The 68022-nt window shown below is 50.2% G+C and overlaps 2 protein-coding genes across 8 annotated transcripts; both read right to left on the bottom strand.

Moving 5' to 3' along the window:
- Positions 1-10720: 10720 nt before the first annotated feature.
- On the bottom strand, positions 10721-19173 carry YIPF6 (Yip1 domain family member 6). The gene is made up of 7 exons (XM_077307978.1): positions 19002-19173; positions 17027-17155; positions 16521-16599; positions 16212-16254; positions 15600-15725; positions 14257-14414; positions 10721-11882 (listed from the first exon to the last, which is right to left on the bottom strand). Exons 1-7 carry the CDS (start codon positions 19053-19055, stop codon positions 11767-11769), a joined length of 705 nt encoding a protein of 234 aa, XP_077164093.1. The 5' UTR covers positions 19056-19173; the 3' UTR covers positions 10721-11766.
- Positions 19174-20937: 1764 nt separating this feature from the next.
- Positions 20938-35121, bottom strand: EDA2R (ectodysplasin A2 receptor). 7 transcript variants are annotated; one of them, XR_013226165.1, is made up of 10 exons: positions 33479-34203; positions 33268-33399; positions 32315-32425; positions 31657-31835; positions 30256-30341; positions 29749-29910; positions 28719-28865; positions 27144-27586; positions 26137-26577; positions 20938-25435 (listed from the first exon to the last, which is right to left on the bottom strand). XR_013226165.1 is itself a non-coding variant. In XM_077307675.1 (10 exons), the coding sequence occupies exons 3-10, from the start codon at positions 33310-33312 to the stop codon at positions 26536-26538; spliced, it is 1215 nt and encodes a 404-aa protein (XP_077163790.1). In that variant the 5' UTR covers positions 33313-33399; positions 33479-33536; positions 35102-35121; the 3' UTR covers positions 20938-26535. The 7 variants fall into 7 exon arrangements, 6 of the variants coding, with proteins under 6 accessions (XP_077163790.1, XP_077163789.1, XP_077163788.1 ...); XM_077307675.1 differs by adding an exon at positions 35102-35121 and having other exon boundaries at positions 20938-26577; positions 33479-33536; XM_077307674.1 differs by adding an exon at positions 34679-34846 and having other exon boundaries at positions 20938-26577; positions 33479-33536.
- Positions 35122-68022: the final 32901 nt, after the last annotated feature.

Raw genomic sequence — 68022 nt, 5'->3', positions numbered from 1 at the left:
GCCAGTTCCTCTGCAGGGCCAGCCACAGGGCAGAGAGGCCGAGGCCTTCCCCCTATAAGACCCTCAGAAGAGCCCTGCTGGGTCAGGCCAGGGAGGGTCCCTCCAGTCCAGCCTCCCGTCTCCCCCAGGGGCCAGCCAGTTCCTCTGCAGGGACAGCCACAGGGCAGAGAGGCCGAGGCCTTCCCCCTATAAGACCCTCAGAAGAGCCCTGCTGGGTCAGGCCAGGGAGGGTCCCTCCAGTCCAGCCTCCCGTCTCCCCCAGGGGCCAGCCAGTTCCTCTGCAGGGCCAGCCACAGGGCAGAGAGGCCGAGGCCTTCCCCTGAGAAGACCCTCAGAAGAGCCCTGCTGGGTCAGACCAGGGAGGGTCCCTCTAGTCCAGCCTCCGGTATCACCCAGGGGCCAGCCAGTTCCTCTGCAGGGCCAGCCACAGGACAGGGAGGCCGAGGCCTTCCCCTGAGAAAATCCTCAGAAGAGCCCTGCTGGGTCGGGCCAGGGAGGGTCCCTCCAGTCCAGCCTCCCGTCTCACCCAGGGGCCAGCCAGTTCCTCTGCAGGGCCAGCCACAGGGCAGAGAGGCCGAGGTCTTCCCCTGAGAAGACCCTCAGAAGAGCCCTGCTGGGTCAGGCCAGGGAGGGTCCCTCCAGTCCAGCCTCCCGTCTCACCCAGGGGCCAGCCAGTTCCTCTGCAGGGCCAGCCACAGGGCAGAGAGGCCGAGGCCTTCCCCTGAGAAGACCCTCAGAAGAGCCCTGCTGGGTCAGGCCAGGGAGGGCCCCTCCAGTCCAGCCTCCCGTCTCACCCAGGGGCCAGCCAGTTCCTCTGCAGGGCCAGCCACAGGGCAGAGAGGCCGAGGCCTTCCCCTGAGAAGACCCTCAGAAGAGCCCTGCTGGGTCAGGCCAGGGAGGGCCCCTCCAGTCCAGCCTCCCGTCTCACCCAGGGGCCAGCCAGTTCCTCTGCAGGGCCAGCCACAGGGCAGAGAGGCCGAGGCCTTCCCCTAAGAAGACCCTCAGAAGAGCCTTGCTGGGTCAGGCCAGGGAGGGTCCCTCCAGTCCAGCCTCCCGTCTCACCCAGGGGACAGCCAGTTCCTCTGCAGGGCCAGCCACAGGGCAGAGAGGCCGAGGCCTTCCCCCTATAAGACCCTCAGAAGAGCCCTGCTGGGTCAGGCCAGGGAGGGTCCCTCCAGTCCAGCCTCCCGTCTCCCCCAGGGGCCAGCCAGTTCCTCTGCAGGGACAGCCACAGGGCAGAGAGGCCGAGGCCTTCCCCCTATAAGACCCTCAGAAGAGCCCTGCTGGGTCAGGCCAGGGAGGGTCCCTCCAGTCCAGCCTCCCGTCTCCCCCAGGGGCCAGCCAGTTCCTCTGCAGGGCCAGCCACAGGGCAGAGAGGCCGAGGCCTTCCCCTGAGAAGACCCTCAGAAGAGCCCTGCTGGGTCAGACCAGGGAGGGTCCCTCTAGTCCAGCCTCCGGTATCACCCAGGGGCCAGCCAGTTCCTCTGCAGGGCCAGCCACAGGACAGGGAGGCCGAGGCCTTCCCCTGAGAAAATCCTCAGAAGAGCCCTGCTGGGTCGGGCCAGGGAGGGTCCCTCCAGTCCAGCCTCCCGTCTCACCCAGGGGCCAGCCAGTTCCTCTGCAGGGCCAGCCACAGGGCAGAGAGGCCGAGGCCTTCCCCCTATAAGACCCTCAGAAGAGCCCTGCTGGGTCAGGCCAGGGAGGGTCCCTCCAGTCCAGCCTCCCGTCTCACCCAGGGGCCAGCCAGTTCCTCTGCAGGGCCAGCCACAGGGCAGAGAGGCCGAGGCCTTCCCCTGAGAAGACCCTCAAAAGAGCCCTGCTGGGTCAGACCAGGGAGGGTCCCTCCAGTCCAGCCTCCCGTCTCACCCAGGGGCCAGCCAGTTCCTCTGCAGGGCCAGCCACAGGGCAGAGAGGCCGAGGCCTTCCCCTGAGAAGACCCTCAGAAGAGCCCTGCTGGGTCAGGCCAGGGAGGGCCCCTCCAGTCCAGCCTCCCGTCTCACCCAGGGGCCAGCCAGTTCCTCTGCAGGGCCAGCCACAGGGCAGAGAGGCCGAGGCCTTCCCCTGAGAAGACCCTCAGAAGAGCCCTGCTGGGTCAGGCCAGGGAGGGCCCCTCCAGTCCAGCCTCCCGTCTCACCCAGGGGCCAGCCAGTTCCTCTGCAGGGCCAGCCACAGGGCAGAGAGGCCGAGGCCTTCCCCTGAGAAGACCCTCAGAAGAGCCCTGCTGGGTCAGGCCAGGGAGGGCCCCTCCAGTCCAGCCTCCCGTCTCACCCAGGGGCCAGCCAGTTCCTCTGCAGGGCCAGCCACAGGGCAGAGAGGCCGAGGCCTTCCCCTGATGTTGCCTCCTGGCTCTGGGATTTGGGGGTTTGGTGCCTCTGAATGTGGAGGTTCCCCTCAGTCAGTGTGTCTAGTAGCCCTCAACAGGCTTATCCCCCATGAATCCCCCTTTCAAGTGGTCCGCACCTGTGGCCATCACTAAATCCACATTTCAGCCACCGTCTGTGTAAAGTGGTATCCGTCCGTCCTCAACCTGCAGCCCACCTGCTTCAGTCGATGCCCTTGAACCAGAATGAGGCCGTTTGAAGCTTCCCAGGGGAGCGGGGCCAGCAGGAGGGGATGAGGCTGCTTGGAAGCCCCTCGGCCAGACCCTCGTGGGCTTGTTCTCTCGCAGCCCTGTGGCCAAGGCTGGGCAGCCAGGAAGCGCTCCCTGGTGGGTGGAGAGGGCGGCCCGGGCCGGGCCGTCTGTTGGTGCCTCCTGGGCCTCAGCCGGGGGACCGGCCCTGTCCGGGTGCACAGCCCTGCAGGCGAGGGTGGCAGCCACAGCAGGCATCGCCCCCCCTTCCTGCCTCGCCAGGAAGAGCAGGAGGAGTTGGTTTCCGTACCCCGCTGGGAGGGAGGCGGGGCTGGGAGAGCTCGGAGAGAGCTGTGGCTGGCCCCAGGCAGGAGGAGAGTGGAACGGGCTCTCCGGATCGGAGGCCGCCACTCTTCCGCGTGGGCACCAGAACGGCTCGCTTAGGGTTTCGGGGGCCAAGGCGGTGCTGCCCTCTGGGCCGGGGACCTGCTGCTCCGCTGGGGAGCGCTGCGCCGGGGCCCCGAGGAAGACGCGCGCCCGCTGCGCCCACCTTACCTTGGCCCGTCTGAAGCAGGCGCCGATCAAGGCCCGCCACGGCCGGGGCCAGGGCATGGCGGCTGCCGGCCGAGCAGACCGACGGGCGCTGCCAACCAAGCGAGGCGGGGGGGCCGGGCGAGCGATTCAAAGGCAGCAGCGCCGTTACTCTCCCGGAGGCCGGAGGGTGGAGGGCGGGGGCCGCGGGGCTCTCCCTCCCTCCCTCCCTCCCTGCGGGGCGCGCAGCGGCCGGGCTGCCTGGCCAGCGGGACCCTCCCGGCCGGCTCGTTCCGGGGGCCGCGCAGCCCCAGACGGCCCGCGAGCGCCTTTGGCTGCAGAGGCTGCAGAGGGGTCCCAGCTGGCGACCTAGTTCTGGGTTGCACCAGAAGCGCGGAAGCTCCGGCGCCTGGGCCCCAGATAAAGTGTGGGCGCAGCATAAACCAGCCCCCCCCCGTTTCCCGGCCCACAGTCCAGGTCTTGTGCCCGCTGGGGTCCCGGGACCGCCGCACAGGCAGAGGCAGAGGCAGAGGCGGGGCCAGGCTGCACCCCAAAGGGCCCTCCTGGACGTCTCTCTTCCTCCCGCAGCTCCACCGAGCCGTCTCTCCGCCTTCGTTCCCATCAAGGCCGGGAGAAACACAGCGGGAATGGCGATGAGCTCACACGAGACCTTAACGTCAGAGTCCAGCAGGGGCCCCTCAGGGCCAACCAGGCTGGATCCAGGGCGGGAGCTTTCGAGGGCGATCCCTCTTCCTCACACGGTAATCTTCATACATGACAAGGAGTTCATGCCCGAGGAAGAGGGATCGCCCTCGAAAGCTCCCGCCCTGGATCCAGCCTGGTTGGCCCTGAGGGGCCCCTGCTGGACTCTGACGTTATTGTGCTCCTTCAGACCAACACGGCAACCCACCTGAATCTAACATGATACGTGTTGTTCGTACTTTCCGGAAACCGTGCAAATAAAATATGGCATTTATAAGCTCCTCTCAAGGTGGGTAGCCGTGTTGGTCTGGGGTAGCACAACGAAAATAGAACCATAGAACCACAGAGGTGGAAGGGGCCACACAGGCCATCTAGTCCAACGCAGGATCAGCCCAAAGCATCCTAAAGCATCCAAGAAAAGTGTGTATCCAACCTTTGCTTGAAGACTGCCAGTGAGGGGGAGCTCACCACCTCCTTAGGCAGCCTATTCCACTGCTGAACTACTCTGACTGGGAAAAACTTTTTCCTGATATCTAGCCTATATCGTTGTACTTGAAGTTTAAACCCATTACTGCGTGTCCTTTCCTCTGCAGCCAACAGAAACAGCATCCTGCCCTCCTCCAAGTCACAACCTTTCAAATACGTTAGGGGCAATAAGCATTTTATCACCGGGGACCGGTCAACGCTTGGCAATTTTCCTGAGGCCTGGGGTGGTGTAGTCTTTTGCCGAGGGACGTCGCCTCCTGAGCCCCTTTTCCACTTACTTTCCCACCGGTGCCCGACTTCCCGCCGCCCGCTGGGGGCGCTGCCGGCCACAGCTGCGCAGTGCCACGTTGAGCGGGAGCCCCAGCCATGGTGGCCGCTGGAGAGCACCAAAGGTGAGCCGGCGGCAGAGTGGCAGGGCAGCCCCTGAGGCAGCAGCCGGGGGGGAGGACAAGGAGGAGCTGCGGCCCAGTACCAACTGATCCATGGAACGGTACTGGTCCCTGGACCGTTGGTTGGGGACAGCTGCTCTAAGGCGGTGGTCCCCAACCACTGGGCTGCGGCCCGGTGCCGGGCCGCGAAGGCCCTGACACCGGGCTGCGGCTCTGTGCCTCTGCAAGGCTGCACCGGGAAGCATGTGCGTTTGCGCCATGCGCGGCCGCAAACGCACATGTGCGGCACTCCCATGCATGTGTGCATGCTCGCATGTGCGCCCAGGTCGCACATGCGCATTTGCGCCATGCACGACCACAAATGCGCACGTGTGGCACTCCTGCTCATGTGCGCATGCGCGGCCGGGCCGTGCATGTGTATTGCGGCCACACATGGCACAAACGCACAGGCACGGCCGGGCAATCGCCCTCCCTGCTGCTGCCAGTCTGAAGCCTGACCGCCGGTCCACTGCTCTAAGGCACCACTAGATCTAGCCAAGCATCTAGGTGCTTCCAATTACCTGCCTGTATTTTATCCCTTCTCACTCTTGCTCAATTTAAAGGCAGTATAGCTTAAGTATGAGCCTCTTGTGGCACAGAGTGGTAAGGCAGCAGCCATGCAGTCTGAAGCTCTGCCCATGAGGCTGGGAGTTCGATCCCAGCAGCCGACTCAAGGTTGACTCAGCCTTCCATCCTTCCGAGGTCAGTAAAATGAGTACCCAGCTTGCTGGGGGGTAATCGGTAATGACTGGGGAAGGCACTGGCAAACCACCCCGTATTGAGTCTGCCAGGAAAACGCTGGAGGGCGTCACCCCAAGGGTCAGACATGACTCGGTGCTTGCACAGGGGAGACCTTTACCTTTATAGCATAAGTAGATGGTGTAAAAAAACTCCCATTTCATCTCCTTTAAAAAAACACAATTAGCTGATATTGAGACAACAGATTAAAATTCCAGGGGAAATCTTTGTTTTTGCTTATGTTGACACAAGCATGAATTGTTTTTCTCTATGATTGGTACATGCCATAAAAAGTGGCATCCTATGTTGTTGTTATGTGCGAAGTCGTGTCCGACCCATCGCGACCCCATGGACAATGATCCTCCAGGCCTTCCTGTCCTCTACCATTCCCCGGAGTCCATTTAAGTTTGCACCTACTGCTTCAGTGACTCCATCCAGCCACCTCATTCTCTGTCGTCCCCTTCTTCTTTTGCCCTCGATCGCTCCCAGCATTAGGCTCTTCTCCAGGGAGTCCTTCCTTCTCATGAGGTGGCCAAAGTATTTGAGTTTCATCTTCAGGATCTGGCCTTCTAAAGAGCAGTCAGGGCTGATCTCCTCTAGGACTGACCGGTTTGTTCGCCTTGCAGTCCAAGGGACTTGCAAGAGTCTTCTCCAGCACCAGAGTTCAAAAGCCTCAATTCTTCTTCTTCCTTATGGTCCAACTTTCACAGCCATACATTGCAACCGGGAATACCATAGCCTTGACTAGACGTGCTTTAGTAGGCAGGGTGATGTCTCTGCTTTTTAGGATGCTGTCTAGATTTGCCATAGCTTTCCTCCCCAGGAGCATCCTATAATGTGTGATAATTCAGGGTAGAGGGGGCATGTAATTCTTCCCGTTCCTTATTTCTCATCCTCTAATCCCAAGATCATTGAGGCACCATTTGCTTTTTTGCCTAATTTCAGTTGATGTAGTCAAGTCTTTTGTCTTTTGCCTGAGAAATTCATCAAGGGGGCAATCACAGGTATTTGGGGCAATCACAGGTATTATCTCTGTCCTGAGAAACCTCTGGGATTTTGCCCTATATTTTGTCCACACCTACCTTCTAGATTTCTTTATTATACATGTACAACCTCATCAAGTACATTGTTCTAGCACCCAGAATTAACCCCAGGATTCAAATCTACCTAAGGCACAATCCTGAGCCCCTTTGTGTGTGCATGTCCTCTAGAATTTCTCCCCCCCCCCCCGGACATGGGCTTGCTTTTCTCCCTGTGTGTGTGTGTGTGTGTGTGTGTGTGTGTGTGTGTTCCTGGATCCCGACATGCTTATGGGCTCTTCATCTCTTCCAGCAACACTGGCGGCTGATCTCTGTTCTGCCTGTTGTGAAGGTCACGTCTCGGTCTTTCCTCTTGTGTGAATATTCAGCTTATTTTGTGTGTAAGTGTGCTAGTTTTATTTTTTTTCCCCCGATTTAAAACATTTTCAGTTTATTTCAAACTGGCCTCTGTGCACGTTTCTAAATTTGAACCTAACATAGAATGTGAGACTCAGGGCAAATCCATTTTGATGGCAGAATGCCCGTTTCTTTTGAGGGTTTTATCTGCATGACTCCTCCCCCCCCCCCCACCTCGTTTTATTGTGCCCACTGGCATACTGGGGATTGCTGAGTTGAACTAGAAGCTCCTTTTAGCATATTCTACCCACGCTGCTGCTGTCCGAGACGGCCTGTGGGAGAACCGGCTACTGCCAGAGCCCTGGGGCTCACACAAAGGCGTCTCTGCCCATGAACTAGGACAGGCGGCTTTTGGGGGGGGGGTGTCCTTACGGGGAAAGACTAAGTCACAACAGCTTTTCTCTCAGTTCTGCCTTTATAACAAGAGAAATGGGAACTGTGCAGTGGTCCATCTTGGAGAATTCTATGGCTTGTGACTTAATTAAAAGCAAGGGGGCAGGGCTGTTGGAGATGCCGAGAGCAGAGGCCATTTCCTCCCTTCTTCCTCTGTTCAAAGCCACTGCCTCCAAAGAGTAGGTTTCTTCTCCATAGTCCCACCTTTTAGCTTTGCAACCAAGGTTCATATTTCAGCCTCCTTCAGGGCAAGATAAAGAGTCTTGGGCATTTTCCTGTGCTATGCGATTCACTGTTCTGATTACGACTTCCAGGGCATACAGATGCTGCTAGTTCGGGAAGAAGACCCTCCACAGAGCGGACAGGAGGAAGCCAACGCTGGGCAAGGCGCAAGGAAGAAAGCTATAACCTACCAAGCTCTCTTCGCAATTGGTCTCTATGATTTGGCTAACAGGATTCAGGGCCAAAGGAGGGCTGGAAACCAGAATGGATGTATTTACTTGTCCAGCTTTCGTGAAACAGAAAGCAGAAAGGCTCAGTGCCTATTTTACATTTGTTTTTTTCCCCCACAGGTCAAAGGATTTAGGCACATCTAGAGATGGACGTAGCCAAAGGATAGTGTCTGGGTGGCAGGTTAACATGGATAGAGAGGTTGTCGAGAGGCATTTAGCTGCACTGAATGAGTTCAAATCCCCTGGTCCGGATGAAATGCACCTGAGAGTGCTCAAAGAACTTTCCGGAGAACTTGCACAGCCCTTGTCCATCATCTTCAGGACCTCTTTAAGGACTGGAGATGTCCCGGAGGACTGGAAGAGAGCAAACGTTATTCCGATCTTCAAAAAAGGGAGGAAGGATGACCCGGGAAACTACAGACCAGTGAGTCTGACCTCTGTTGTGGGGAAGATAATGGAGCAGATATTAAAGGGAGCGATCTGCAAACATCTGGAGGACAATTTGGTGATCCAAGGAAGTCAGCATGGATTTGTCTCCAACAGGTCCTGCCAGACCAACCTGGTTTCCTTTTTTGACCAAGTAACAGGTTTGCTGGATTGTGGAAATTCGGTTGATGTCGTTTACTTGGATTTTAGTAAAGCTTTTGATAAGGTTCCCCATGATGTTCTGATGGATTAATTGAAGGACTGCAATCTGGATTTTCAGATAGTTAAGTGGATAGGGAATTGGTTAGAGAACCGCACTCAAAGAATTGTTGTCAACGGTGTTTCATCAGACTGGAGGGAGGTGAGTAGCGAGGTACCTCAGGGCTCGGTGCTCGGCCCGGTACTTTTTAACATATTTATTAATGATCTAGATGAGGGGGTGGAGGGTCTACTCATCAAGTTTGCAGATGACACCAAATTGGGAGGACTGGCAAATACTCCAGAAGATAGAGACAGAGTTCAACGAGATCTGAACACAATGGAAAAATGGGCAAATGAGAACAAGATGCAATTTAATAAAGATAAGTGTAAAGTTCTGCATCTGGGTCAGAAAAATGAAAAGCTTGCCTACTGTATGGGGGATATGCTTCTAGTTCACACTGTGTGTGAACGAGACCTTGGCGTACTTGTGGATTGTAAACTAAACATGAGCAGGCAGTGTGATGCAGCGGTAAAAAAGGCAAATGCCATTTTGGGCTGTATCAACAGGGGCATCACATCAAAATCACAAGATTCATAGTCCCATTGTATACGGCACTGGTCAGACCACACCTGGAGTACTGTGTGCAGTTCTGGAGGCCTCACTTCAAGAAGGACGTCGATAAAATTGAAAGGGTACAGAGGAGAGCGACGAAGATGATCTGGGGCCAAGGGACCAAGCCCTATGAAGATAGGTTGAGGCACTTGGGAATGTTCAGCCTGGAGAAAAGGAGGTTGAGAGGGGACATGATAGCCCTCTTTAAGTATTTGAAAGGTTGTCACTTGGAGGAGGGCAGGATGCTGTTACTGTTGGCTGCGGAGGAGAGGACACGCAGTAATGGGTTTAAACTTCAAGTACAACGATATAGGCTAGATATCAGGAAAAAAAATTTCACAGTCAGAGTAGTTCAGCAGTGGAATAGGCTGCCTAAGGAGGTGGTGAGCTCCCCCTCACTGGCAGTCTTCAAGCAAAGGTTGGATACACACTTTTCTTGGATGCTTTAGGATGCTTAGGGCTGATCCTGCGTTAAGCAGGGGGTTGGACTAGATGGCCTGTATGGCCCCTTCCATGATTCTATGAAACTCTGGGGTTTCCTGATGGCCCTGGAAGGGTTTCCTGAATGGATGGGAGTTAAATAATGTTTAATATGTTGTTTAAATTTCTTAAACACCTATCAGGTGATAGGACTATATATGGTTGTATCAGAATAACAAATCAAACACTCAAATCAGAAAAGGTCTATCTCAGCAAAAAAGAAGAAAAAGAAAAATTTATTGCTGACTGCAAGAGAGAAAATAGGAAGATTTCTTTTAAAAGCCCCCCACCTGCCTCCACACAGCTTAGGGGGACAGACTTCCCTCCTCCTGCGTTTTATCCTCACCACTCCCAGTTTGTTGCCCAGCTGTGGAGCCCTCGAGGCTTCCACCACCTGCTGGCACTGGAGCGAGGACCACGGGCGCTTTAAGCAATGGGGCAAGCATGTCACCCCCACCGCATCCACCCCACAGTCTTGTAGGAACCTTTGGGTTCCTAACTTGTCTAGTTAGGTTGGGTTTTGTTTCCCTTTTTGGTTTTGTATCATTAAGCCCCCACCAAAAAAAGCACTCCTATCTGTAACTTGTAGAGAAAAGGTGTGATGGTTATGACATGTTCCCTTTGGAAACACAAGGAGGGACTGAAGGCAAAGCTTGCTGTCCGCTGAATTCCAGGAGGTTCACGTAACACAGTATTGCACTATAGAGGCCTACCCTGCTACAGGTCAAATATCCAGATGACACTCCCATGCTGTCGCCACAAATGCATGCCTTCTCCCTTCCAGGCATTCCATTTTCAAACTTGACACAAACTGGAAATCAGTTTTCCTTTTGTCTCTTTATACAGCCAACATACTCAGCTGTGAGTGGTCTTTAAACACAAAACTGCAAGATATACATAACCTACATCACATTGCTCATATATAACAGGGGCGAAAAGCGCAAGAGTCAGTGTCCTGTGCATTCAGAACAGAACATTTCTCAAGAATAAGCTTTTCGCTTCATCATCTATGCCAGGGGTAGTCAACCTGTGGGCCTCAAGATGATCATGGACTACAATTCCCACGAGCCCCTGCCAGCAAATGCTGGCAGGGGCTCCTGGGAATTGTAGTCCTTGGATATCTGGAGGACCACACGTTGACTACCCCTGATCTATGCCACACAATGATGACAACAGCAAGTTACAAGCAGAACCCAATTGGGAGAGAAGTGCCTCTTTTGAAACTTTAGCCAGAGAACTGAATAAGAGAACTGAAAAAGTCAGGATTGAAATCTCAGTTAATAATTTATATATCCTTCCTTGGTTCATAAAAACCATACATTTACATTTTTCTTAACAGTTAAAGAGGAAGTCTTCCACTTAACAAAGCACAAAACAAAAACCAGGAACTGAACAAGTGCATTTATGTCAGAAAGAACAGCTCATCGGCACAAAGCCCCTCCCCCCCCATTCTAATGCATCTTCATTCAGACAGACCCTTAAAATAAGTCCAAGAAGCCAACAGCTTTGGTAAAGACTGAGACTCTATCTCCCCCCCCCCCATAAAACCCCTTTGTGGTTTCCAGTGTTCTTTCCAACCTCCAGCTGTTTGCAGATTGGCATCCAACGTAGACGGTCCAGAACCCACCATCCTTCCCCAAAACAAAACGTTGCACTGATGTGATCAAGGCAGCTGGCAAAGGTACTGTTCCCAAGCTCGTGCAGGATTTGAAACCTATTAAATGCGGCCCCGTTCTTTACTTCACGAAGCAAACTGTCCGGACGTGCCTGGCTGAGCAGCAGGTGAAACCAAACATTTTTGGTGAAGAATTACAAGTAGGTGAAGCAGCAAAGGGATCCAACTCCAGGCAACTTTCTCTCCCAGGCATGAAGGTGGGATTGAAATGTTTACATTTAAAAAGGTGTAAGGTGGTGTTCTATGGAATGCAAATTGGCGGACTGAGATCCCTGGAAACTGATAAATTTGGGGCATTGGAGGAATTATTTTACATGTCCCCCCCCCCCAATGAAATTGTTCCCAGAGCACAGCAGACTTCAAATGGGGTTGGCCTGCCCCCTGGTGGACATTTGGTATAGCAGGAGACAAAATAAACGCTGCGTGGGGAAGAGGTCAGTCAGGAAACGGCTTCACAGAAGAACAAGGACAACGCGAGCAGCCATCTGCCGATCCCTTGGGCTCTCTGCCATGACGCCTGCCATTCTGTATTATAGACATCCTTTGTAGGACAGCACGAGGACAGAAAAACCCACCCTGTGTCCTGGCTACAAACCCACCTCTCACATTCTGCAGTCTTTGCTTCTGAACCTCCCCCTAAGGGGCAAAGGTCAGGATCATCCAGCTGATGACGAAATAGAACAGGAAGATGGGGTACACGACGAGGGCCTTCCGATTCGGGGGCTGACTGTCTGCCAGGAAAGCCGTGGAGGCTGGAAGGAAAGAAATAAGACAGAACACAAGATCTTAGTCACAGCAGGAAAACCAATTCCAGACACAAAAGCAGAATCAAAATTAAGGTCCCCTTGACATGCAGATGTCAACTGCCCCCGACTTTATTTATTTACTTTTGCATTTATATGCCGCTCTTCCCTGTACTCTCAGAAGATTAAAACACAGTACAATACATAACAGAACAAGTCACTCTATGCAAACCAAGAAGCCACTGTACGTACACCATTTGGTGACACTGACTGGTTCAAAATAGAAGAAGGAGTGTGCGAAGGCGGAAGGAATATAAATAATCTTCGATCTGCTGATAACACCACCCTCCTGTCAGAAATTAAGGAAGGCCTAGGACAGCTGGTTAGAAAGGTCAATGAAGTAAAAAAGAATTTTGGCCTTTTCTTAAACACTTAAAAGACAAAACAAAACAAAACAAAAAATGACCACTGCGAAAAACAGACATGTCATAATAACAACTGATGGTGAAGAGAGCAAATGCGTTCAAGAATTCATTTTTCTTGGATCACAAATTTATGTGAGCGGTTATTGCAGTATGGAAGTGAAATGTCGAATTCCTCTGGGTCACTCAGCAATGACAAGCTTGAACCGAACATGGAAAGGCAAGGACATTAGTCTGATTACCAAAGGTAGATTAGTTTAGCCTATCCTATTTTCAGTAGCCACTGACGGCTGTGAAAGTTGGACAAAGAAAAAATCAGACAAAAGCAGAATCACTTCATTTGAATCCTGGTGTGGGCTCCATGGACATTTGAAGCCTTCTGTGAGCTCCATGGACAGCCAAAATCATGAACAAGGAAATTCTACATCGCATAAAGCCTTATATATCACTGGTAGGCAAAATCACGAAACTCCGGCTCTCTTACTTTGGCCATATCATGCAACCAAGTTGACAAAACAACGTGGTGGTCAGACACAATCAAAATGGACACCGGCCAGAACATTACACAACTAAAAGAAGTGGTCCAAGGTTGGAAATCGTGGCAGCAGTTGAGCCGAGGGATCGCCAAGAGTCAGACTCGACTGAATGGCTCACATCATCATGAGGCCTCTGAATTCATTTGGTAGAATGTTCCATCAAGCCATGACTGAATATGCCCTGGCCATGGTTGAGGCCAGTTTCATTTCTTTAGGATCAAGAATCCCGAGTAGGTTTTGGACAACAGACTTTAATGCTCTCATGGGAGAGGCAGTCTTGTAGATACGATGGTCCCTAGAAACATATTATTCCCCCCCTCCCCTGGGGAGAGAGCAGATGTCATTTCAGAGAACAATCTGGTTTGCAAAAGCTAATCCATTATCACACACAAATTTACAATAGTCTCCTTTTAATGCAAAAATATTTAAATAAATAAAACTGAGGGCAGATACAAATCTATAAATAACAAGCTCAAATCAAGAAAATTTATTTTCTCCCCCTTCCCTTCTAGTGCTTTGGTCACAATTATACACAAAGACCTTCACAACTCAGGTCACTGACTTGTGCCTCACTCACACATTTCTCAGCAGAAAGAAAGGCAGTTCTCATACTAATGAGGATCTGACACTAAGGAAGCTCTTGCACCAGCTTCTACTAGATTGCCACGGTACACTTTCACAGAGGTTGGAATTGGGCCTGCAAAGTTATCCAGGACTCAGGTTAAGGCTTATATGAGAAAAGGGTCTACAGAAACAAGGAAAATATTTCCCTGCATCAGCTCACTGAAGGAGTTGGGTTTTTGCTACCTAAGGAGTCCAAAATCAACTTACAATTGTCTTCCCTTCCTCTGCCCACAACAGACACCCTCCCTGTGAGGTAGGTGGGGCTGAGAGTGCTCTGGGAGAACTGGTCTATGAGAACAGCTTTAACAGAACTGTTACTAGCCCAAGGTCTGGACATGGAGGAGTGGGGAATTAACCCACTCTCCAGTTTACAGGCTGTCACTCTTGACTACGATACCAAGCTGGCTCTCTAAGGTGCTGAGGTGTTAGCAACATCACTTCCAAGTGGGAAATATACTGAAAGCCAGCAAAGACCACCAACTGCTGGCCAAATGTGTTGCAATAGGCACAGCCAACATAAACAATGAGACTGGGAATCTAGGCTTATCCTTTCCCGGAGAACTAAATGAGTGAAAACTTGGTCCTTGAGAGTAGGAAGGATCATTAGCCACCCTCCAAATGGGATTCCCAGCACAAGACCTCATGGGGAACCTCCAGGCACAGCCTCACTTCTCAGTAGCACTGGCCACCTTCAGGTTCAAGGGTGCGCATCCCAAAGCTCTTCCAAAATACGCAAAGCCGCAAGAGAGGAATGCAGGGCGGCCTAGGCTACCCTCCCCCCACCTCGCACTGCAGCCTTACCTAATGTTGACCAGCCGAACATCGCCATCACCACCAAGAGGCGCACAACGAAACCCGCGGTCTCAATATTTGCCAGGAGTACCAGTCTGCACACCAGGAGAGCCACTGTCAATGGCAGGATGCAGTAGCCCAGGACACAGAGGCTCTGGAAGAAAGAGCTGCCGGAGACAAGGAGGGTGGTCACCTGGGCTAAGACACACAGGCTGGCCAAATGCCCGGCTATCTGGGGGAGGGGGGCCCAGGGGCCGGGAGCAGAACTGGCCAGGGCTGCAGTAAAGGTGAGCCCGTCTAGCATTAAGCATTTCACAGTTGTGATGTTCAGGTACAGCATTACTTGCAAATGTTACAGATCACACACAAACCCCAGGAGGAATGAAAATATTTTTCTTCCTTTCTGCAAATGAACCCACAGGCCATTACATTTTAATCAATTTTCTCAAGCCAGAGGTAACACGGAGCCGCATTCATTTCTGCAACAACATGTGTGTTTTCAATATCCAGGGAAATTTGCAACTAGGGTAGTCAGGTACCCCCTGGCAACCAGCAGAAGTGAGAGGGAGGCCCAAGTCATGTCACTGGCAGCAATGCAGCATGTACTTTGACCCCCTCTGTGCCTTACTTGCCGAGGGATTTGCCCCACAGAGCTGCCTGCTCTTTCTGGCAACCATATCCCCTGAAGGCATAACTGGATAGAGAGGGACATTTCCCCCTCCATGGTGAGGTGTGGTGCAACAGAGCCTCAGACTCACCAGCTCTTTCGCCAGGTTTTGGCTGCATGCCAGCCTGAATAAAGACACTGCCCCCCTCCTGGGTTGTATCAGCCCTGAGGAGAGGGACCTGGAGGTGTCGCCTGAAAGGGCTCCTCATTCAGCATGGCTGTTTTCTAAAGGTTTGGCTGCAGCCCACCAGAAGGAATCCCTCCCCCTCCCTGGCTTCTCTTGGAGCCAAACAGAAGCCTGGAGAAGTGGCCCTGAGGAGGCTGCCTGGCTGGAGAATTTCTGGCCCCCACCCTAATCGAGAGCTTTGCGAGTCGGGGCTGTTAGGACCTGCTGTCATCAAAACAGAAAGTCAAAATGAGTGGATGTCAAAGACCACCATGCAATTTCGACTTCTTGTTCAAGCCAACAAAAGCAGCCTTCTCACTGGTGTTTTTCCTTTTTGCTTTATTTGCACACTTCATTTCAGTTTTCTCAGGAACTGGCCATCAATCATCAATCAATTAAAATAAATCGTATGAAAAATGTTTTAGGTATGGGCATTTTCTTTCTGGGGAGTGCCTCCATAGCTTTAATCGAATCTGTGATCCGTTGCTCGAGGGTTAGTGCCGCCGAAAAAGAACTCACATGGTTCCTCCAAGCAGCTTGGAATTTAGCGTTATGACAACAGCACCAAACCAGATGATAACGAACACTTCGGCAAACTGAGGCCCTCGGTCTTCCGTACTGTCTGCTGACCTTCCCTGAAGCATTCTGGGGCAGAGGAGAGAAAAAGATGAAGAAGAACAGGCACATCACTTCCTTTATACCAACTGTGCCCAGCAGGGCTCCCTCTGCGGAAGTCAAAGGTGAGCACCCTGGTGAGCACCAAGCTGACTTTGACTTACAAGAATCATGAAAGACAGGCCCAGAAAGCTTTGGCCTGAATAAGGGCGTTCAGATGTGGCTATTTACTCAAAGTGATTAATGCTCCAGGTGCCGCTCTGCTGCCAAATAAGCCACAACTACACACACCTCCAAGCAACATAGTGGCTGTTTCACAAACAAATCTACATGGCCCACCAGGGAGACCAAAGAGGAGGATTTCTCCTTTATACAAGTGTGTCACGAACACACAAGGCATGAAAAAACAATTGCTCACTCTGGAATTTGCAGTTTGCATTTACTCTTAGAACTCTTACTCCAAGGGCCACCCCCTCCCCCAGCAGAATGAGTCGGGGAGGGGAAACAAGTACTTACAGTGCAAGCAATACACACAGGATTAAAGGCCCCCATAAATCCCCTGTAAGGAAATGAAGACAGACCCATATGAAACCAACAACAACTTCCCTGGGCAGAACAAGATTCCCAGGACTGCTCCCCCCTACCCTGAATGTAACATACAATAAGCAAATGGCCACTTTTAGTCCCAATCAAAAGTCCCCGTTCTTATCCTTCCTCTTAAAATAATATTGCAGAATTTTTCTAATTTGAGACTAATTTAATAAATCAGAGGCTTTGAGTTTACTTCTGCAGTGTTCAAGATTTCTAAACTCCTGCTGTACGTACAGTCTCTTAGGAGGGTGCTGCTTTTTTTAGGATACATCACGTGGACAAATTTCTTCCCAACCGCTTTCAGATCTCGCATCTGAAAAGTTGAAGAAGTTATCTGCATTACTCCACAGCCTAGGTTTACAGTAAAAGAACACTTTGCTAAGATCTCCTCCACAATCACACGATGCATCATATAAAGTATGGAGTATCTTTCTGTTTGCTGCATCCTTCAATATCAATACAAGGGCCCGAAAACGTATTTCATAATTCAAATTATCATTCTGTTCAAGACTGAAAAATGATGGTGAAGAATTGGCATCTCTCCAGCCTTGTCCTAAGGACATTACTAGTGCCTTTCCCCCGCAAAAACTGGATAGTAAACCCCCAAATACTTAAACTCAGTTAAATACCTGGAAACCTCTTTACTCAGAGAGGCCATGTCCTCTAACTAATTCTCTCACAAGCATGGTTGGAGGCTTCCACCAAGCTGCATTTTGCTTGATAGAAACTAGCATACTCACAATGGTGTCTCTGACTGGCTCATCCAGAGTGGAGTAGTCCTCATCGGGAGAGTGAGATCCCACCGGAACAGTGATTTCACCTTCCACTGGAATATCTTCAGATATTGACACATCTGCAAGGCCTGCAAACTGGATGCATTCAACAAGCTTTTAGAATGTGGGCAACACCCTTTGCCACTTAGTGATACAGCACCAGATGCTCTGTAGGTGACTGCAGTTACTTGGGCCTAAGAGTTTTCAGTCCCTGCGTCTGTCCCTGCTGTCTTTCATGCAGACCTTTTTCTCCGCAATTGCTAAACACATCAACATAATCAGAGTGCACCCAACCATAAACAAGGAAGCCAGATGTTACAGATGCCTGACTGAGGGGATGGCAAACTGAAGTACTTTGCATATTGGCATCACTCCAAATTGCTTGGGGAGGGAAGGTGGCATGGTAGAGCTGCTCTTGTGAGATCCTGACAGCTAAGCAGGGTTGGTACTTGGATAGGAGACCCCCAAGGAAGGCTCTGCAAATGAGGTGAAAGAAATGGAAAGCCAGCTCTGCTTCTCATTTGCCTTGAAGGCTCCCTGCTGTGGTGACCAGATGCTGGTTGTGATTTGTTGATGTGAGAAAATGTTTGCAGGTCAGGCAGGTGGGGACAGCTCCTTGGAAGATCCACCCTGGCTTTTACAGCCAGGGCGTCACACAAGGCTCAAGCTATACCTGACAGGAGCAGAGGTCGGTATTTACTTGCCCTAATGGTGGAGAACAGGACTCAACAAATCCCAGGCAGCAGGACATCAAATTGCTGAGAAATCTCACTGTGAAATTTCAGTTGAGACACAAAGCTTATTTATCATTTCATATCATAACTTCTGCTGCATTGTGTAAAAATGTGCATGCATGAGGTTCTTGCAAAGACTTGTTTAGTAGATGAATTCATTTCTTAATCTGTTGCTTTCTATAAAGGCTCCAATATTCAACTAAATGAAATATTTTAAAGGTGTAATTAAACTATGACAAATTGGGGAGCACTTAGTCTGGACGTAGCTTTTTGCAGTGGTGACGACAACCAGAATTTCCCTGTTATGTACTAACACACTATTTTGTCTTAGCATTAATTATGAGAAAACACTCAAGAGTTTAGGGTTAGGTTTTGAGAGTTAGCATTCAGAAAACATAATCCTTAAAACAAAATCAGAGAGCTGAAAAATGGGTCTGGTTCCAAAGTAAATTTGTAAAGGTTAGGAAAAGAGCAAGCAGGTGGGATCTTATGCACTGAAGTGCATTTCTAAAGCACATGCCAACAGGCAGCACTGGGTTAAAATGAAGGGGAGGGTGGAGGCCTAATTTCTAGCCTGCTTCCTAAAATGCAAAGTGCTCAGCCTCCAATAAGGCCCTCTGAAGTGGTGCTGCCTTTCCCAGTGTCCCTTCTAGCAACTGAGGGGTCAGCAGGCACCATATGGATCTGACCTCAACCAAAAGAGGCACGGAGGAAGGAGATGGGAAGCTCTCCTCGCAGGGGCAGCACAGGGTTGGGGAGGAACGGGCGCGGGGGGGGGGGTGTCTGGAGGAGGCTGGGGCCAGGAGTTTAGGCCCCTTGCCCAAAGCCCACCCCAAGTTGGTGCTTTCTGTAGCCGTCATATTTTAGAAGAGAATACAAAATATTATAATTATTGTATTTCATTATGCAATTATTTCATGCTCTCTAACTCATATATAAATACTGTTATGTGTAACCCTTGATATTGTATAAATACACTGATGACCATATTGGTATCCCCCCCCCCCCCCGAGGAAGGCGCACAATGCGTCGCGGGGAAGGGGGCCGCCCAGGCCGGGAGCCCCCGCGGGCAGGGCCCCCCTTGCTCTGGGGCAGGGTCTGGGCGAGGCCTGGGGATGCCACCCTCCCGGCGCCAGAGAGCTGGCAGCCCTTCCCCGGGGGCGGCGTGCGCGCAGGTAGACTGCTCCTGCGCGGGAGGGTCCCCTCACCAGAGGCTTGGCCGCCCCGCCAGCCGCCGCCGCCGCCTCCTCGGCCGCCGCCATCCCGACGTGGAACCACCGACGCCGGCGCTTCCTGCCGCCCAGAGCGACCCCGGGCTCCGCTTCCGCCGCTCCCTCCGCGGAGACGCCGGCGCCTCCCGCAGGGCACCTCTGGCCGTGCCGACTCTATGGTCTCGACGCGCATGCGCCAAGACTGTGCCTCTCCGGAGGCCGGTGAGGGACTTCCGCTCGCTGCCGTCGGGCTCCTGGGCGACCCCGCCCGGGTCCCGGAGTGCGCAGGCGCTAGTCTGGGAGCCCCGGAGGAAACCACAATTCCCATGAGCACCTGGTGGCACGGATCAGGTAGCGGCCGATGGGAATTGTAGTCCGCGGCTCCTGCAGAGCCCTGATCGCTATTTAGGCCGCAGGATCACCCCTCCCCCTATGGCTTTATGCTCCCCCCCCACGTCTCTCCCCGAGGGGGGGGATACTCAGCAGGTGGGCAGGTGACACCGAACTGGGCGGACCGGCAAATACTCCGGAATGGCGATCCCCGACCTGTGGGCAGCGGACCACGTGTGGTCCTTCGACCAATTGGAGGTGGGCCTCGAAGGACGCCTTCTTCCCCCCCCCCCCCCCCGGCCCTTTACAACACACTTCGGGTGTCCTTGTCTCCCATCATCTCGTTGCAGAGAAACAAGCTCAGGGTTCCCATTGATTTGTCCTTGTCATGAGTTAAAATTTCCATGGAAATAAAATGTTCCTTATGTTCCTTGTTGTGGCGTGTCTGTCTCTTATTTTGAAGGGATGTTTAAACATTACCATAGCGATCAGATAGCGTAAGGGCAGTGGTTGAGAGTAGAGGAGCAAACTACCCCCCCCCCCACCGGGCCTCAGTAAAATTGTCAAGCGTTGAGTGGTCCCCGGTGGTAAAAAGGTTGGGGACCACTGCTCCACAAGATAGAGACAGAGTTCAACGAGATCTGAACACAATGGAAAAATGGGCAAATGAGAACAAGATGCAGTTTAATAAAGATAAGTGTAAAGTTCTGCATCTGGGTCAGAAAAATGAAAAGCATGCCTACTGGATGGGGGATACGCTTCTAGGTAGCACTGTGTGTGAACGAGATCTTGGGGTACTTGTGGATTGTAAACTAAACATGAGCAGGCAGTGTGATGCAGCGGTAAAAAAGGCAAATGCCATTTTGGGCTGTATCAACAGAGGCATCACATCAAAATCACAAGATGTCATAGTCCCATTGTATACGGCACTGGTCAGACCACACCTGGAGTACTGTGTGCAGTTCTGGAGGCCTCACTTCAAGAAGGACGTAGATAAAATTGAAAGGGTACAGAGGAGAGCGACGAAGATGATCTGGGGCCAAGGGACCAAGCCCTGTGAAGATAGGTTGAGGGACTTGGGAATGTTCAGCCTGGAGAAAAGGAGGTTGAGAGGGGACATGATAGCCCTCTTTAAGTATTTGAAAGGTTGTCACTTGGAGGAGGGCAGGATGCTGTTTCTGCTGGCTGCAGAGGAGAGGACACGCAGTAATGGGTTTAAACTTCAAGTACAACGATATAGGCTAGATATCAGGAAAAAGTTTTTCACAGTCAGAGTAGTTCAGCAGTGGAATCGGCTGCCTAAGGAGGTGGTGAGCTCCCCCTCACTGGCAGTCTTCAAGCAAAGGTTGGATACACACTTTTCTTGGATGCTTTAGGATGCTTATGGCTGATCCTGCGTTAAGCAGGGGGTTGGACTAGATGGCCTGTATGGCCCCTTCCAACTCTATGATTCTATGACTACAACTCCCATCAGCCTCTGCCAGCAAGCTAGGGTTTGGCCGCCCCAGGCGAGACTTGGTTGAGCAGCAACTCTTCCACTGCACATGCCCGTGAAACAGGGCAGGATGTCCATGTAGTGTCATCCGCAAAAGGAAAGTCTTACTGGAAAATAACAGTCTTTTTATTCATTTTAATTGCAAGTACAAAACGTCAAATAGCATTTCAAGTTTAGGGGCTCATCAAGGCTCCTTCAAGGATCCCTCCAGAAGACCCCAGAAATCAACAAGTAAAACACATCTGTTTAAGTACATTGGCAGCACTGTAACATTTACACAAATATCAATGTCAATTGATATTTCAAATTTCAATTATTTGAAAAATAATTTACAAGGACAAAATACAAACTCTGTATGACGTTCCCAAGGAAATCCCTGGCTGCAAAACTTCAATGTGTGAAAGAATTAGGCCCACTCAATAAATATCAACAGTGTTTTCTGTTATGGAATTCAATAGACCCCATTTAGCAAGGGAAGAATAAACAAAATTACCAGCAGCTGTTGTAAGAAGCACATTCTTTAGGAAACAAACCGCACATACAGCCCTTACAATCTTAATAAAATTATGCCCAACGATCAGTGAATAATGCACCGAATCACATTTTTGCAATTCTGTGCATGAATAAATCTGATGAAATTTTAGCAATACAAGTCTCTGGAGAACATCCCCAATGCCTACAAGCTGTGGGGTTTCCTATCATGTTCTGTTGAGTGAAATATTCCTCAATTCTCAGTTTCCAACCATGCCATTGTAAACAGATGTGCTCCCTTCTCAATCTACTGCAGTCAAGAGCATTGCTTAGAATGGGATGGTGAATGTTCCTGCAGAGGACTCTGTAGAACTTCCAGACTCATTGGAGGCGGCAGCCTGTATTTCACAAGGACAAAGAGTGTTATGCCCGCCCCAAATGCATTCTGCAGGCTTCTGAGGGCACACAAGAGGTTGTGGATGCAAAAGGAGCTTGCCCCAGCTGCCTCCTGGGGACCATACACCTTTCAAGCTTTTGGAATAAGGATGATTCCTAGTTCAACCTCATTGCAGCTCCACAGTAAGGTTTCTATAAGGCAGGGCAACATTTTGTTCACAGCACATTGAAGTAAAAATTGTAAACATGTCCAAAAAGATCACCCCAACATTCCACAGACATGAAAGAGGCTTATTTCCAGTAAAAATGCAGAGTGTGATGTTGGCTTTACAAGACCACTTTTTGCACTATGGCATCTCTGTAGGCACCTTTTGGCAGATATCTTAATGGAAGTATATTACAGGAACTCTGAGATTCAGTGCAACCCTAACGTCAAGGAAATCCATACAGTAAGGTGGCCAGAGGCGGGACAGTCTCGTATTTTGGGCGTTTGCCCCGTGTCCTGCGGTGTTTTCTAATTGTCCCGAGGCGTTCTCCAATTACATTTTTAAAATTAATTTATTTATTTTTGGCTGCGTGCCCAGCAGGCAGCCCAGGCTCAGGAGGCCCCCGCGCAGGCGCCTGGGCTCTGGGGCGGGGCTTCCCGGCCGGCTCTGCTGCCACCTGCTCGGGCAGCTCTTCCTGGCCTGCCACCACCCTGAGGTCGGTCGGGGAGGGAGAGCCCGCCTGCTGCTGCCACCGCCACTGCCACCACCGCCGTCGCCCCGCCGCCGCCCTTCTGAGGCCAGTCGGGGAGGGGGGAGGGCCCGCCTGCTGCTGCTGCTGCTGCCACCGTGGCAGCGTGTCCCGCCTTGTGGCCCCAGAAATCTGGCCACGTTACCATACAGTCTCAGAGAAAATGTTCACAATCACATTTTCCTTCACGGCTGCGGTCCTCTATGTGCTGACATCCCAGGAAGCCCCACCGCACTTAATGGCACTTCAGCATATGCAGGTATGGGCTCAGGTTGCACAAAGAAAGACTTATGGAGACACAGCCACTCCACAGACAGTTTCACTAGATGCTGACTAAAGGACTTTAGCAGTCATCATACAAGCAAAGCAAAAAGACGCCTGTGTGTCTTGAAATTGTGTCCCTATCATACAAACTGCCCAAACTCAAGAAAGATTTTCTGGAATAGCACACTGGCTAGTCCCAGTTACATCCCCAAGGCCATGATCTCCTCCAAGGTGTTTAGAGTTGGGCCTTTCCAGAAAGTACACATATAACTCAAAAGGTTAAAAGGTGCAGAGCACTTTCTCCCCCAAAAGATGGGCCAACTGCCATTAGGAGAAAGTCCAGAAGATAAAAATGATCCAAAGAAAACTCCCTAACTGAGCACGTATAATTTCGGTTTTCCAAGGAAGAACAGCAACAAAGTCCTGTAAACTGATTTTAGAAACTTCATCAAAAATCCACCAGGAATGGAAGGTGTAGCTAAACAGACAACATTTCATTTCCTCTGCCCTGGAAATCCACATAAGCTTCACATGCCTTTTAAATTGTGCTCTTAACGGCCACAGAGAGGTGCAAACTCCCCCCAGTAGCATCTAATCCTTTGTATTAACAACTGCATTACCATTTTTATCCTAGCTGGCTTTTCAGCTGGCTTTTTTATATGCCTGGTATGCTAAGAAGCAGCATTTGTGGTCAGACAAAATCAGCAGCTCCTCAGCAAATAGAAATTCCTATTATCTCATCCCAGCTATTTCATTTTAATAAAAAACCAAAACTTATGCAATTGACACTTGCAACACAACAGCTGTCCAACAACCTGCCATGGGGCTAAAAAGGCGGCCCATTTCTGGCTGGGCAGAACATTAAACTGCTGTAAGAGTGTGATGTTGACTCCAAAGTGGAGGTAGATTGCTCGCTGGGCCCCTGTGCGTCTCAAAATGAAAATAGTTTGAAACTGTAAACCACAGGAATCAAGTGAGGCCTGAACAGGAGGCCAACAGGAAGACAGACAGGAGCAAAAGTAAACCTGGAAGACTCATGGCCAGATCGAGCGGCGGGTGGGGTGGGGTTCAAGTGGAGACAAAAACATGCCGTGCCATTCCTAAGCCTGACCCAGCAGGTCTGTTTAAAGGGGCATGTGCAACCCTGCTACGTTTATTTTAGAAAATGGGTTTCCTCCTTTTGTCTTAAAAGCATCTAACAGAAATACAGAATCAAAACTAGCAGCAGTCAGTAGATCCTAAACCCCCTAAAAAGAGCAGACTCATGAGACAAACCCCTGGCTGCTGCTCCCCCCCCCCTGCAGATCAGCTGCTCAGAGGGGGGATGGGAGGGCGCCCCAATCTGCCCTTCCCACTAGACAGCTGATGATCCACACCTGCAGCTCATTAAGGAAAACCTGGCATGAACAACCCCAGAGCACCATCTGGGCTTTGGTGGATCAGAGCCAGAGAGAGAAAAGAGGACTCCTCTAAAACATGGGGTGTGGACTGAGAGTCCAGATGTGAAGAAGGGCAGGGGTGAAGAAAAACTGCCAGCAGATCCTCCTTGCCATGAAAGAAAGACAGACAAAAGGAGGGAGCCTAGGAAGGGTCCCGTACCTCCTCTGATAGTTGCATAAAGTTGAGGAGAAGATGCTAAGCGGGGTTGACTGTGTGGGACACCAAGGTCCTTCTATCTTTCAAGACACCTTTGCTATGAAAAGGAATCTGTGGTCACACAGCTGGAAAACGAGACTGATCGTGGCACATAGAACCACAAGGCCACCACCATAAATGTGAAGCTCCCCCCTTCCCCTGGCATTGCGACTTATGTGGTGTTTCCCTGCCTCAGTATTAGTGACCAATGAAGCCATCATGACAAGCCATACAGGATACTGGAACACAAGCTTAGCTGTACTGCATATCTGAGGTGGTGGTGGTGGTGGGACTTCATACCATCTGCCAATTAATGGGAAGCCCCCATTTCCCCATACAAGAGGCCCCATGCGCATGCTCCCTAAGCCAGGCTCCTCAGACTGGCCGGATGAGGAGAAGGAGTCCTCCCCCACCTTCCCTTCCACCTCCTCCTGGCCAGCATCATCTCTGATGTGCTCTACTGCCCACTCCCTGAAAGCATTGAGCCCTCAGAAAGAAGCCAAGCCCAACGGATAGAACGGACGGCATCCCTGTAGCTCTGTGCTGGAACATGGAGTCAATTCTGCCGCATTTCCCTTCACAGGATCCAGATGGCAGAGCTAAGGCGAAGACTTCCTGCTCTCAGCTGCACCACCTGGCACCAGGACAAAGGTGTGGGGGGGAACTGCAGGGACACAGGAGGCCCCCAACAGCAAGCATAAGTAGGGCATCCCAGTCAAAGACAGCTGTCCGCCTCAGAAGCTGGGAAAGTTCAAGACGAGCAGCACCCTGCACTGCCCTGAGAAAGAAAGAAAGAAAGAAAGAAAGAAAGAAAGAAAGAAAGAAAGAAAGAAAGAAAGAAAGAAAGAAAGAAAGAAAGAAAGAAAGAAAGAAAGAAAGAAAGAAAGAAAGAAAGAAAGAAAAGATTGAAGCTGACAAAAGTTCTCTTTCACTCACACACACACACATTACAAGAGCCACCTCATCCCCTCCTGGGCAGTGGCTCATCCTGGCTGTGACAGGATCTGATTCTCTTGGGGGGGGAAGAAACTCCCCCGAGGCAACAATCTTCCGCAGAGCTGCCCCCTATAAAAGTCTTCCAAATGTGAAGCAATTCAGGCAGCATCTGCAAAGTAATTAAAATGAAAACAGAATTTAAAAAAAAACCTGCAAACCTACTCAGAAAGATTTCTCCTGAATGAAAGTTCCCTTCACAAACTAAAAACAAACCTTTCCTCTGTCAGGAGACAGAACAAGACACCGTTTTGGTGGCACATCTAAGAGCTTTTCCTGAAACGGAAGGGAAGGGAGTTGGCTTTCTCCAAAATTACCGTTCAGAGGAGAAGCAAAAGGAAGCCACCCTCCCCCTCCAGGTGTAAAATGGCACCACCACCCAAATGCATGTCTTTTCCCCTTGCTGCTGGAGCCCCCCTGCCCACAGAACAATAAACATATTGGAAATGTCAGGCCCAAATGAGAGGCTTGGGGGCATCTGGCATCACGGCTGTCTCAGCCAGCAGCAATTCTGCTCCCCTGGAGGGACACAGGAAGGTCAACAGTCCACACAGCAGCCCCTTCAGGCGGTAGATTCAAGCAAGAGCAGCCCACAAAGGGCGGACCACAGAAGGAAGCTACAGTCTTCTGGCTACTAGACAAGAGGACAAGAGGCCCACCCAACCGGGCCGGATCCTGGTCCAGTGGCGCCAATGGCTGCATTCCATACTGGCGATGGTCAGTGGTTCTGAGGTGTCATTAGAAGGTCTCCGTGCTCTTTGCAAATACTATCATGAAGATCCAAAAGGTGAACCACAAATAGTAGATAATCACCCGGCTTCCTTGTCCAGCTGCCCCAGTGAGGATCTCACTCCACATTCTGCGACTGATTGGTACCCAGCTCTCTCTACGGCCCAGCAGTGGGGATTCCAGGCAGCTGTGGCCAAGCAGCGACCAGACAGAGCTCAGGCCAAGGTCAGAACAGCAAAGGGCTTCCACATCAGCTGGCCAGGGGGAGAGCCCAGGTCCACCTCCAAGTGCCTGAAATGCTCGGTCCGAGGAGAAGCTGGCTCCAAACAGAGGAGGAGATCCCACTAAGGGCAAAGGGCTGCTGAGAGAGGCAGTGATGGCCAGGGAAGAGCCCCCCTGGTTAGGTCACAGGCAACGGGGCATCCTCCTCCACTCTGGGTGCGAAGGCCCAGCAGCAGCTGGGTGCCGGCAGTGCTCCATCCCTCAATCCCCGGTCTCTGCCCCAAGGCTCCGAGCATCCTCGCTCTGTGAAGAAGAAGCCACAAAAGAGTCAGGAGTGGACAATGGCAGCACAGCTGTGTGAGCATCGTTTCAGCAGCAGTCACCACAAGGCTGCCTGAGGGATGGAAAGAGGGGCTTCAACCCCCCAAACGCACACACTGATGGCTCCCCAAGAAGGTGGAAATGACGGACTGCACACCAACAAGCGTCCAGCAGTCTGACCTGCTTCCTGCCAGGATTCAGCTGGATTCTGCCTATTTTTAAGCCCCGGTGTGCATACGTTCACTTATTTTTTAAAATAGAAAAGCACCATCCATTTTGAATCAGTTGCAGAACTGCTGGAAAGACTATGGGGGGAGGGAGGAGTCGTCCCGTCACCCAGCCCAGCCCAGCCGCCCTGTACACAGAACAAGAGCTGGTCCAGAATGCTGCGAGTGTGCTTTAAAAACAGCCTCGTTGTGGCCGCACACAGCCGAAATCGCACCGACACTCAACGGAAAGCTGGGGGCGGCCAACGTCCCCCCAGCCCCTTCTTCCTGCCCCCGCAGGGGCTCTTCTGGCCCAGAGAAAAAGAGTCCTGTGCAACTTACCCTCTGCTCCCCACTTTCAGCGGTAGGACTTCGGAAGGATGAACAGGAGCTGTGATGGGACCCCGAAGTGAGCCTGGCCTCTGCTGCCACCTCCGGAGTGCCGCGGGCATTCCTCTCCTCCGCATCCCCTCTGCGCCGCAGCTCGTCCTGCGTGGAGAAGTCCTGCAGGTCGAGCTCCGTGCATTCCACAGGTGCATGTGGCCAGGGATGCTTCCTCTCCGTGGCACAGGAGGAAAGAGGCGCTGGATGGGCGGAGTCCCTGGCCTTGCAGGAAGAACCCCCCGCAGGACTGTCGCTGCACCCGGAGTTCCGCGTTTCCAGCGGGCTGACTTTAGGACTGGCAGTCAGCCGTTGGGGGAAGCCCCAGTCTGCCTGCCGAGCTGGCAGGGGGAACCGGAGCCCGTTGCCTGCAGAGGGGAAGAACCGGACAACTTCCACTGGACCTAAGGCCAGAAACAGGACAGGCGAGAATCCTGGAGTGGGAGGGGCCATCCAGGCCACCTAGTTCGGCCCCTGCTCAAGGCAAGACCAGCCTACAGGGTGCACGAAGAAGCAAAAGGCCTCCCAAAGGAACCCGTTTTTCCTCTGCCTGCTGGTCCCTTTCCTCACAAGGAGAATGGTGAGGCCTCCCTTTGGAGTCCTTGTTGGAAATGCAGTACCAGAGAATATACCTCTACACCAGCTGGCCATTCCTGCCAACAAAGCGGCTTAAACTGGGGCCCTTACCCTTTAAGAAAATAATTTAAAAGGGGATTGAAACGGGGAATCAAGTGTATTAAATGAAGAGCATAACCTTCTTTTTTCTGTTTTAACAATGTAGATTACTTGTATTGTATCATCTTTAATCTTGGAACATAAAATAAAAATCTTGATTAAAAACAAAACAAAAACAAAGCGGCTTAAAGGAAGGGAGCCCTTCACTGCCCCAACTGCCTCCCTTACAGGAAACCAAAATTCAGCCATTGGAAAAAGCCCTTCCCAGCGGAGGCCCATGTATTTTTAGTTTACAGTGGCTACTTCCATGCTCAGAGCGCGAGCCATGCACAGCAGAGATTTTGTAATAGAGACTTTTATCACTCTGCGTACAGCCATGTTCCCCAGCCACTGCCAAGGAGAAGAAGAGGCGGACACTGCAGTACGCCTCAGTTAACGGCAGATGTTACACATGCACACTCAGGGCCAACAGGAAGAGCTTTTAAGTCCCACTGATTTCCTCAGAGGGGCTAAGCAAGTGCCTGAGTCTCTCCCCAAGGAAAGAAATCAGTGCAAAGAGCCTAATTGGGGCAGGATTGCCCCCAAGTACATATGTGGCTGCACAGGGACGCACCCAAAGCTAGACTCCCTCTAGTGCAGATTGCGTTGTGTTTTTAATAACTGTTTTGATACTGTAAGCCACTTTGAATTCTGGGAAGGCAGCGAATAAATGTGTTAGACAAAGAAATGCCCCCTATATGTCTCTCGTGCACCCACCCCCCTGGCGGACATGAATCCCTGAGCTGGCACACGGCTTAATTGACCTCCAGGGATTCCTGGCCACCCCCTCAAAGCCCCCGGGCACCACGGCTAGGCAGTCACCTTCCAAGGATCCGTGACAAGGGCTTGCGCTCTTGACAGTCAAGCAAGAGGGATTTGGGAGTTGCTCGTGGTGGAAGAATTCGGCTGGCCCCGCAGAAGCCTGAAACGTCACCCTCTGGCCAGAGAAGTCCTCTCTCCGCAGCAGCCCTTGCAAAAGACACAGAAGGAATGAAAAGCATGCTGGACACAGAGGGAGGAAATGTCTGCGAGCTTAAAATGGAAGTCCAGAACATTCTCTAGTCCACAGGTCATTGGTGCATGATGAGAGACTCATGCATGCAGGTAGGGACTTATATGCCACTCCTCTCAGACATGCCATCCTGGAGCGGTTTACAGAATCTAAAACTCAATAAAACCAACGTATTAACATAAAACGGGTTAAACATTTGAATCATAAATTTAACACAATAGCTTCATCTGATAGCCAGCCAGCCAGCCAGCCTGGAGTTGGGTATTAGGCAGTGCTGGAAGAGGGAGGGAGGGAGGGAGGGAGGGAGGGAGGGCAGAAGAAGCAGGAGGGCGGCACAAGATCAAGATGTGTTTATAACCGGCCACCACCAGAGACCTAAAGGAGAGCGCCATCTCGCAGGACGCAGAAAGTTCAGGCAGAGCCCTGATCTCTCTCAGGAGCCCATCCCACCAGGCAGGGGCCAGGGCTGAAATGTCCCTGGCTGTGGCTGAGGGGAAATGTATTTCCTCAGGGCCAGGGATCCTTAGCGGATGGGTGTTGCCCGATTGAAGAGCTCCCTGGGGAACATATTCATCCCCTCAGGTGCGCAGGGGCCCAGATTGTGCAAGACAGAGCTTTCCCACTCCTGGCCTCCACCTGGTGGAATGAGCTCCCCAAAGAGATCTGGGCCCTGACTGAGCAACCGCAGTTCCTCGGGGCCTGTAAAATGGCCAGTTGACAGTTCTCCTGCTGGGCATGGGGTGCTAGGTAAGAAAAAGCCTAGAAAAGACGCTCCAGAAGCCTGGGGAGAGACCCCCCCCCAGGAAAGCGTGGGGAGGTGAATGTCCAGGGCTGACTTACCCCGTTGGCACTGGCTCTTCCAGAACCGCTGGCAGTAGAGCAGGGAGAGGAGGGAGACCAGGAGAATGATCAGGAGGGCACTGCTGGTGAACACCACCAGGGCTTTGTCAAGGGTCAGTCCAGCAGGGTTTCCTGCCTTCTCCAGGGTAACTCTGGGACGGCCTGCGAAGGCAGAGAGCAGTTGCAGGATCAGTGAGAGCAGGGAAGGGGTGCGTGCGGATAAACACGTAGAGGCAGCAGTCCCAATTTTGCCTACTCAGAAGTAGTCCCATTTTACTCCATGGAGCTCACTCTCAGGACTGCAGCCGTAATCATATATAAACAGTCATTCTGCTGGCAATACGTTACGCAGGTTTGAATATCCAGCTTTTCTGGATGCAAAATTCTGATTTCTTTCTAGAGCCATCTCCACGTTATCTTGCTCTTCTCTGCAATGAGTACAGCTACTCTAGAATGTAATACTTTACATTCTTTAGAGCGGTCAAGACCCCAGCTGCCGGCACCTACACTGTGGCTCTGAAGGGGGGGTCTGCTCCGTGCAGGGGACGCACTCCAGATCCTGCAGACCTCCAATCTGCGTTTTGCTGTAGAAGCTGCCGAGAGAAAGGAAGCAGACAGAGGCTTTAGTGGGTCTGATAAATGGGATCAGACAGTGGTGTGATAAACTTGGGGTCGACCAAGATCCTTCTTCTGCAAAGGGCAGCCGTGGAGGTTTGAAAGATGAAAGATGAACAGCTGAGAAACAAGGGGAAGGAAATGGAGGGAATTCATTGGCCCAGCTTATGCTTCATCCCCCCCACACCAATAGTACATTGCAGTCTGTTCCTTCTCCCCCCCCCCCCCCAGTGCATTCAAGGATCATCCTAAACAAAGTTATGCCCGTCCTTTAATTCCACCGTGGCCAATGGGCTGCTTGGGGCTGCACTGCCAGTGATCAATTCCTGTGAGGCAACATGTGGAAATTGTATGCAAAACCGATACCCGCCTCCCCCCCCCCCGTTGGCCCAGTGAGCTCTCAAGGTTCCCCCCTTCTGCAGTCTCTTTCCTCGGGGCCGCCATGCCATGAAGCCTTAGGCCCCGGGGCTTGCAAATCCCAGCTCTACACTTTAATCCAGGGCTTCTCAGCCACTGTGCTGGGGCACCCAAGGGGCACTGTGCCATGCAGGGGTCTTTAAAAATCAATCCATTAAAAACAGACAAACAACTCCCTTATATGGGTAGGCTGACCCACCCCCTCCAAGAGTGGCCAATGAGGGCCCTGGAGGGGTGGGAAGGGGAGTGGCCAGGCCAGCCGAGGCTCCTGCCCCCTCTTCATCCCGTGTCCGGGAGGGGACGCCTTCCTTGGGATTGGGGTTAGGACTGGGTGCTTCAGATGCCGAAGTTGGCAAAAGGATCTTCTGCAAGCTTCTTGCCTGGGGTGGCGGGGGAGGGACCTTCTGTGACTCCCCAAAAGCTCAACTTCACAGTGGGAGCTCCTTATTGCTGGGCTTCCCAGGTGTCCTGCTCTGTGGGTCTCGTCTGTGGCAGAAAACCTGCAGGTGAGGCACTGACGGCCCCTGGGCAAGGTCCCTTCCGGCTGTCACCTGACTTCTGGGGGTGAGGAAGGCAGAGAGATGTGGCCAGGTGACATCACTTCCAGTACGCCTCGAAGCCTGGAAACATTTTCAGGTGTGCTTCCCGCCCAAAAGGTTGAGAAAGGCTGCTTTAATCACGACACCAAATGAGCACTTAACAGGTTAGAATCACAGAGCTGGAAGGGGCCTCCAGGGTCATCTAGTCCAACCCTCTGCCAAGGCAGCCCTGTTAATCTTAGCCCTGTTCTTCCATCCGGTTGCCATGTCACTCCCACCACTGTGACCTTCATCACTGTCAGCCCTGGGCTGGCAAGACAGTTCTCATGGCTCTTACCCAGGGAAGCACGCTCCGCACACTGCATTCAAGGAGGCCGTGCACTGGGACTTCTGGATCCGGTTGATGAGGGTGCAAGAGAGGCAGGGCTTGCAGCCATGATGGCCCCAGTTCTCCTTAAACCTCCTTGGACGGCACAGCACACATTGTGAGTCACCGCCTTCTCCGTAGCCACACTCCTGCAAAAAGACATGGCAGATCCATCAAGACGGCCCTGTCGGGACCCACCTGTTTACCACCAAACAACCACAGCGTGAAGAGAGGGCCAGCCTATGTGAAAGAGCCATCCCAGGGGAAAAAGACCAATGGAGATTCTGCACTGTCCCTAAGAAGGCACTTCTTGGAGGAGGCCATTCGTCCCACAGCCTCCTGGGAGTTCTCCAGGCAGGGAACCGCCCCCCCCCCGAACCAGCTTCATGTCTAAAGGAGGGGGACCAAACTGGGAAAGAGGGACCCAGGAGGGGCAGGGGGAAGGAAGGAGTGCTACTTGAATGGGAGACTGGATGTTCTGGGTAAGGGCCCAGTTTCTCTGGTCTGCCTGGAGCACCTCTGGGTGAATCTATCTGGGGGACACCCCCGTGCAGAGGAGCACTCTGTCGCCTGCCCTGGATCTGGCCCCAGAAGACCTTGTCTGCAGTCTTGCAAATACTCCGCTCACTTTGGAAAGCTCGAGTCCTGGTCCACATTCCCTGCAGGGGGCGCACTTCCCACGGTCGTCCAGGTATTCGCTCGCTTGGCACTCCACGGGGTTGGCAAGGGGGTGTGCTGCCTGAGGAAGACACGGGGGCAGAATTGGGGCACCAGTGGACGGAAGGGACTAGTGGTAGCTGCAGAGGGCACCCGTTAGCACCTCTCCCACTGGGGTAGAAGCTGGTGCGAGTCAACCAGCGGAGCTGCAGAGACCTGGCATGAGCTGGATGAGGCTCCGTTGCAGAGGCAATGCCGCCCCCCAGGCCTGTTACTGGTGTGTGTGTGTGGCGGGGGGGGGGGGGATGCACACTGCTTCCACAGCCTGCTCTTGGAGCACATAGATGCAGCCGGTTGTCGAAGCTTTTCTCAACTTTTTTATAGCTGGGAAACCCCTGAGACATTCTCCAGGCTTCAAGAAGCCCCAGAAGTGGGGCGATTGCGCAGAATTTGGCTAGGAAGCAGAGCTGGGTACAAGCCCACCCTTCCCTACCCCCTCCAGGGCCACCACTGGCCATTTTGAGAGGGGGAGGCTGGTTGACATGAACATATATGGTCATATCACCCAATAAATGTTTAACAAATTTTTAAAAATATATTAAAAATTAATTAACTCCCTTCCATTCAGGAAACTCTTCCAGCACAGTCTAGCCTTCTGGTTGTACCCCTGCCCTGAGTTGGAAGGCCAAGGAGCTCCTTCCAGTTACAACAGTGGCAGGGGGGGGGGAAGCTAGAAATGGGAAGCCCCACCTGGTCCACTAACGTACCTCCCCCGATGCCGACTCTAGGACATTCCTCATGTCTTTTTTGGATCGTGCCCACTGCAGATGGTGTAGATTCCAGCAACGGACACTGCCCTGCCCGCCACATTCACAGGCTGGAAAACTCTCTGGAGGGGCCCCATGTGCCGCCGGTGACTCTTACCTCTGTGGCCAGCATCAGCGCAAACAGCAGGGCAGCTCCCCTCATGTCAATGCATTCCTAACTGGGGGGTGTCTTAATCAGGAACCCAGAAGGCAGCCCAGGGGCTTCCTGGTGAATGCAGATCCCTGGAATCTTTAGGCAAAAGACACAATTAGTATGTTCCGGTAAGCCCCCCCCCCCCAAAGTGCTAAGCAGGACAAATCCCACCTACATTTATTTAACAGATTTTGGTGCCACCTTCGCAGGGTCCAACTTGATGCAGCTTGCAGCTGAAATAATAAAGTATCACTATAAAAAACAAGCCAAGGGATGGAAACAGCATAAAATAAAACATTAAAAAGGCCCCCAAAACCAGCAGCAGACCATTAAAAAAGATCTGCAAAGACAAAGACCTTCATTTAAAGGCTGGGGGGAAAGGCCCGTCTGGTGACCCTCTGACGACTTTTGTTCCAAAAGTTAGGGCCCCCGCCGAAAAAGGCCCATCCCTGGTCATACCCCCCCCCCCATTCATCAATATATCCAAACATTGGGGGGGGGGGATCACAATATAAGGCAGCAGGACAAAGAGTTACATTTTCCATACTTAAGAAGTTTGGCAATAAAAAGCTGCCACAAGAAATACCCACAATTCCTTCAGGGAATCGGAACCCTTCATTTGTTGCATCTGTTTTGAAGCATGAACGGGAGGCAGGATTTCAGGCTTCCTACATCTCTCCTGATTCCTAAAAATCACTGCCAGTGACTGCATGCCGGGGCTCTCTAGCAAACACCGGTCTTCGCAACTACACAACAGAGCTGGGAGCCCCCCCTCGCCCCCCCCCCGTAGCTCTTGGCCAAGTTTGAGCCTCCGGGCTCAGCCCTCGGAGCGCTGTAGGTATCGCGCACCGCTGGATGGAGGCCCCGCAGCCACGGTCTCTTTTCTGCAACCAACTGGCCCTCTGCATCGCCCCCCCCCCACCCCCCAGTTCTCCACGTGCCCCTCTTGGCGGCTCCGGGAAGGAGAGCGGCCGGGGCCCCGGGAGGCCTTGCGCCGCAGGGTGGGCACCAGATGCCGCCGCCGCCGCCGCCGCCGAAGAGCCTCCTTTGCGCAAAGCCAGAAGAAGCCGCTTGTGGCCCAGGGGGGGCTTGGGGGCTTGGAAGCGCTGCAGGAGGAAGGAGCTGCCAGGGCGCGGACACCACGCGCCCTTCCTCCGCGGACCCTCTCTGGCGCGCGCGGAGGAGCCGGCAAGTCCGGACATGCCCGGGCGGGCGGGCGGGCGGGCGGCGTGTCTGGCGCTGCGATCGCTGCCCCCGCCGGGTCCCGTGCCGGCCCTGCCCTCCAGCCCGGGCTCCGCGCGGCGCCCCGACGGCTCGGCCAGGGCCAGGGCCAGGCCCGGGCAGGCATGCAGGCGGGGTCCCCGTCCGGCCCCACCTGGCTCGCCGGCGGCGGATGCCCAGCGGCTTCTCCCTCGCGCCAACCGCTGCTGCGACGGGAGCCGCCGTGCCCTGCCGAGGGGGCGCCCAGGGGGGGCGGGCCTCGCGGGGACGGGCCGCGTCTAAAGGGGGCGAGGCGCGCGCGGAGCGGCCGGCCGGCTGGCCTCCCCCCCACCCCACCCCACCCCCGACTGTCCAGCTGCGGCGAGCCCCGCCCTCCCAGCACAGCCTGTCCGCCCGGCGGGCTCTGGGGGCCGGGAAGGAAGAGGGGACGCGTTTCTATCCCGCTTTTCTCTCCCTTCAGAGTCCCGCACCTTTCCCTTCCTCTCCCCGCTGGGAGAGCTCGGAAAGAACGGTCAGGGAGCCGTGCAGGGGTGGCGTCCTCCATCTGGGGCAGATGCCTGCTTAAATAAGCACTTACACAGCCCAAAGCCCAACTCTAGAATGAATGCAGCTCACGGGGAGGGCCTTGGCATCCCATCAGCAAACCGGGCATAACAGTGCTGACTTACCTTACAGACTGCCCCTTCTTCCTTTAAAACGTATACATAGCATTGCAGCCCTTTGGAAAGGCAAGCACTCACTACTTAGCTTGCTATTTCTCCTCCCCCCCCCCCCTTTTTGCAGAATCCCAGCCCTTAACTCCGAGCTAGGAGACGTTATTTGCCACAGAATGGCTGATCGAGAGGCAGCAGAGTGCCACGGGTGACTCACGAGAACAGCCTCTCCAAGGCTGGCCAGACAACCCCCTGGACAGATAGAGAAAGGGTCTCGCAACTGAGTTCTGTTGTCAAACCGTGATTGGAATGAGGGCTGTTGTGGGGGGATGTTTAACCCTTGCTTTCCCCCCCTGATTTGCATACACATCCTTTTAAATGTGGAACACATCTCATGGCACACTCCCTAAAACGGAAATGAAAACAGACATGACGTCCGTCGTCCCGCCGTGCCAGTAGATGGTGGCTGCTGTGGCAGAGCTGCAAGGCTCAGAGCTGGACTTCAGGTCTCTGCCGCAGCGGCACCCATCTTCCCAGGCCAGTCCCAATGTCTGGAGAGCGGGGTCAGCCTGAAAGAGGGGAGACACCGTAGCCAGCACCAGCAGAGCTCCAGGGCCCCGTACTAGACCTTGAAGCTCTGCTGTACTGCTGGCACAGGGCTCCTTCTGCAACAGGTAAGAAGAAGAGTTGGTTCTTCTATGCCGCTTTTCTCTCCCTGAAAGAGTCTCCAAGCGCCTTCCCTTTCCTCTCCCCACAACAGACACCCTGTGAGGGAGGGCAGTCTGAGAGAGCCCTGAGATTCTTGCTCGGTCAGAACAGCTTTATCCGTGCTGTGGTGAGCCCAATAGCTGGCTGCATGTGGGGGAGGAGCAGGGAATCAAACCCAGCTCGCCAGATTAGAAGTCTACACGCCTAACCTTGACACCAAGCTGGGTGAAGAGGGGGAGGGTTGTGTGTGTCTGAGAGGGAGGGAGGGACCAGGGAGGTGGGGGGGAGGGAGGGAAGGAGGGAGAAGTCTGTGTTTGCCTGTGTGCGCAACAGAGAGGGCCAGGACCAAGGAGGTAACTGGTCCACAGGTGACTGTTCCACATGCCCTGTGGTAGTTGGACTCTCACTAGAAACCTCGCCAGAGTTTCTTCCAGAGGACTCCTCCTCCATGCGCATTGCAGCCCTGAGCAGAGCGTGGTGGAGTTGTCTAAACACACATGGCCAACAGTCGCAGCTTGCAGTACAGCCAGGGTCAGTGGGTTTTACCCTGCATTCTAGGCACTCAACATGTTTCCCCATGAAAATGTGAGCAGTGCCCCTTTTTTGTCACAAGATACTTACAGCCAGAGGGGCTATAGTGATAGTTTCTAATTTTAAAGGACCGTTTCAATACTTTTGCAGACTTCCTCTATCCCTGACGGCCGTTTTTGTGTTGCCCGACTCGACTCAGACTTGTGGTCTTCATTAAACACAAAAGATCATGGTGAGGTTAATGCCAGACCCCTGGATCGAAGTTGGGAAAGGAGGCAGCCTCCGGAAGCCAGGCGTCGCTGATGCGGTTTCTGCTCCGGATTGTTCACAGAGGAGTCTGTTGGCTTGGACTGGATCAATATTAACTTAATTGATTCACTATAAAGTAAATCACTAAATGTTCAGTTTTAAATAAACCAGTAAGCTGAATTCCTGGCAGCTGAACTAGAAACAGGCCCTCTTAAACTGTTCTCAGAGGTGCAATTTCAAATGGGAATGTTTATCACAGCGAATGCATGCCCAGCTTTCATCCTGGAATCACTTGCGCCCTGCTCAGTTGTACCCTGATGTTTATCCACTTGTTAAACTATCATGATGGTTTTACAGGGTAGTAGAAAACCTAAAATCTTCCTCTGGAAAGGTTGTTGGAGAATGCTAACATACTTGCAGCATATAGGAATTTGCACTCCAGTCTTAGGTCATTTTTACGCCACTTTTCAAACCACTGGAAAAATAACTTTGTTTTATACCTCACTTTTCACTACCCAAAAGAGTTCCACAACAGGGACCCTGTGAGATAGGTGGGCCGAGAGAGCCTTGAGAGAACTGCTCTGCAAGAACAGCTCTAAGAGAACTGTGACTAGTCAAGATCACCCAGCTGGCTGCATGTGGAGGAGGAGGAGTGGGGAATCGAACCTGGCTCTCTAGATTAGAGGTTGCCACTCTTAATCAGCATGACCACACACTGGCTCTCTTGGACACCCCAAGTGGCTTACTACCTCTTTCCCGTTGGATCACCACCATGACTCAGTGAGATGCATCAGGCTGGATGTGTGTGGCCTGCCTGGGAGAATCCTCCAATCAGCTCCCATGGCAGAGCAGGAAGCTGAAGGGGGGGGGGTGTCTCCCAGGCCCACGTCTGACGACATCTTTACTGACCATCTTCTGCTTTCCAGACAGTCGTTCTCCATCTAATATAGATCATCTCCATAGCTTTATTCAACTCTACCTGCTAATCCTCAGTCTGAGGCGGAGGGCCTGCACTCGGAAGCTCCCGCCTTGAATAAATCTTTGCTGGTCTTAAAGGGGCCTGACTGGACTCTGATTTTGTTTTGTTGTGCTAATCCTTTGGTAGAGTTATTTACAATTAAAATGTAATTCATGCACAATAGCTTTTTAAAAACAATGAGCAGACAGGGCCAGTTCAGAGGTACTTCTGTGCAAGTCCCTTGGTGGTAGATGGGTCCCCACAGGTTCGATACGCAAACTTCAAAAGAAAAAAAACAGAATGAGACAGTGTAATTTTGGAGAGGGGAAGGAACGGCAAATTATTAAGGCTGAAGGGAAGACTGTAGCTTGGCTAATTTAACCTCCAGCAGGCTCTACAAGGGAATAACCAGTGACTGTAGGAGGCCTGCTTATGCTCATTTGCTAGCAGGCCATTCAAAACATATCGTTATTGCAGGGTGACTCCAGAAGTTGACAAGTTAAAGACTGCGCGCCACAATGGGCTTGAAGCCTTGGAAAGAAGAGAAGCCTGGCCCAGTGGGAGTCATTGTGGGGACACTGAATGTCAGATGTTAACAGAAAACAGGGATAAGATGCTTTTTAGGTAGCTTGCTGCTTCCCAAGGTAGAGCAGGAATGGCAAAAACTCCTATCGGCCAATGCTGGGAATGGCAGGAGACAGATGCATGGTTTTTTCGCATCTGGAGGACTTGCCAGAAAGCCTGGGAATGCTGGAATATGATTCATGAGGAGAGGCAAAAGAGACTGAAAGGGCAATTAGCACAGGATACCTACACTTTCAAGCAAAGGTTGGATGCACACTTTTCTTGGATGCTTTAGGGCAGTGGTCCCCAACCTGCGGGCCGCGGCCCGGCGCCGGGCCACAAAGGCCATGGTGCTGGGCCGCGGCTCCCTCTCCCCGCCCCCCCCACCGCAGTAAAAAACTTCCCAGGCCGCAAGCTTGCGGTCCGGGAAGCTTCTTACTGCGGGGAGGGCGGGGAGAGGGAATCAGGGCCGGGCCGCGCGGGCGCGGCCCGATCTGCAGGCGTGGCCCGCGGGCACGGCCCGATCTGCGGGCGCGGCCCGCGGGCGCGGCCCGATGCGTGGGCGTGACCCGTGCGGGCGCAGTCCCCGCGGGCGCGGCCCGATGCCCTGCCGGTCCCCAGCCTAATAAAGGTTGGGGACCACTGCTTTAGGGTGCTTAGGGCTGATCCTGCGTTGAGCAGGGGGTTGGACTAGATGGCCTGTATAGCCCCTTCCAACTCTATGATTCTGTGATTAATGACTTCTTTCAATAATGTGGTTTTAAACTGCAAGCCACCTCAAGCCAGACTCTAAAGAGTTGGCAGGGAGCTATTCTAAACCAGTACGTGGAACACCCACTGCCCTCTTGTGCTCATCTTCTTTGGCCTTTAGTGCAATTAACTGAAAAAGGGGGTCTGTCTCTGGGGGGATCCATCGCACAGACAGGAAAGGAAGGAAGAGTCATATATCATGAAATCCCTCAGATGGAAACTGAATTTGACTGCTGGCTGCTGAGGTTCTTCCAGGGCCTCAGCGGAAGAGCTGGCGGAAGAGCTCTGACTTAAAGGCCCCTGGAATTGCGAAAGGCCCCAGGGGCCCGGATTGCGTTGGGTAGAGAGTTCCGTCTGGCTGGGGCCAGGGCTGAAGGGGTCCTGCCTTCCGCTGGTGGCAGTTTAACTTCTTTTAATTTATGAAGATTCCTGATCCGCAGACATCTGTCAAAGCCTGCCGCCTGTGACTGCTACGGCAGTGGTCCCCAATCTTTTTATCACCGGGGACCCCTCAACACCGGGGACCACTCACCCCTTTTACTGAAGCCCGGTGGGGGGGGGGGGGATAGTTTACTCCTCTACTCTCAACCACTGCCCTTACGCTCTCTGATCGCTATGGTCATGTTTAAACATCCCTTCAAAATAAGATACAGACACGCCACAACAATGAAGTGTGTTGTAAAGGGCCGGGGGGGGGGAGAAGGCGTCCTTCGGGGCCCACCTCCAGTTAGTCGAAGGACCACACGTGGTCCGCAGCCCACAGGTTGGGGATCGCTATGCTACGGGATTCCCCGCTGGCTTTGCCAAACAGCCGTTTCAGAGAGCCTGATTCAGGGGTTGTCGGCAGGGGTCTGGATCCTGTTCCTGGATCAGAATAAGCTGCCTTGTTCCTTCTTTTTACTTTTCAAACAAGCATCCGATTTCCTCACAAATTGCTTGCTTCTTCCTCTTTGCCAGAATCTCCCCAAACAAGAATCAGAGAGGATTTCTGCAAAATGGTCCCAATCCTGATGGAAACAAAGCTTGACACCTGACTTCTCATGTGGGTCTTGGAAGCAAGAAGGGAAGCAGCTGCCGTCTGAAAGAGAGCTCCATCTTGCTCAGCATCAACAGGCTTTTGGCTCAAACATTTTAACGCAGCCATTAGAGTGTGCACAGGGCTGGGGGGGTGGGGGGTGGGCAGGGACGGGTGTGCAGACTGTGGCCCCGTCTTCAGCTGTTTCTTGTCTTTCCTTGTTTACTTCCGTACTCTTCCCCACCGTGGGAACCCAAAGCAGTTCCATTCCAGGTTTACCTGAATGGCAGGGAACTCTCAGAGACTTGTGGGGTGGCCCCAGCTATTTCCTCTTTCCCTCCCCAGCAACCCCCCTGCCCCCTCCTCTTTCTCTGCCTCCTCCTGTCCTGCTCAGCCATTCACCAACCTCCCATCTTCAGCTGTATTTATTATTATCTATTTACCTCAGTTATGCCCCACTGTTCTCCACAAGGGGAACCAAAGCAGCTGAAAATAATCTCCTTCCCTCTTGTTTACCCTCACAATAACCGTGGGAGGTAGGACAAGCAGGGAGCCTGTGACTTGCCCAAGGTCATTCAGTGAACCTCTATGGCAGACTGGGGATTCGAACCTGGCTCTCCCGGGCACCCTAACCAGCATTTCACCTGCACAAACCTCTCCAAGGGGCTGACAGACAAGAAGTGGTGACTTGGTTTTAGGTGTTCAGATCTGAAGAAATTTCCTCTGACTAGACTGCCTTTCCCAGGGCAATCTACTTTGAAACACTTCCCCTTTTCTGCCAGCAGGGGGCAGGCCAAGACTGGTCTAAACCTCCCCTTGAGTATGGAGCCTTCCTTGCAGTTGGTGGTGAAATAAGAGAGGAAGGAGTGATGCATTTTGCTTTGTGTTCCCACCAGCAGATGTTGGGACCCGGCTTGGAGGATGTTTCCTTAGAATTAACTTCTTTTATGAGCCCCTGCTCTTGCAAGGACATCTCCTGGCTGGCTTGCAGCAGGGATAGTGCTGGGTCCCCTGGAATATTATGGCACCGTAGCAGGGCAGGATTGGTTGTTCCCTGCCCATGGCAACCCCATAAGAATCAGACTTGTGCAGACACAAACATCCAAGATGCAAACAAGCACAAGCATACTTGGCATGTAAGGTAGGGGCTGCCGGGTGGGGTGGGCCAACCCCACCCCACCCCACCCCACCCCACCCCACTGCCTTGGCTGGCCCCACACATATTAAATATGCTGGATGGGGAAGTACAAGAGCAACAGATGAGGTTGAGCAGAGCCGCATGAGCGTATCTCTTGTCATGTGCAGGGTGTCTGTGACTAGAGTGGCCCTCCAGTTATTCAAGTCCAACACCAAGTGGGCTGCAGTCTTCTGTTTCCTGGGAGTAAGACCAACTGCAAAACAGGGGACTTAGAATCATAGAATCATAGAGTTGGAAAGGACCTCATGGGTCATCTAGTCCAACCCCCTGCATTATGCAGGACACTCACATCCCTATTGCTCATCTACTGTAACCTGCCACCCCTTTGCCTTCACAGAATCAGCCTCTCCGTCAGATGGCTATCTAGCCTCTGTTTAAAAATCCCCAAAGATGGAGAACCTACCACCTCCCGAGGAAGCCTGTTCCACTGAGAAACCAGTCTAACTGTCAGGAACTTCTTCCGGGTGTTTAGATGGAATTTCTTTTGAATTAATTTCATCCCATTCGTTCTGGTCTCTCCCTCTAGGGCAAGAGAGAACAACTCTGCTCCATCCTCCATATGGCACCCTTTTAAATACTTGAAAATGGTTATCAGATCCCCTCTCAGTCGTCTCCTCTCTAGGATAAACAGACCAAGCTCCCCCAATCTTTCTTCATATGTCTTAGTCTCCAAACCCCTCACCATTTTTGTTGCCCTCCTCTGGACACGTTCCAATTTGTCAACATCCCGCTTCAACTGGGGTGCCCAAAACTGAACACAGTACTCCAAGTGAGGCCGAACCAGAGGAGAGTAAAGCGGTACCATCACCCCCGTGATCTGGACACGATACTCCGTTTGATACAGCCCAAAATCCTATTTGCCTTTTTAGCCACTGAGTCACACTGCTGACTCATGTTCAGTGTATGGTCTACTAAGACTCCTAGATCTTTTTCACACATGCTACTGCCAAGACAAGTCTCCCCCATCTTATACTGGTGTATTTGTTTTTCCCTACTTAAATGCAGAACTTTATATTTGTCCCTATTGAACTTCATTTTATTCACTTTAGACCACTTCTCGAGTCTATCAAGATCGTCCTGTATTCTGTTGCTATCTTCAGTTGTGTTTGCTACCCCTCCTAGTTTAGTATTGTCTGCAAATTTAATAAGTATCCCTTCTAATCCCTCATCCAAATCATTTATAAATATGTTGAACAACACAGGCCCCAGCACAGATCCTTGGGGTACTCCACTTGTCACTCTTTTCCAAGAAGATGCTGAACCATTAACAAGTACCTCCTGGGTACGATTTGTCAACCAGTTATTGATCCACCTCAGAATTAGGATCCATACTGCATTTTACCAACTTGTCAACAAGAATATCATGCAGAATCTTATCAAAAGCTTTACTGAAATCCGGAGAACGACTGAAGATGGCACCGTAACAGCTGGGCTTCTGTCCGGCTCTTAAGCCATGCTGAGGGTCAGGAACAACCGCACCTGGCAGACCTGAGCAGATACGCAAATATCGCTCGCCGGTCGCCCCAGGAACCGGGAACGGCATCCTGAGGGTCCTACAGATCCGTGGAGAGGGAGGGAGACTAAGCTCTCAGGATCGCCGCGGCATGTGCTCAAGGTCATGATGGCGCCCTTGTCGTAAATAACTTTCTAAGCCTGAAACGACCAGCTGACCCTACATTCTTCCCAGATCATTTTTTACCAGACTGACAGGAGCCGAAGTCTACAACAGTAAAGACCGTGAGTTTTCTGGCTTTTCCTTTTCTTTCCCCACAAGCTCTTCCCCCCCCTCAACCAATTTACAAGTGAATTCTTTCGTCGAGTGAGAGGCCCCCAGCTAATTATACCCACTAACCAAACAAAGAGAGAGCTTAAAGAAAAGAGAGACTTTAAAGTTTTGTTGGAGAGAGTTCAGTGGGGGAAGCTGACTTGATACAGAGATCGACAAACTGATAATTTGGGATCGCTCGTGCTCCCGCGAGACCTCACGAGACTTTCTGTTTATAGTTTGTGACTGCCTAGAACTATGGAAAAATTAACTAAGGCACAGCTTTTCCATTTGTTATGCGAAGGGAACTCAAAGATACTGAAAGCAGTCAATAAGGTGGAAAAGGAAATCCGAGGGACTAAGGGGGAGCTTTTGGACGGAGCTGACCGTCTGGAGAGAGCAGCTGATGAGGACACAGCTCAGCCAACAATACTTCAAATTAAAATTCAATGTCTGGAAGTTAATCAACAGGAGGGGGAGAGAGCTAGGGACGTAAAAATCCAAAGCACCTTGGAAGAACTTGGGAAAACAGATTTAAGGAAGGAAAGCACCGAAAACCTGGAAGTCTATTTAGAGCAGGAAGTGATTTGGATCAGCAAAATAAAAAGAGTCTATTTAAAGGTGACAGTACGCAGGAAGCTATCAGGAGATATCTCTGTGCGACCAGAGGAAGAGATCCAGATTGATAAAGTATACAGAGCCTACTTAAAGGCGACTGCAAGCAAGAATCAGGCAAGAGACTTCTTTGGCCCTGACAGAAGGACAACTAGAAATACTCTATGTAGGAATCACCAGGCGTTACTAAGGAAAAAAACAGTTCATTTTCTGCGACCACCTGAAGGATGTGATGAACAGTGGAGCATTCTCCTGGTTTCCTGTGGGAAAGACAGCAGCAGTAACTTTTAGGTCAGGACCAATATATCAAGGGAACTGACTTTATATCATCTAAGACAATAATAGAATATATTCTTATAATAGATTATACTCTCATATGTATCAACAACTACTCTACTAAGAAAGATGGTAATAACTTCTAGATCAGGATCAATATGTGATGGGAACTGAATATGTATGCCAATATGTATGCTAAAAGAGGATGGCAAACTATACTTTATATGTATTAACAAGACAGTAGCAGTAACTCTTAGGTCAGGGCCAATTTATGAAGGGGACTGACCTTATATCACTTAAGATAATAATAGAATATATTCTTATAACAGATCATACTCTCATATGTATTAACAATCATTTTGCTAAGAAAGATGGTAAAAACTTCTAGATTAGGAATAATATGTGATGGGAACTGAATATGTATGTTAAAAGAGGATGGCAAACCATATCAGCTGGTCGCTTTTTCCCCCTTTACTTTTCTGTAAATGTTTCATATAATAATAAATAATAAAATTAAAAAAAAAAGTTTTACTGAAATCCAGATAAACTATTTCCATGGCATAACCCTGATCCAGCAAGGTAGTCACTTTCTCAAAAAGAAGAGATAAGATTGGTCTGACATGACTTGTTCTTACGAAACCCATGCTGAGTCTTAGAACTCACAGCTCTCAGTTCCAGCTGCTCAAGGACAGAGTGTTCGATTATTTGTTCCAAAATTTTGCCAGCTGCAGATGTCAAGCTGATGGGTCGATAATTACCCGGATCCTGCTTTTTCCCTTTCTTGGAGTTGGGGACAACATTTGCCCACCTCCAATCGTCTGGCACCTCCCGTTCTCCAAGAGGTGTCAAAAAGAATGGACAGAGGTTCAGAGATGACACCTGCAAGTTCTTTTAGTACCCTTGGATGCGGTTCATCTGGCCAGAAGACTTTGTTTCATTTAAAGAAACTAGGTGTTTGTGGACTGCCCCAACAGTGATCCTAGGCCTCCATTCCTGTCCCCCGTGTTGTGTTACGTTTTTGCCACACTGATAACTATTTTCCTCACAAGAGAAGACCAAGGAAAAATAGGAGTTAAGCAGTTCAGACCTCTCTTCATCATCTGTTATAATTTCACTTTCTTGTCCTCGCAGTGGTCCTATAGTGTCCCCATTCTTTTTCTTGCTTGAAACATAGTTAAAGAAGCCTTTTTTTTGTTATGTTTAGCATTTCTTGGTAGCTTAAGCTCACATTGAGCTTTAGGTTTTCTAACATTCCCTCTACAATTATTGGTAATTTGTTTATACTCATCCTTGGTAATAAGGCCTTCCTTCCATTTCCTAAATGACTCTATTTTATTATACAGTATGGGGCCCCCTCTTCCACCCTCATTATTAGATGTTTTGAGGGGGGAGGTGATTGAGTAATCCCACCATGTTTCTGTGCTGCTGTTTATGTCCTGTATTTTAAGGGGGGTTTTACTGGAGTTTTAGCTAAGGACAACTGTAACCCGCCACGAGCCGGTCTTGGGAGTGGCGGGAAATAAATTTACTACTACTACTACAAAAACTACTACTACTACTGCTGCTACTACTAATTCTCAGGAGGTCTAGATCCAGGCAAAAAACCCCTTCCTTTCCCCTCCTCCTGTCTCCCTTGGCTTTGCTGGTGGCACCTGGTGGATGGAGGGCACACGCTTCAGAAAGGGCACACCTTTTTGCCCCCTTAAATCCTCCCCTGGTTTAAGTGCACCAGAAATGGTGCCCCAGGCTGACAGCAGAGCTAGATCCAGGTGGCTCTCAGAGTTGTTGTTGTTGTTAGGTGTGAAGTTGTGTCTGACCCATCGCGACCCCATGGACAATGATCCTCCAGGCCTTCCTGTCCTCTACCATTCCCCAGAGTCCATTTAAGTTTGCACCTACTGCTTCAGTGACTCCATCCAGCCACCTCATTCTCTGTCGTCCCCTTCTTCTTTAATCGCTCCCAGCACTAGGCTCTTCTCCAGGGAGTCCTTCCTTCTCATGAGGTGGCCAAAGTATTTGAGTTTCATCTTCAGGATCTGGCCTTCTAAGGAGCAGTCAGGGCTGATCTCCTCTAGGACTGACCGGTTTGTTCGCCTTGCAGTCCAAGGGACTCGCAAGAGTCTTCTCCAGCACCAGAGTTCAAAAGCCTCAATTCTTTGATGCTTGGCCTTCCTTATGGTCCAACTTTCGCAGCCATACATTGTAACTGGGAATACCATAGCCTTGACTAAACACACTTTTGTTGGCAGGGTGATGTCTCTGCTTTTTAGAATGCTGTCTAGATTTGCCATAGCTTTCTTCCCCAGGAGCAAGCGTCTTTTAATTTCTTTGCTGCAGTCTCCATCTGCAGTGATCTTGGAGCCCAGGAAAATAAAATCTGTCACTATCTCAATTTCTTCCCCATCTATTTGCCAGGAATTGAGAGGGCCAGATGCCATGATCTTCGTTTTCTTGATGTTGAGTTTCAAGCCAACTTTTGCACTCTCCTCCTTCATCCACATCAAAAGGCTCTTTAGTTCCTCTTCACTTTCTGCCAGTAGAGTGGTATCATCTGCATATCTGAGGTTGTTGATATTTCTCCCTGCAATCTTGATCCCAATTTGTGACTCCTCTAATCCTGCCTTTCTCATGATGTGCTCCGCATACAAGTTAAATAGGCAAGGCGACAGTATACAGCCTTGCCGAACTCCTTTCTCAATTTTGAACCAATCAGTGATTCCATGTTCAGTTCTCACTGTTGCTTCTTGACCTGCATATAAGTTTCTCAAGAGACAAATAAGATGCTCTAGTATTCCCATCTCTTTAAGAACTTGCCACAATTTGTTGTGCTCCACACAATCAAAGGCTATAGCATAGTCAGTGAAGCAGAAGTAGATGTTCTTCTGGAACTCCCTAGCTTTCTCCATGATCCAGCATATGTTGGCAATTTGATCTCTAGTTCCTCTGCCTCTTCGAAATCCTGCCTGTACTTCTGGAAGTTCTCGGTCCACTTATTGCTGGAGCCTAGCTTGTAAGTTTTTGAGCATAATTTTGCTAGCATGAGAAATGAGTGCAATGGTGCGGTAGTTTGAACATTCTTTGGCATTGCCCTTCTTTGGGATTGGAATGTAAACTGACCGTTTCCAATCCTGTGGCCAGTGCTCCGGACTAGAGAACAAAATCCTCCACCAATTATAGGATTTCATTTACTCTGTTTGGGGGAGCCAACAACCAGATGTGCTCACCTGGGCCTTGTCACAGTTCAGAGAGCTGTGTGACAGCGTGGTGTAGTAGTTAAGAGAAGCAGCCTGTAATCCAGGGAACTGGGTTTGATTCTCTACACCCCAGCTGGTGGCCTTTGGGGCCATCCCAATTCTCTCAGAACTCTCTCAGCCCCACCTGACTCACAGGGTGCCTGTTTTGGGGGGACGAAAGGAAGGTCATAGTAAGCTGCTTGGAGACTCCTTCAGAGAGACAAAAGCAAGGTAAAAAACCCAGCTCTCCTTCTTCTTCCTCGGGCAGTTTTTGCAGCCTTGCCAGGAGGGCCCTGGCAAACAGAACGAGTCCCTCTGCCAACCACTCTGGCCACAGGGCTTATCTGCCCTTATGCCTACTCCGGTTTCCTTCCTGCAAAGCAGAAGGGAGAGGAGGGGAGCAGGGGATGTATCCTGGCTTCCTCCCTCTTATGACTGGGGCAAGGTTTATCAACAGTTCCTTCAACTGGTATTGAATGGAAAATGTTTATTTATGTCAACAGCTGATGATTTAGGTTGCTTTCAATAAAACATTTTTTTCCTGTAAAGTTATGTTGAAGGCCACCTCTGCCGGAGCAGCAAGGATGCCTGTCTTACTCCCATTCATAAAGCCTCCAGTGCAAACCAATTTTCACAGCTGAGAAGTACAGTCCTAGCCTTGTTTCCCTTTCAAGAGAAAGAAGTTTTAAACCCACTTCACAGGATGGGATTGTCACTTCCCAAGACTCAAGAGGTCCAGGACGCTGCTGAGCACAGAGCCCGGGCAAAAGGGCTCTCTTTTCTCCTGGTTTTGATGGGTTGTCAACTTGCCCTTTTAGAGTAGCCTGTTGGCTTCTTGATCCCCATTTGGTTTATTATTCTTTCTCGGCCTAATTCTGTGTGTCTACACCAAAGCCCAGCAGATCATATATACACGGCAGGCAAAGCCCCTGAATATGATGAGCGCTAGGACCTCCAGGTGGGGGAAGGAGGAAGGAAGGAAGGAAGGGGGGTAAAGGGGGAGAAGGAAGGGGAGAAGGAAGGCATACAGACAGAGAGGGAGAAAAAGAAGGACAGCACGACAGGAAGAATGAAACAGAAAGAAATGGGGAGGGGGGAGGGAGGGAGGAAGGAAGGAAGGAAGGAAGGAAGGAAAAGAAGAAGAAGAAGAAGAAGAAGAAGAAGAGTTGGTTCTTATATGCCGCTTTTCTCTACCTGAAGGAGTCTCAAAGTGGCTTCCAATCGCCTTCCCTTTCCTCTCCCCACAACAGACACCCTGTGAGGTGGGTGAGGTTGAGAGAGCCCTGATATTGCTACTCGGTCAAAACAGAAGAAGAATTGATTCTTATATGCTGCTTTTCTTTACCCGAAGGAGGCTCAAAGGGGCTTCCAGTCGCCTTCCCTTTCCTCTCCCCACAACAGACACCCTGTGAGGGAGGGGAGGCTGAGAGAGCCCTGAGATTACTGAAGAAGAAGAAGAAGAGTTGGTTCTTAGATGCCGCTTTTCTCTACCCAAAGGAGTCTCCAAGTGGCTTCCAATTGCCTTCCCTTCCTCTCCCCCAACAGACACCCTGTGGGGTGGGTGAGGCTGAGAGAGCCCTGATATCACTGCCTGGTCAAAACAGCTTTATCAGTGCCGTGGGGACCCCAAGGTCACCCAGCTGGCTGCATGTGGGGGAGTGCAGAATCGAACCCGGCATGCCAGATTAGAAGTCTGCACTCCTAACCACTACACCAAACTGGCTCTCTGAAAAGGGGGTAAAGGTGTGTGAGGGGGGGATGTAAGGAAGGGAGACCCCCTCCATCCCCCCCTTTTCTGAGGGCATGTGGAGGAGCACCCCGAGGCCAGCCTATGGGGCCACCCTATGGGGCCCTTGAACAGCCTTTGCCTGGTCCGGCGTGAGGCGTGGCAGGGATCCTGGGGCTGGGAGGCAGCCATGGGGCACAGGAAGGCAGGGTGCCCTTTAGCAGGGTGCTGTACTCGCAGGGTGTTCCCCCCCCCCCATGGGCTGTGGCTGCAGCTGGGAGGGATGGCCCATGGGGCACAGGAACTACGCTAGGGACCGGGAAGCCATGGGGATGATCCCCCCACGACCCACATAGGCACTGATACCCGGGAGCTGGGAAGCGGCCTGGGGCCATGGGGAGGTGGACGAGCTCATGGCAGGGGTGCCTCTGCTGAGGATCTTTTGGCCCCCTGGCAGGCAGCAAAGCTTTCCAAGAGGGCCTTGTTTAGAGGTTTCTTGAAAGTGACCACACGCCTTTAGTTTGGCAGGGCCAGAGCGGTGCCTAACCCGACGCATCATGCCTGTGTATGAACCGTTCTGCAGATGGTCTGCTGCTGTCCTCTTTTTCCTGTGGAGCCCCAGGCCAGTCTCAGCCCACACAAGCCATCCGCCATGGGGCAGGCAAGGCATTGGAACATATGATACACTCAGCAGAGTATCCATGCTTGCCTGGGCAGTGCGGTGCCAGGGCCTCCCCAGCACTTGTCAGGCACATGTCGAAGGGCCTGAAGTCTCAGCCGACAGTGAGGAGGCTGCGTGGTGACAGGAAGGCCGTGGGCCCACGAGGGGAGGCCGATGGCATCACCACCACGTTTCAAAAGCTCCCCCCAAAGTAAGGAACATCTGCACTGGCCCCAGCTGGAGGGAGAATGATGTCTGTAGCGCCCTTGCCATTTGACAATTTGAAAATGATTTGAGAGAGAATCTGGAACAGCTGTGAGCCAGCTGCATTAATTTATCAGCCCTTGAGTGGGGAGAGAGGCGAGAGGAATGGATCTTCCTCCAGACTGAGTGTGCCAACTATCCACTTACGGTCTCTTCCCACTTGAGCGTTGAAATCGCTTGCCAGATGTGTAATAGATTCATTATCTCCATTCTCCAGAAGCATTGTGCACAGAACAGGCTACCAAGCAGCCCTGCGATAGTTTGCATTTCTAGGCGGAGCACGTTCTTATGAGGCCTGGCAGGCGGACTAAGCCCAGGAAGACCCCGTAGGCACGTCCCGGAGGGGGCGGTGGCAACAGAGTGGACGGCAGATAGTTGTCTCAACAGCTTCCGGTTTAATCTGGGATGGGGTGTCTGCGACAAACGGATATCTCCCTGTTTTACTGGCCCGCAAGGGAGGAAGGAGACTTGTGCCTCTCGGAGGGTTTTGGAGGGTGGCTGTTTGTTGAAGCTTTCCTCAGCAGAGGGCACCAGAACTCTCCCACTAAGGCAACAACCAGAAAGAAGGAAAGAAACAAGGAAAGAAAGAAAGAAAGAAAGAAAGAAAGAAAGAAAGAAAGAAAGAAAGAAAGAAAGAAAGAAAGAAAGAAAGAAAGAAAGAAAGAAAGAAAGAAAGAAAGAAAGAAAGGACTGACTGACTGACTGACTGACTGACTGATGGGGAGGGGTGGTCTAAAGTCACAGCAGAGTCAGCTATGAAAAGTTGACAACCCTCAGGAGGGCCCAGAGTTTTCTTGGAATTACAACTGATCTCCAGACTCCAGAAATCGGTTCTTCTAGAAGAAATAGCAGCTTTGGAGAGTGGATTGTATGTTGCTACATCTTTGAGGAATTTCCTCCCCTCCTTCCCATACACTGCCCACCAATATCCAGGAGGTGTCCAAGTGGAAGCTGGAAAATCTAGCCAGCTAACTTTCTTCCCATGTGGAGTTTGGCCTCCACGTTCTTGCTCTTGACCACCAGGATCTACCTACCTGGTCCTGCGGCTCTTCCCTGGAACACCTTCCGCTACCAGCCTGGTGCTCAAAGGGAAGAGCATAGAGAGATAACTCCCGTCTTAGAGACTGGATCTTGAAAAGTGATGCCCAAATAGATAGAATGCAAATTTTAAAAATTAAGTCAGCATCCTGTTCCCTGTAAACCGCCCTGAGCCTTCGGGGAGCCTTTAAATCTGTAAACTGTTCCTGTGGAGCGGTAGAAATAAAGCAGTAAGGGCACTGTGGGCAGAGAAAGGGGCAGGGCCAGTCCGTGATAAAAACTCGGAGGGTCCAATGGGAAGCCGCAAAGTGGCTCCCAGTTGGGCCCTCCAAGTGTCACTTTGGGGCCAAGCGGCCAATCAGGAGCCGTGCTGCTTGCCCCGTTGTGGACTGGAGGCTGAGGGGGCCGGGAGAAGATGCTTCGCTGCTGGGAAAGGAGCAGGGCCTTTGATGTGGCAGCCCTATTCCTTTCCCGCTGCCGAAGCTGGGACCTTCCCCCCCCCCTTTCAGCCTTTCTGTCTTTCTTTCTGACTCCCTTCCTTTTTCTCTCCTTTCTATCCATCCCTTCGCCCACCCTTTGCCCTCCTTTCTGCCTCCCATCCCTCCTTCCCTCTTCTACCTTCCTTTCCTACATTCTTCCTCCCAATTCCCTAGCACCCGCTGTATTTCTCCTACACCGGGCTTCATTTCTAGTATAATAAATAAATAAATAAATAAATAAATAAATAAATAAATAAATAAATAAATAAATCAACCAATCAACCAATCAATAAATCAACCAATCAATAAATCAACCAATCAATAAATCATGGTTCAAGCAAGCAGTTTAAATATGACCATCATAGATCTCAGGGCAGCTTTCACTTCACTTCACTTTGGAATGATGCCCATGGAGGTCTTGGCCGGCCATTCCAGCTGTACACCAAAAACCCAGCATTTTTGTATCCGTGGTGCACAAGCTCTGGAGGATTTGCCCAATTACATATTTGACTGTTTATGTTCAACCTAGGGCCAAATCCCTTGATGAGACCTAATGTGGTTTTAAGCTTCATTCTGATGCCAAAAGGTTAATCTATCTCCTACCTCCTACCTGTGTTGACAAACCTCACTATTTGCTTTGGCTGCAAGGAAAATAAGGGCCAACGTTGTCTCCGTTAAGGCAGGCTCTTAACATTCTTGCATCTCTGTATTTTTGCATTCTGTTTCGTAGTTCTTTGGTCTTACATTTTAATGTTTTTATACAGTTCTTTTTATTCTATTTTATTGTTTATAAACTTGTATCTTATATTTTGCAAAAGCCTATGGCTATATACAAATAAATTTATTGTACTTGTACAATATAAAATTGTGTCCATGCTTCTGACAATGGGTTGAATGTTCCAAAGCCTCCAATTGGCTCTCAGTAGGGGACATGCACCCAGTAGGGAGAGGGCACTTCCCCACTCATGGCCAATCACCAGTCCTCCTTCCCCTCCTCCTCCTCTTCCTCCCCCCCTTTCCTGCTGCTTCTGGTCATTTACCAGGCTGGCCCTGCTCACTGGCTGTGCTGCTCCTGTCCAGATGCTGCCTCCAACACATGGGGAGGGGGGGTGGCCATGCTTGGTGGTGCTTCAGGCAGAGGTCAGGCTCCAGTGCCCCTGCTCACAGTCTGGCCTGCTCTGGTTCTTCCACCACTTCCCACATGCTAGGGAGCGTGGGGGTAAGGCAAGCCATGCTCACAGGCCCTGTGGTTGGCCCAGGTGGCTCTGCTCCATCTTACAGGCCCTCGGAACTGATTAAATGTATGGTAATTCCTATCATGCATGCATGGGTCTGACCAGCTTTTGGAAGCAAAGGGAAAAATTGAGTGTACAATTCTGTGTACTTACAACATGGAAACAATAAATCATGCTTTCTGTCAATCCATCCAGCCTTCTTCAACACAATGATTATACACACAGAACTGTCCAAAGTAGAGTTATATCCTTATAAATCCATTGACTTCAATTTACTTAGAGGGGATATATTTCTGTCAGGATTCCACTGTTTATTGCTTTCTGAGAAAGATTACATTGTGCTACTCATTGGACATAACACTCAACATTTTATTTTTTTAAAAGCCCTTAAGTGCTACTCAGCCACACGTGTCTTTCTCAAATACACCCACTTCTGGGACTATAAATTCAAGGGTCAGTTGAGGGATCGGTATTTGACAGGGTTCTTTCACCAATGAAGAAAGAAAAAGCAGGCAGGCATTTTTTTAGCGGAAAAATAAAAGTTGGGAAGTTGGACATTTCTTCTTTTTTTCCAGTTAAATGACTCAGTGTGACTGTGGCTGAAAAGGCAAATGGTATTTGGGGCTGTACTAAAAGAAGTATAATGTCCAGATCATGCAAGGTGAAGTTAGCACTTTACTCAACTCTGGTTAGACCTCACTTGGAGTACTGGGTTCAGTTTTGGGTACCACAACTGAAGAAAGATGTAGAGAAACTGCAGCATGTCCAGAGGAGGGCTAAGAAGATGGTGAGGGGTGCTCGGTGGGGGGCATACGGAGGCAGGCGGTCCTGAAGGTAAGTAGGCCCCAAGCTGCGTAAGGCCTAAAAGGTCAAAACCAGCACCTTGAACTGGATCCGGAAGCCAATTGGTAACCAATTATTCCCATTGGGAATTCTGATCTATAAAAGTCCTCTTGTGGATGCAAATGACTTTGTGTGGCAATTGCAGCTTGTAGATGATACAGTGTTGTTAAATAATCACAAGGCCTTAATTGAATTGTTATAAACTTGGTACATTTCCTCTGATATCCCCAAACTTGGTAAAAATGAGCTATCTCATTTGGATGGAAAACAAAAACGTCACATCCAGAAATGTACTTTCATTTGGACTCAATGGGAAATAAAAGCAAATATCATAACAGACAGGGATGCTAAAGAAGACACGCATGCATGACAAAGTGCATATTCCTCGCCGGTGTTCTTCCTCTCCCCTTGCCTCATTCTCCTTCATTTCTCCGTTTGAGTTGGCTGTGGCCCCCCTCTTCTGAAGAGCTCATACAACCAGGAATGTTGTGGATTTTTTTTTGTTTTGCTCCCAGAAATGCTGACTTTTTCAGACCCCAAATATCAGGAGTCCTGTGGAGCCAGTTTGGCTGAGATCATGAGTACATTTGTGGAGGTCCCCTTGTGGTTTATTCCTGAATAAACTGGGTGGGAGCGAATGCAGCACTAAGTTGCGTATTTAATTTCATTGATTTCTGAGATGCTGGAACAGCCGTTTCCTTCAGCCCGTCCAAGACCCCAAGCCCCTCTCCAAGGCCAAACATCTGAAGCTTTACTCATCTGGATGCAGCCTCCTGAGTCTTCTGACTCTTCCATGGAAATGCCTCTGCAGACGGAGGGCTGGACCCTGGGGGGCTGTCAGGGTTTATGGATCAAGATCCTGAAGCTGCAGGAGATGGTCTGCCACTGGTGGCTACATGTCCTGTGAAAACACATAAATTGTTAGAAGATCCCCACTTGGCTACAAGATGGAATTCGTTCTTTTCGTCTTTCCTCACATACTGGTGGTGCCTCAGGTTTTATTGCTGTTCTTGGCACTCCCTCCATGACTGTCAATCTCTCTAGCAATGAGGCATCCAGAAGTGAACTGGAAATTCAAGGAACAGTTTCTCTGAGCTTTTTCTCTCACAACAAATAACTCAAAACACACAGCTTTGCTGCTTTTGACTTAAGACTCTTCAGGCACATTTCTTCATGGGTAGTCTTCCAGCTCTGGCTTTTCTTCTTTTGATGCACCTAACTAGAAGAAGAAGAAGAAGAAGAAGAAGAAGAAGACGAAGACGAAGACGAAGACGTAGAAGAAGAAGAAGAAGAAGAAGAAGAAGAAGAAGAAGAAAAAGACGAAGAAGAAGAAGAAAAAGACGAAGAAGAAGAAGAAGAGTTGGTTCTTATGTGCCACTTTTCTCTACCCAAAGGAGTCTCAAAGTGGCTTCCAGTTGCCTTCCTCTCCCCACAGCAGACACCCTGTGAGGGAGATGAGGCTGAGAGAGCCCTGATATTCCTGCTCGGTCTGGACAGCTCTATCAGTGATGTGGCGAGCCCAAGGTCACCCTGTTGGCTGCATGTGGAAGAGGAGCAGGGAATCAAACCCGGCTTGCAAGATTAGAAGTCTGCACTCCTAATCTCTACACCAAACTGGCTCAATCCAGAGAATATCTCAAGGCCACTCAAATGCCTGCTTTTTTATTGGGACTTCTGATGCTTTGTTTTGGTTTGTATGAAAACTTTCATATTTTTCCAAAATTGTTGTCTGTCTTTTTGACAGGTTTTTGTTTAAGAACCACAAGCCAAATCTTCTTGGAGGTGCAGAATCAGTTCTATGGTCTCTGGACTGAACATGAGACCTTCTCCCTGCAAAACAACAGGGAGCTTCTCCCCCAGTTCTGACTGCACCCCGCTGCAGATTTGTGCTAATTATTCAGCCCATAGCCAGGGATAGATGCTTGAGCTGAATGTAAAAATGGGAACTTCCAAACCAGACCCCGTTCTCTAAGCATGTCTTTGCCATCTGTCTTTGCCATTACACCAAGCAGCAGCAATTCTCTCTTGGCAAGGGACCCTTGGGGGATGTGGAGCCTGGGGGTGGGCGTGGAGGGTAGTGGTCTGCTTCAGCCCCTCTCAGTCTGTCAAGTCGTAAATAAACTAGTCTTTAAAATACTGTAAATCTTTTGCAGGGGATTTTAGAGATATGAACATGAAGAAAGACGCTGCAAGATCTAGTTCTGAAGAAACAGGAGCATTCTTTCAGATTTGGTTTAGAAACTTGAACTGTTCTCCTAAAATATGAAGAGTTGAAATGCAGATGACACCTGAAGTGGATTCTTTTTCAAAGCAGTGTACTAATTTATACCATACATCCTTTAAAACCTTTTATTTATATGAATAAATCAAACAATAATTCAAGCCACAACACACACACACACACAAATTATAACATTAGTTCCGAATAATAATAGCCTTCCAAATGTTATCTAAAATAAATCTTTATATTTTAGCAATACAGATAGTTTAATATGCAAATTAAAAAATTTAATTTTGTCTACAAACATTCTATGTGTTGTTGGTGACTTTTTAACCTTCCATTGTGTTACTTGTCTGTTGTTCAGTTGTTCAATATTTCTGGTTTTAGTAAAGTTGCTGGTTGCCATTTTCATGAACCCACAGATTTAATATGGATTCTACAAGTGGGGGCCTGCTAGTCTCACGGGGGCCCCCATCTCTCCCCTCTCTCACTGAGCCCAATGTGCCCCCCGGACCCAGCATGGGGCCTCAGGTCTGCCCCAGAGAGGCCAATGGACTTCGATCCCTTCTTGCATTCCTAATCTACTCTGTAGGGGGGGGGGGGACTATCCTTCTATCCCAATGTCTGGAAATGGAAGGAAAAGGCCCTCCCTTTGGCCCTCCCCTGACTCATGCCTCTCTTTCCGTTTCACAGCCAGCCAGCCAGCCGTCCACTGGAGAGTTTGACAGTCACACCTAGGGAGGGAACACAGCTCTTAAGGAATAGCTCTTAAGGATCCTCACAGCTCTGTTTGGGGAGCATTTGCTCACTTGGAGTCATTTAAACAGGAGGCAAAAACAAATATAAATTACTGACTTAAGATTTTCTTCCCACAGAGTGCAGAGGGCGGCTTAAGAGCAGTTAAGAGGCTGTAGAGAATGATCTTGCTGTGAAAATGTGACCTTGATTATGAACTTTATTGGGGGGAACCATCAAGGACCAATTATAGATTGGGCTGCGTTGTAACAAACGGCTTTTACTATAGGGATGAAGCAAGTGAAACATATGCTGTGCCTTGCTCTGTTCTCCAGGAAGGAAGAGAAGGCGATCTGGCTGCCAAAATAATGTGCTGTTTGTTTCAAATGAGAACGCAAAATCCAGGGCTTGGCTACCTTGGTCTATTCCAGGGCTTGGCTACCTTGCCCCAGGCAGACTCCACCCAGGTTTGACCCCCCACTTCTCCAGCCAGTGGAGTGCCCAGTCACAGAATGTGGTTTCTGATTTTGTCAGGGAAACAAACTGTCAAAGCCCAACAGCAATGGAAATCGAGGGAGGGGTCCAAAGGCCAGCATGGTGTAGTGGATTAAGGGGGTCAACGTCTAATTTGGAGAACTGGGTTTGAATCCAGACTCCTCCTCCACATGAATCCTGCTGAGTGACTATGTGCCAGTCCCAGTTCTCTCAGAGCTCTCTCAGCTCTATCGAGCTCACAGGGTATCTGTTGTGGGGAGAGGAAGGGAAGGTGATCATAAGCCGCTTTGAGGCTCCTGTGGGTAGTGAAAACAGGGTGCAAAAATACAGGTTTTCTTCTTCTGGCTTTCTGCTGGTCTCCCTTATGAAATGTGCGGCTAGTCACCTAGGAAATGAAGCTGTGGTAGCCTGACCCCGGGATCCCACCTGAGGTCAGCTGCCAGAACCTGGAGCCTGCATCACTGAAATCTGAGAAATTCTCTTCTCTCAGCAGATCCGTTTCTTGTATTTCTTACAATACCTGTTGAGACATAATACATTCCCACCAAAAATTCAAGGTATCCGGAGTTTCAATTAATGTATCCATTACAGCTTTTTTTTTTTTTTTTTACAAAAAAGTTCTATTCCGTTCCCAAAAAGAAATCATTTATGAAAATCAATGAGCATAATGGAGCCATTTTATATGAGGGGGAAAATCAGGTACTCATCACAAGCACAGCAATTAAGGTAATTGATCTCACAAAAAGGATGCTCAGACTACATTTTCCGTCTCAAGCAGAGAGTATCAAATGGTTAGTTTCAGAAATGTTCTTAAAGCTCACAGGAGACATACTGAACATAAAAGGATCCATTGGTTCAGTCCAACATAGGGTCTTTCCTTCTTACTTCCAGCCTCTGGGTGAAAATGACTTTGTTTTGGACTAAGGCTTCTTGAATAAAGCAGACTTGATTCTAGCAAAGGGCCACCTCTACAAGGCAGACTGATTAGGCATGGTGGCAGAGGCAGTGGGCTACAGGCGGTTTCTTGCAGTGGGGCAGCATGCCCTGCTGCTTCCTGTGTACCAATGGGGGGGAAGAAATCCCCCAGTGCACACAGTCTGCTCCACAGGAAACTCAATGTTCCCTTAATGTGGAGCATCGGGGGCCCTAAAGTGGGCCAGGGCCAGGAGGCGGCCGGGCTGGCGGTGACATCATGCATAAGCGGTGATTTGCCCTGATGTCATGCAGGCATCAGGCTGGCCTTCCCTCCATGCATAATTGGTCTTGGTGAAGTACTCACCTGGACAAATGAACCCTGTCTTTGCAGTGAGGTACAATTCTGCAGGTATGTAAATTGTACAACAGTTTTGTCCCCCAAGTCCCTCAGCTCTGCTCTGGCAGCAGCGGTTTCTGTTTCCAAACAGGTTGTCTGGCAGGATCTTCCTGAGGGAAGAGTGTTCCTACGCTGGCCCCAGGTGCAGCCTCTCACTCTCACTCCATCCGCGGTCGTTTGGGAACATTCACCAGCTCTCACCTTGGCCTGCCTTAAAGTGGGAATGACCCACGATTCCAGCAAGGAATTTATCTTATTTATTTTATGTTTTAACCTGGCATATCACAGATAAGATTCTAAAGAAATGGCAAAGGGAAATAGACCAATTTATTTTTCAAACTAAAAAAACAAGATCTGCCACTGCCTTAAGATATCAGTCACCAAAACCTGGAGGCTGGGGAATCCCAAATATTTCGCTATATTATGAATCATATCAATTAAGGCATATATTCCCTTTCTATCCCTTTCTAAAGAATTAAATAAACTAAACATTGATAGTCATAATTTAGCAGAATTAGAGGTTCATCAGGTTTTATTTTCTAAAAATGTGGAGAGAAATATCACACTGAGTCCATTGTCCACTTTACATAGTCCGATATTGATCTGGGAAAAATGGAGGCAAAATGGCACCCTGGGATTCTCCCCCCTTATGCTTATTATTTTTATCTCCCTAACTTTCAATTACTTAGAAAGTATGAAGCGGATGCTGAAGGATACACTGGTCTTGCATTGTAGTTGTCAGCAAGCTGCTATAGTTTGTCATCTTATTGGATTTTAGTGTTTTTATTGTCATGTTATGAAGTGCCATGAGCCAGCTGGCTGGGAGTGGTGGTCTAAAAATTCAATAATAAATAAATGATAAATAAGGTCCCCGGTTCAGTCCCCAGCATCTCCAGTTTAAAAGGCCGTGGTGATAAGTGATGGGAAAGTCTTGAGCCAGAGAGTCCAGAGAGCTACTCCTGGTCAGAGGAGACCACACTGATCGGAATGGGGGAGGGGCTGAGTCAGCCTCAGGCCCCTCCATGGGATTGTGTCACTGACTTGTTGCTCAAAACACCGAAGGTCATGCTGACCTCTTTATTTTCATTCCACAGAATTTGTCGCTGATTTCAAGTCAAAGACAACCGGCTCTTTGATCTTGTGATGCAAAGAGACTGCAAAGCAGAAAGACCATTGTGAAATCTCTCCCCATTCTGAGCCCCCCCCCCCTCATGAGAAACTTAATTCTTCATCTTTTGCGTCGTCTCCTCTGCTAGAGGGTGATGCTGTCTCTGAGCTGTGCCAGCCCTCTCATGCAAGACCTGGCTGAGGATCGTTCCCAAGCAGTGAGTTCCTGAGAACCTCAGGAGAGCCCTGATGGATCAGACCAGGGAGGGCCCATCTAATCCAGCTTCCTGTTGCACACAGAGGCCAACCAGTTCCTCTGCAGGGCCAAAAACACATGGTTTGATGTAGCTCACAGTGGTTTATTTTTTTTTTTTTATCTTGCTGGTTGCATTTCTGAATCTCGCCTTTCCTCTTCCCTCCTCCTTTTCTTATTCACCACACCCTGTGGTGTGGAGAAGGCTGAGGGAGAACCCCAGCCTGTCTCATGGTTGATGCTAAATCTGTGGATTCCAGGAAGCCGGGACTGCTGGGAGTTCAACCTGCTCTCTATTAGGATGTCAGCATGGTGGCAGAAGAGGCAAAACTGAACTCAGTAAACCCCCCGGAACCCCAACTTAGATGCACTCCTGCACAACAGATCTTTCCCACCTGTGGGTGCTACTGGTCAGTTTAAACTGACTGGATCCTAAATCGGGATCTAGCCGTGTGTTGCTCAGTTCCATTGCCGGTTTTGATTCTGCCTCCGACCTCAAGCTCAGTCCTCCAGAGAATTCTTAACAGAACCACAAACACAACAGTTGGGCTGGGTGTGAACCTGGATCTGTTCACTTCTTGGCTTTGTAAAAATAGATTTAATTTTATTTAAGACTGGACAAGAAACACTATGCCCAGCACCAGGGAGAAGACAGAGAAAAGATGAGAAAAAAGGGGAAAAAAGGAAACACAGATGAGTCCGTCATACAGTTGCATTTTTACATCACCGTTTTCTGTAAGGGCGCCAAATGGTAAGGAAATTGGATTTGAGCTGTGCGGCTTTATCGAGCTATTTCGGACAAAGTTCTGTCGCTCCTCCGCGATCAACTGCCACGGTTGATACAGTGAGTGAACTGGAGGCTCCGTGGCCGTCCCAGGAGTTGGTGTTTAGGCGGCTCTCATTAACCGAAGTGGACAGACTGCTAACTTCAGTCTTGGTTGCTGAAATCAGGCGACCAACAGGTAGGAGGTCCCTTGAGGGAGATTATCAACCTCTCCTTAACATCTGGAGAGTTCCCCGAGGGACTTAAGGAAGCCGTGGTGCGCCCTCTGCTGAAAAAAGCCACGCTAGACCCGCGGGACCCCGCCAGTTACCGCCCAGTCTCGCATCTTGCGTTTCTGGGAAAGGTGAGATACAGTGGGCCACGGCGGACCAGCTTCTAGCATTTCTGGAGGAAACTTCATACCAGCCTGGCTCCCATCCTGGCCACGGGGTGGAGACCGCGCTGGTTGCCCTGACGGATGACATCCGGCACCAGCTGGACCAAGGTGGTTCCGCCATACTTGTGCTCTTAGATCTGTCAGCCGCATTTGATGTGGTTGACCACGAGATATTGGCACACCACCTCGCCGGAACCGGAATAAGAGGGACTGTGCTACAATGGCTGGTCTCCTTTCTCCGGGACCGGGCGCAGAGGGTTGCAGTGGGGGATGAGTTATCGGACTCCTGCAAACTCCCAGGTGGGGTTCCGCAGGGGCGATACCCTCCCCCACACTTTTCAACATCTGTATGCGCCTTCTAGCCCAGCTGGTCCGGGGCTGTGGGCTGGGATGTCACCAATATGCGGATGACACCCAGCTCTACTTCCTAATGGACGGCCGGACAGTCCCCCCCGAATACATTTGCCAGCTGTTTGGAAGCGGTGGCTGGATGGCTCAGGCAGAGTCACCTGAAACTCAACTCCTCCAAGATGGAGGTCCTGTGACTGGGCAGAAGAGGGCCGGACGGGATGGAGTGCAATTAACACCTGCACCAATAGCCAGGAATTTGGGCGTGACCTTTGATGCTTCTCTTTCCATGGAGGCTCACGTCATGAAAGTAGCCCAGACGGCGTTCTTCCATCTTCGCCAAGCCAGACTACTAGCGCCCTACCTGTCCTCAGATCACTTAGCCACAGTGATCCATGCAACGGTCACCTCCAGACTAGACTACTGTAACTCGCTCTACGTGGGCCTGCCCTTGTCTTTGACCCGGGAGTTACAATTGGTACAGAATGCAGCTGCCGGGGTCCTCACTAGGACACCTTGGAGGGTCCACATTCAGCCGGTACTTCAACATCTGCACTGGCTTCCAATTTGTTTCCGGATCAAGTTCAAGGTTTTAGTTTTAGCCTTTAAGGCTACATGCGGCCTGGGTCTTGCCTACCTACGGGACCGCTTGGTTGCTTATGCCCCCCCACAGGGCTCTTTGCTTTGTGGGTGCAAACCTACTGGTTGTTTTGGGCCCGCGGGATGTTCGCCTGTCCTCGACCCGAGCCAGGGCCTTTTCGGTCCTGGTTCCAACCCGGTGGAATGAGCTCCCAGAAGAGCTAAGGGCCCTGTTGGAGTTAATGGCTTTCCGCAGGGCCTACAAGACGGAGCTCTTCCGCCAAGCATATGGTTGAGGTAAGGGCCCGATATTAGATCTGGGCTCCGTGTGTCCATCTGAATGATCGGATTGCCTCACTCCCATATTACCAGCAACCTGGTGTCCCTCGGCTAACGTGAGACGGCATGGGGGAGGGGGGTTAGTGGGGTTAGTTAGTGCTCGCCTGTTGCCTAACATTGATAACGTTGATATTGTGAATTAGTTTTAATGGTTTTAACTATAGGTTTTATTGCAATTTTTATCTTGTAAACCGCCGTGAGCCTAAGGGAACGGCGGAATAAAAGTCCAATAAACAAACAAACAAACAAACAAAAATATCGCTGTCAGAGAAATTTTTTATAGTTGAGTACAGGTAAAGAAAAAGTCTTCCTTGTTTCGAGTCCCTCTAAATGGTTTTAGTATTACTAGTTATTTTTTTCTAATATATTATGTGGTCACTTGGCCATAGTGATCCTTGTAACGGTTACTTCCAGACTGGACTTCTGTAACTCTCCCCTGTCTTTGACCTGGAAACTTCAGCTGGTCCAGAATGCAGCCACCGGGGTCCTTACTGGGACTCCTTGGAGGGCCCATATTCAGCCTGTGCTGAGGCAACTGCACTGGCTACTGGTCTGCTTCTGGATCAAGTTCAAGGTTCAGGTTGTAACCTTTAAGGTTACATGCAGCCTGGGACCACTTATCTGCTTATACCCCCTGCAGGGCTCTCTGCTCTGTGGGTAGGATTATGCTGGTTGTCCCGGGCCCCTGGGATATCCACCTGGCCTTGGCCCCCACCTGGTGGAAGGAGCTTCTGGAAGAGCTGAGGGCCCTGTTGGAGCTATCACACTTCTGCAGGGCCTGTAAGATGGAGCCCTTCCACCAGGCGTTTGGTTGAGGCCGGGGGAGGTTGCCTGGAGTTTGATCTGGGGGTCCCACCCTATCTGAGCATCCAGGGCTATATTTAAGATTATGACATTGATCCTTGGTTGGAATCAGTAGAGTTTGGTTGGGGAGATTATCGTTTGCCACCATGTTATAACTGTGAGATATTATGATCAATGTTATTGTTATTGTAATGGGATTTTATGGGATATTCTGTTTTAGGGTTTTATTCTGTAAGCCGCCTCGAGACTTCTTGTGAGAGAGATGGGGTATCGTGTTTTTTTTTAATGAATTTGATACACCAATTCTGTATTGTCATTTTGGGGGGGCATTTCCCAATTATATGCAATTACTCTTCTAGCTGCTACCAACATGAAGTTTGTCAAAAATTCCCAGGACAGAGTCCCTTGCTGCCGCTGTCTCTGTGGCTGGACTGCAGCTAGCTGTGAAAGGAGAGCTGGTCGTGCAGAAAGCCGCTTAAGTCTTAAGTCTTATTGTAAATGAGCAGGAATGGCAGACACACTCCCCGCCTGGCCCACTCAATGCTGCCAGCAGCTTGGATTTCTCTGTCTCTCTGTGCTTCTACATGCCACTTACCCCATTATAGGTTAGATTTCCCACTTTATGAAGCACCCAGGGCCAATTTTTGTTTTGTTGGGCTTCTTTTTTATTCTTAAACTGTCATTTGGTCGCAGATAAATTGTTTTTTCTTAGCAGACTGTGAGGCTTGTATTTCTTATAAAATAAAATGTCTCTATCTCCTCAGGCTGCTAAGAAGTCAAGGTCTAACCTGATCACTCTGGGAGGTGTCACTAAAAGCTAATTCTGTTCTCTGTGTTGCTGTTTTATAGATCTATTTAAAAAAATGTTTTATCCTTTTGTGATATTTGGACCCCCCCCCCCAGGCTCATCACTGGCCAGTTGGGGGGGGGGGCAGGTTGACATGACCATAGATGGTTATATCACGTGATAAATGTTTAATGAATATTAAAAAATATATTTAAAATTAATTAACTCCCACCCATTGGGAAGCCCTTCCAGGGCCATCAAGAAACGCCAGGGTTTCATGAAACCCTGGTTGAGAAAGGTCTTTTTTTGATGCATAAATGTTAGTGTTTTTGGTCTCCCCTTTTCAGCTCGCATGGGAGCTCAAGGTGCCTGCTGCTGATTTCTGCCACCTCAGTGTTAGCAATCACAGGAACATACAATTGGATTCACTCTCCCACTGCCTGTAATGGTCCAAGGACAGCCTGGGTGTTTCACGTGGCTTTTTCTTAGGCAGGAAGGGGCTTTGCCATACCTCCGGGTGGCTCTCCGGCAGCCCGCTGGTTTAGAGCGAGTTTCCCCAGAAATCAGTTGTTTGAAGCTTGATGTACACAGACCCAGGATCTATGTCTTAAAGATACTGGCTGCAGCTCCAGGCGAAGCTGCAGTTGAAATGCTAACTAAGGACAAAGCTAGTTGGAATGTGAATGGCGTTAGGTAGCAGTGGAATTCCCTTCTCAAATGCTCCTGAGGCTTCAAAACTAGCTTCTTTGTGGAACTCTAACAACACGTAACTACTTGCAATGGCAATCTACCTCTGGTCAGTGACCATGGCGGGGGTGGGGGGATGTTCATTTATTTATTTGTTTGTTTATATGCTGCCCTCCCCGAAGGCTCAGAGCAGATTACATGAAACAAGAAATGATGCAGGTAGCTCCATTTATAGTAACAAGAAGGTGATAACAACAATAACATTAAAGAATGGTGGAAACTGCAAAGAGCATCAGTTCAACTCATACTGAGGCCAAGTGGGTTGGGTGAATTTGATAGTTTATCAGGCTGGCAAAGCGGGGGCGGGGGGTCTTCCCTGTGCCGCCTTGCATTAGCTCAGCAGCTGTCTGAAAGGCAAAAGTCTGTGTGTGTGTGTCCCCATGGAAATTTCTTGTTAGGTCTCCATGTCCACAAACTGAGAGCCAGTTTGGTGTAGTGGTTAGGAGTGTGGACTTCTAATCTGGCATGCCAGGTTCAATTCTGCGCTCCCCCACATGCAACCAGCTGGGTGACCTTGGGCTCGCCACGGCACTGATAAAACTGTTCTGAAAGAGCAATGATATCAGCGCTCTCTCAGCCTCACCCACTCCACAGGATGTCTGTTGTGGGGAGAGGAATGGGAAGGCAACTGTAAGCCGCTTTGAGCCTCCTTCAGGTAGGGGAAAGAGGCATATAAGAACCAACTCTTCTTCTTCTTCTTCTTCTTCTTCTTCTTCTTCTTCTTCTTCTTCTTCTTCTTCTTCTTCTTCTTCTTCTTCTTCTTCTTCTTCTTCTTCTTCTTCTTCTTCTTCTTCTTCTTCTTCTTCTTCTTCTTCTTCTTCTTCTTCTTCTTCTTCTTCTTCTTCTTCTTCTTCTTCTTCTTCTTCTTCTTCTTCTTCTTCTTCTTCTTCTTCTTCTTCTTCTTCTTCTTCTTCTTCTTCTTCTTCTTCTTCTTCTTCTTCTTCTTCTTCTTCTTCTTCTTCTTCTACAATTCCGATGAGATCCTGCCGGCAGCATGTGCCAGAGTGGCGGTCAGATGACATTGCAGCACAACAGAGGAAGTTCCCACTCCTGCCATTGGAACATTTTCAAATGCATAATTGCAGCAACGCAGTATCAGAATGCATGCATAAATGGGAATGTTTTAAAATGTTTTACAAAAGGACGATTTTAAAGGGTTGTCAAACTGACTGAGGTGAAAACTGATACATGCATCTCTAGACTATAAACACTTATACCACAACCCATTTGTTAGGGTAGGATCCTACCAACTCTTCTCTGATTCTTCTGCTCACTGCAGCCTCCACCAGGCCTGGCTCTTGTTTATTCAGGTCTCACCATCATTGGCATAGCCTTTATGAGATCAATATGTAACTCAATCTCAAATGTCCCTAGTCCAGTTCACACATTACGATCAGCATATGTACATCCTGCTTGGACATCAGTTTGTAAGAAAGAGCCAATACCCTTTCTCGTCACAAACCTAACTGGAGACCAGCACCTGGATAAATGTGGGGTTTGAATCACATGCTAAGCTATACATGCCCATGGCATGAGGATAACTCAATGTATATTTAAGGAAAAATCAAGTGTACACTCTACAGGAATGGTAGATGTGTTCACTATGATTTCTCCAAGGGCTATTGTTTCTTCGGAGAGATTTGCATTTGAATCTTGCCATTTGGATACTGTCTCCTTAGATGCAATTGCATGGACATTTAAAACGAGCCTTAGGCACCACTGGATCCTTTCCCCTCTTATGCAATTACTTCCCTTTATCCGGCCTGTTTCATTTGTGATAACATCTCTTCTTCTCTTCCCAGCACATCTTCTGGAGAGGCACCAAAGTTTTCTGAGCCTCTGATCTCCATGACTTTACACAATGGCATGGAAGATTTCTCCCATCACTCAAGAGCAGCATTGGTGTGTCTGCATCTTGCTTCCTTGGGTCATTTGACACATGACTAATGTCTTCACAGATCCCAACAAATGAGTTACTTGTTGGCTTACATCAAAACAGTATATGGATCACATATTCAGTCTTGCTGGGTACATGTTGTTTTTCTTAGTCTTTTCCTCCACACTCACAGGGAAAGGATGCTTCACACAGAGGGCTTTCTTCTATGCACCCCTCCGAGGTTCCCCCAAGTGAAAGGCAATGGTTGTGCTGCACATGGGATATGGTGGCGTGAACGTTCAGGGCCATTCCGCACAGCGTTAATGTTGCTGAAGTGTTACCATTGTGTAATGCTATTTATTTTTCATTATTCACAACGTCGTACAAAATCTGCAACCCTCCTGCAACACTCTTGCAAAAATCACTTCGTTGCTAGACTCTTGAGAACAACCTGCAACACATCCGAAAAAGACATGTGCATTCTCAGTATAGCGGTAGCAAGCATGTCCCTTCCCTAAGCTATCACACCTGAGTTTCCGGCATCACAATCGCCATTTTTTCCCCTTAAACCGGCAAAAGCAATGAATAAGCGATGCTTCTTTGGCTGAAATCCCTCCACAAGCAATTGTCTGTAAAGTTTCCAAGCACAATACAGCCCCCAGTTTGACACTGCCCAGAAATAGCACCGGGGGGGGGGTTACTTTCAGAGTGTGTAAACGATTAAGCGCCAGCTCCTAAGCCAGCGAAAAAGGCCTTTCTGATACATCAAAGGAACAAATATGCGTTGCTTCTGGTGTTTTCGTTTTTTTTAAAACAGTTTTTAAAGGGAAGCACGAACACAACAGTTCACCGTTTGATTGACAGGCAGGGGCGGGAGGGAGGAAGCGCGGAAAAATATTGTCTCCTTAGTTGCGATTTTGGGGAGACCAGAAACTTGTGCATTATGAGAACAGTGCTAGTGGGAGAGCCTCTTTTTTGATGGACCCAGCTGTGTGCGTTACTGAGATCTGCGGCTTTTGCTTACAGCGCTTTTCAATAGCGCTCAGATTTAGCGACATTGCCTGTTGTGCGGAATGGTCCTCAGTGTTTCAACTGCTTTTTGTTTGCTTTCATCCCTCCTACATTCCCCACACCCAGCCCCCACCTGTCTGCCACTGATCAGGGGGAAATTGACAGAGAAAACCCTAACAGTTCAATGATGTCCCTACATGACTTCAACATGACCCAGAAGTGATATAGGCCTGCCAAGGGTGCTGGGTACTCTGGTCTTTGCCCATAAACTCTATGGAAGAAGCTGCCATAATATTTGCCCTAAAACCAGAGCATTCCCTGGCATCCTCAGTGTGCTTAAGTCACTTCTGGGTCACATTGGGTGTCATGTGAGCACACTGCTGAAAGGTGCAAAGAACTCCCCGCTCTCTGTAAGCTCATCCCCTGTTCCCTGCCAGCTGCCCACAAGGACCTTGCAACCCCTCCTCCACATAAATGTTTGCTGACTGAGCATATGCGAAGTGTTCCAAAGAAGTGCCTCTACTCCACCAACACTTATTCTGGAACATAATTTTGTTAGTTTTGAAGACTGTGATTATGTTGCCAGGAAGCCTGAAAGAAATTCCATGGCTTGGATTTGATGGCTGGCATTTTCACACCAATAAAAGTGACTATAGTGTTTCATCAGACGCAGCGGTGTATCCCGACATTACATGCACAAGGTAATTACAGAATTAACTAACCGCATCCAAGCATAGGAAGACACTGAGTCTCAATCAGAGCATTTTGTCAAGTCACTACTTGGGAATAAAAAAAAATTACAACTAAGACATGTAATTTTTGAATATTTCATTTCATCAGGGAGTGTAGAAAAACATTCCATGTGACCCCTTTAAAATTTAAATGCCTTTTGCAATCTGTGGCAGCAGGGCAAGTGAACCATTCCTTCAAATATCTTTTCCAACCTGAAAGTCCACTCTTAAG

Source organism: Paroedura picta, chromosome 13, assembly GCF_049243985.1.
Source record: "Paroedura picta isolate Pp20150507F chromosome 13, Ppicta_v3.0, whole genome shotgun sequence".
In the NCBI taxonomy this organism is placed as follows: Eukaryota; Metazoa; Chordata; class Lepidosauria; order Squamata; family Gekkonidae; genus Paroedura; species Paroedura picta.
Note: the sequence above shows the minus strand (reverse complement) of the source record. Positions and strands in the feature narration are given on the sequence as shown.

Excerpts from the sequence above, each read along its gene's own strand:
- YIPF6 (XM_077307978.1), bottom strand. The coding sequence starts at position 19,055 with ATGGCGGCGGCCGAGGAGGCGGCGGCGGCGGCTGGCGGGGCGGCCAAG. Across the intron at positions 14,415-15,599 it reads AAGCTGCTTGGAGGAACCAT|CTCTTTCTTCCAGAGCCTCT; the intron begins GTGAGTTCTTTT and ends TGTCTCCGGCAG. Across the intron at positions 11,883-14,256 it reads GTTCGGCTGGTCAACATTAG|CCTCCACGGCTTTCCTGGCA; the intron begins GTAAGGCTGCAG and ends CTTTCCTTCCAG.
- EDA2R (XM_077307675.1), bottom strand. The coding sequence starts at position 33,312 with ATGAGGGGAGCTGCCCTGCTGTTTGCGCTGATGCTGGCCACAGAG. Across the intron at positions 30,342-31,656 it reads TGCGGAGCGTGCTTCCCTGG|CTTCTACAGCAAAACGCAGA; the intron begins GTAAGAGCCATG and ends TTCTCTCGGCAG. Across the intron at positions 26,578-27,143 it reads CTGAAAGTGGGGAGCAGAGG|AGCGAGGATGCTCGGAGCCT; the intron begins GTAAGTTGCACA and ends TCTTCTTCACAG.